Below are 72,089 nucleotides of genomic sequence, written 5' to 3' on the forward strand. Positions count from 1 at the left end.
CGGGTCATAGTGCATGCTTGGCAAATCATCAGCCAGTAATGCACTGCGATGCTGCAGTGAATTATGGGCCGTGAGGTGCCACACGAATTTGGCGCGAACGGCCCATATCGTTCGCAATTCGGCGAACGGGCGAACAGACGATGTTTGAGTCGAACATGGGTTCGACTCGAACACGAAGCTCATCCCTAGTCGTGTAACCCAAAAGCCATCACCTGTGGTCCCAGGCAGTGTGTAAGAACATCCAAACAAATGGCTACTGCCCCCACCTATAATTGGCCTCCACAGCAAGGAGCACATGGAAGGGCAACACATGTCAAACAAAACCAAAGAAAATTCCCAGCTCAACTTACCAGCCAGCTTGCAACCAACTTAATTATCCTGTCTAACAGTTTGCGTTTTGTAGCAATAACTCACGGTGGAGCTGCTGGTTTAAGCGGGTCTGTTACCTTCACTCTGCTTCACCGGCACTGGGTCTAGGGTTCTGTTGAGCTTACCTCTGGACAACACACGCACCAACACGGGAGTACGTTTTCAATGCTTTATTAAACACCTGACTTAGGAAATAGCAGGAAAGAGGCGGAAAGGAAACTGCAGAAGAAACTCAAACATCTTTTTGTAGGGCTCTTTTGACAAATGTCCTGGTCGAATTCAGATTACATAGTTACACAGTTAGTAAGGTTGTATAAAGACACCAGTCCATCGAGTTCAACCTGAGCAAGTGTGGGTGCGTGTCTACAATTATACCTATTTTTTTTTTATTTAAGGTACCCATATAGCACTGTGTCAATTTTTACGCAGTGCTCCACACATATATCGCACACTCACATTGGTCCCTAACCTCAAGGAGCCCACAGTCCAAGGTCCCTAACATTCATATACTAGGGCCAATTTTGGACAGAAGCCAATTAACCTACCAGCATGTCTTTGGAGTGTGGGAGGAAACCGGAGTACCCGGAGGATACCCACGCAGGCACAGGGAGAACATGCAAACTCCAGGCAGGTAGTGTCATGGTTGGGATTTGAACCAGCGACCCTTCTTACTGCTAGGCGAGAGTGCTACTCACTACACCACTGTGCTGCCCAGATATTGTATGGAATGCGCTCCCCTCGTGGGACACACTCTTTGCTCGCCTGGATAGGTCTCTCTCACCAGCCTAGCAGCCAGTACGCAGCACGAATCAAAGTCTCTGCCACAGACTTGCTTGGGAACAAACCCGTACGATCCTCTGCCACAGGATGTATCAGATTTTTCTGTAATGAATGTCGGTCACAGTGCTTGAACCTTTAAGCCAACCCGGCAACACTATGCTGTATAGTTACTTTCGGATACGTCCTCCAACCGAGTCACCAGGCCCCTCTCTAGACCAGCACGCTGCGTGATCCCTCCAAGACGGGTCCTCCCCTGGGATCTCCTCGGTTGTCCAGCTTCGTCACACAGGACCGACAGCTCAGGACCATTCCTCGGCCATGGTGGTAGGCCCCAGACAAGCCTCTGGACCCACCCCTGTGCCATAGTATCGTGGGCCTCCGGAACGGAGGACCACGAGGTAGCTCCTTAATGCATACCTGTCGGCCCAGAGGGCCAGCAGGTGGCTGTAAAAGGAACCCCAAAATATGGCGTCTGTCCCATAAATACCCTCGCCCAGAATGCAACTCGGAGGACCACCTCCACCGAGTTGTCTCCGGGACAGAAGAGCACTCATACACTTCGACACGTTGCCTTTCCAACACTAACCAGTGATAACAGCGACACCCACTGGTCAGCACGGAAACACACACAACGTCAGCCAAGCTGGAACAGAGGCAAACTTAACCTTCCTAACGAACAAGTTACTAAATTTACCTAACATGCGGTAGATTGCAAATCTACCAGCGCTACACGTTAAAAACAGGTGTTTAGTTTGCAGCAAGGCAAGGTCCATAAAGACATGGATGAGCGAGTTTGGGGTGGAGGAACTTGACTGGCCTGCACAGACTCCTGACCTCAACCTGATAGAACACCTTTGGGATAAATTAGAGCGGAGACTGCCCACCAGGCCTTCTCATCCACATCAGTGCCTGACCTCAGAAATGCACTTCTGGAAGAATGGTCAAACATTCCCATAGACATTCCTAAACCTTGTACACAGACTTCCCAGAAGAGTTGAAGCTGTTTTAGCTGCAAAGGGTGGATGGCATTAAAGTTCTTCTGCGTGTAAAGGCCGATGTCCCAATACTTTTGACAATATAGTGTACTGTAGCTCTCAAAGCGCTTTTAGAGAGTGATGGCTTGTAAATCTGTATCCTCTAAAACGGTAACCTCTTCAACCTCTTTTCACCCATGTAAGGTGTATGTGTGGCGGCAACATGAGCGGGCTTTAATACCTACATGCCACACATATAGTGTAATGCCCCGTACACAAGGTCAGATTTTCCGATGGAAAATGTCCAATCGGAGCGTGTTGTCGGAAATTCCGACCGTGTGTAGGCTCCATCGGACATTTTCCATCGGATTTTCCGACACACAAAGTTTGAGAGCAGGAGATAAAATTTTCCGACAACAAAATCCGTTGTCGGAAATTCCGATCGTGTGTACACAAATCCGATGCACAAAGTGCCACGCATGCTCAGAATAAATAAAGAGATGAAAGCTATTGGCCACTGCCCCGTTTATAGTCCCGACGTACGTGTTTTACGTCACCGCGTTCAGAACGATCGGATTTTCCGACAACTTTGTGTGACCGTGTGTATGCAAGACAAGTCTGAGCCAACATCTGTCGGAAAAAATCCTAGGATTTTGTTGTCGGAATGTCTGAACAAAGTCCGACCGTGTGTACGGCCTATTATGCCCCGTACACACGGTCGGACATTGATCGGACATTCCGACAACAAAATCCTCTGATTTTTTCCGACGGATGTTGGCTCAAACTTGTTTTGCCTACACACGGTCGCACAAAGTTGTCGGAATTTCCGATCGACAACCACGCGGTGACGTCAAGCACGTACGACGAGACTAGAAAAGGCCGGTTCAGAACCAAGCGCGGCACCCTTTGGGCTCCTTTTGCCAATCTCGTGTTAGTAAAAGTTTAGTGAGAGACGATTCGCGCTTTTTCAGACTCGTGGCTTTCAGATCGTTTTCTGCCGTTCAGTTTGTGCTTGTGGGTTTGTATCTGCTCTTCAGTGCGTGGCATCAGTTCGTATCAGAGTTTTCTGTGTGATTTTGCCTGCTTGTTGCTGTTTTTCAGGTCGCTCTTCACAGGCCTTGCTGTTCTTCAGTGCGTTCTGTTACTTCGTTCTGAGCAGCCGACCGTTTTCTAGCCATGTTTCGTATGCGTACTCCTCGTACAGTTCGTGCTGTGCGGGGGCTTGGTGTTGGGGTCCTGACCTTGACACAAGTCCAGTCCATGAACAGGGCGAGGAGGAGTTCATGGACCAAGAATTGGTTGCTTCAGCGTGACCAGTTCTGTCACATGCCTTTGCTCCGTGAGATCCGTGAGAATAATCCTGATGATTTCAGGAACTTTCTCAGGATGACGGACCCCGTATTTCACCGTTTGTTGGCTTTGCTGACCCCATATATCAGCAGGCAGGATACCTGCATGAGGCAAGCCATCACTCCGGAGCAGAGGTTGGTCGCTACCTTGCGGTATTTGGCCACAGGGAGAAGCCTGCAGGACCTCAAGTTCTCGACAGGCATCTCCCCCCAGGCTCTTCTTTGTGGACATTTACTGCTTGTGTTTGTTTTAGCTGACCCTGACAGAAATGTGTGGAGTGCAGAAAATGTTGTGATTGTGTAACCTTATACAAAGCACTGTTGGCTGTTATTTACTAAATGCAAAGACACTTTTCACTACAAGTGCACTTGCAACTGCACTGAAACTGCACTTGTAGTGCAAAGTGGATTTGCCCTTAGGAAATTACCCCCATTTTCTCATAAAACAACAATTACATCACCCCAAAAGTGTTGTAGCATTGAGACAATGATCCACACATTCTTGATGAACAATCTTTTTAATACCAGCACAATCACATGTGCATTTACCAAAGGTTTTTCTGACAAACCGACATGTTTATTGTATAACATATTTTGTGGTGTCATTATCCAAAATCAAAATGTGCATTTTATAGAAAACAGGCCTGTGTAAAACCCACAAGAAAGACACAAATCTTGATCTTACAAAGTTCACATTTGGTAGAACTGGAAGGCAATATCAGACATGAGTATTTAGGAACTGGGTTTGATATTGCGTTCAGATGGGGGGAAATCACCCCTGGAAAAGCCAAATTTGGAAGATGCACACCAATTTCACAATGTCAACATGTGCTATCTGCCATCACGGGGGATCAAGGGATGTGTTTTGGGGGAGAAAGCCCTTCCTCACCGCTACTTTATAATTGAGGAAGGGGTTGCACCCCCAAAACGCGTCCATTGATCTCCCGTGATGGCAGATAGCACATGTTGGCACACTGTGTGCATCCTCCAAATTTGGCTTTGGGAAAAATCACAAAAACATTTCGCACATTGTAGCAGACAAAAGAAGAAAGTGATTTTGAGGGGTTTTAAACTCGCCCCAAAACATCAATGATGTTTTTATATTTTGGAATAACATCATTGATGTTTTGCTTGATGTTTTCCAATTGTAAATTACACCCCATGATCTCCCCGATCAGGATCTGGGCACTTTCTGATGTGAAAGGATCTGGATCCACAACCTCACGATCACCTAAAAAGAAAGGAAACCCAAAATAAATTAGGCCTAAAAAAAATGCCGCCATCCATCTCTTATCTGAGCCTGTGGTTGCAGACACTCACCTGTTGTGGTGACTAGTTCCACCACGTCTTCTTCCTCCTGCTCATCTTGTGTTGGTATTTCCCCTTCTTCCAGAGGTGGGGGGTCTGCGGTCTCCTTGGATGAGGGGTGTCCTCCGAGTCTTTTCTCCCCTATGTAAAACAAAAATGGTATAATTAGCACACAGATATTTGATGTCAGAACTATAAAGATGAAACATTGCTTGGAAGTGGGGTACAATGATCTATTTTAGCAGAGTTCCAAGATGTCGCTTTTTTAGTGTCCTTTGTCAAGCTGCAATACTTTACCTGTTTGGTACAAGCTTCACAGATGGAGACCCCCCTATAGTATACACTGGAGCACCTGTGTGGCCCCCCTAATAAAAAGGGTGTTCTGGGGTCCCACACTAGTGCTCCAGTGTCCTGATGTGAAAACAGCTGCTCAGTGTCCTCTCCTTACACACAATCTAGTTTGCATTTCATTCTAGTAACAAAGCCATCTACACAACCCAATTCTTTGAAGACAAGTATAGGGCCTCAAAATGGTGGCCAAATGCATATGGGCTAAACAATGGTATTTTATAGTCCGAAAAAAAAAATGTGTGATCCGAACGAATAATGTGCCCATGAACATGAAAGTTGCCATTTTAAACTGTACAACAGTTCCTAAAAGCACATGGAGCAGCACGAACGTAATAAACATAAAGAATAGGAACACAGCACAACTACTTACTTTTTTGCAGCACTCTCCGGATCTTTCTGTACTGCTCATGTTCTCGTAATTTCAGGTCCGACCACCGCTTCCTGAGCTGATCTTTCGATCGTCGTACCCCGAATTTCCGGTGCAGACTCCTGACCACATTCGCCATGATCTTGGCCTTTCGGACATTGGGGTTGGGGTAAGGCCCATACTTTCCATCATAGTCGGCCTTCTTCAGGATGTCCACCATTTCCAACATCTCCCCAAAGGACATATTTGAGTCCTTCAATCTCCTTCTGGATCGGGACGTTTCAGGCTCCAGCCTTTCCTCCTCCTCCTCGTTGCTGTACTTAGCACTATCCTGCTGTCTCTCCGCCATGTGCTCTTCCTCCACTGCGCCGAACGAAAAGGGGCGGGGAATAGAATAGAAAGAACGTCAGGGGCGGGCGGAGTTATACGCATGCGCAGTGTGTATAAATCGTAACGCGCGTGTCTTACGTACGATCTGTGAGCGGAGGAAGGAGCATCGGAGACGCCGATCGTGCTAACGAAGGTAGGATCTAAACTTGGGCCTATACTGCTTCGAAATTGAAGCCTATATTGTAACAAGATTAGGGGAGTTTGGCCTGACATTAGGGTTTGTCATGTGTTGTGTCTTGCAGAGAAAATGGATGGGTTCAACGACCACAATTTCCTGCCCCTGTTCATAGACAAGTACAGGGAGCTGCCCTGTCTGTGGCAAGTGAGACACCCCCACTATAATCACAAACAGAAGAGGCAGGCAGCGCTGGAGAAACTGCTGGAGTTGGTGAAGCCGGTGGTCCCCACAGCAACCATCCCTTATTTAAAAGCTAAAATTGGGGGCCTGAGGAGCACTTATCTTAGGGAGCGCAAGAAGGTCACAGATTCCCAGAGGTCCGGAGCTGCAGCAGATGACGTTTATGTCCCCAGGCTGTGGTACTACGAGAGACTGCGATTTCTGTCAGACCACACTGAAGTCAGGGAATCCCTCTCCACTCTTCCTTCCACTCTTCCTTCCACCCCAGCCGAGGCTTCCGATGTCCAACCTGGGCCTTCCAGCCAGGAAGAAGTGGAGGAGCCCAGCTGGAGTCAGGTATAGCATTCTTCTACTGATTTCTGGGCAATAAATAAATGATGTTTACTAGATGTTATTATTGATCACTAATTGCTGATTAAAAAAAGTGTTTTACATATCAATAGACAGTAGTGGGCAAAAATAATTGGGACAAGAATGAAAAATGCTGGGCTCAGAATGATAGTCTGTTATATTTGTTAACATTGAATTTGCAGCAGTCAGGAGGTGAAAATTGTGTGTGATTGATGAAAACAATACTAAAACTATGTCCCTTTTTCATACACAGGAAGACCTCAGCCAGGAGGAGGCTGTGGAATGTGGCAGTCAGGAGGAGGCGGGGATTAGTGGCAGCCAGGAGGAGGCGGGGATTAGTGGCAGCCAGGAGGAGGCGGGGCTAAGTGTCAGCCAAGAGAAGCCTGGGACAAGTCGCAGCATGACTGAGTCTCAGGTCCCTCCCCTCCGCTTGCCATATAAAAGGGCCAGGAAGGCCACTCCGAGTCCCGTGCAGGATTCAGCATACAGGCTGATCCAGGAGGCTTCGGCGTCCCTCAGAGCCTTCCCCAGTCCTGCAGAGGCCTTTGCCTGCATGGCTGCCACCAAATTGCTGGGCATGCAGGAGGGCCAACGCAAGATCTCTGAGGACCTGATTTATAAAGTCCTTCGGAAGGGGGAGAGTGGGGAACTGACACACAAGACGGATGTCATGGAGAGGGACGATCCTCCTCCTCCTCCTCCTCCTCCTCCTGCTGCCACAACTCCACCACCACAGCCACAGCGTGGAAGGAAGCGTGGAAAGAAGACCACAGAGTGATGACCCTGGGTTCAGTCTGGTCTGACAGAAGCTGCAGCCTCTCGTATGACCACAGCCTGGGGACACAGATGTCATCTGCTGCTTTCCGGATCTCTGGGACTTCTGGACCAGACTGCCCTCCCTTAGATAAGGACTCCTCAGGCCACCAATTTTGCTTTTAAATAATTGATGTCTGCCCTGGGGGTCCAAGGCTTCGCCCACTTCTGCAGTTTCTCCAGCGTTGCCTCCCTCTTTGTTTATAGTTGTGACCCTTTAATAAAATATTTTTAGGTAAATTCTACTCTCCTGTGTGTGTTTTCATCCAAAAAGGACAGTTTGTTGGTGACGATTCAGGTACATTTCTAAAGTACAATGTGAAATTAACAAGGGACAACAACACCAAACAATCTCCTACAGATTAAATAGAACAACATATCAATGGTGTTGTGGGAACTTGTCACAAAAAACACACAAACATTTTCGGGAGTACAAATCAAAATCACCAAAAAAAAAAAAAAAGAGAAACACAAAAAAAGATTCTACATTAAAGTAAAAAAAAAAAAAAAACAAATATGTTGTCAGATGTGAGAAATCAAAATATATTGAGGGAATCCCGATAAATAGTAACGAAAGAAGTTTGTGAGAAGTGTGTGTGAATATGAGCATCAAAACAACTTAATTCTTGTCACATTATAAAGAAGAGAGTGCGCTGTATTAAACCATTTTTTACATTGCAGCGTGACGAAAGTGCTGTATCCATTGCGAACGCTAAGTTTACCAGAACGAGCTGTCCCGTGTCGGAATTTCTTCTGAGCATGCGTGGCACTTTGTGCGTCGGAACAGGCCACACACGGTCGGAATTGACGCGATCGGATTTTGTTGTCGGAAAATTTTATCTCCTGCTGTCCAACTTTGTGTGTCGGAAAATCAGATGGAAAATGTCCGATGGCGCCCACACACGGTCGGAATTTCCGACAACACGCTCCCATCGGACATTTTCCATCGGAAAATCCGACCGTGTGTACGGGGCATTAGTCTGGGATGCCATTAAAGTTCATGTGCGTGTAAAGGCAGGCGTCCCCCATACTTTTGAAAATATAGCGTAGATTGGAATCGTCGTATTTGACAAAACGTTGAGTTACTTTATTTCACCAGATGCGCCTTTCATTGCTCAGACTTGCCACCTCCTCAGTATAAGGGTGATACACAAATGTCCTATAGTTCCTGGTTCTTTTCTTCATTGGAATGTTTGTAGTTGATACTGTGATTCCGGGACACAGCGCGGGACACAGCACAGATCTGGGACGCTTGGCCTCTATCCTGTATACAAAACTCAACAATGCAAAAGCAATAGTCGCATCATCATTTCCTATCATTGTAATTCTACAATAATAACTGCATGCATACAGTGTGTATTGAATATGCAATGTAGGTTCTTTGTAAGGGAAGACATTTTTTTTTTTTAATCCAACAGATTTACGGATTAAAGGGCCCTAAAATGCGAAATTGGCCAAAGCAGAGGCTATAACAAAATTAAGCAATCTGCGTGTCTTATTAGTCCTCCGCCGGGGATGACATTTTCTCCCGTACTTTGCCATGTTCTGAATGGGTCGGATTCCTCTCATTTCATTGCACAGTGTTCTGGGCTGATGCCACTACAACCAAAAGTGCAGACTTAACGCCGGCAGCTGCAGAATTGTCTTCGGGCCTCCGACGTGATTGGGATTCTGATTGCTTTATCCGGAATGTCTTCTTTTTCTCCCCCCCCCCCCCCTCCTGAATGATCCTGTCTCTTCACTTCGTCAGCTCGTGGCTCTGATGGATGCTCGGCCATCTGGGGACTGCCTCTTACAGAAGTCACTTCACAGGGCTGAGCATAAAGGCTTTCCCCGGATCCTCTCTCCCGCAACCCGCAGCTTTGAATTCTTCCTTGCCTGCAGTTCTTGAAGCTCTACTTTCTTACTGTCAAGAGGACAAACTCTGTTCCTGTTTAATTCCACCCTTTATTATTAATTAGACACAACAGATGACCTGCACAAGGAATGTATTTTGCTATAAACACAACTCTTCATGACTTGGCTTAGGCTAAATTTGAATGTTCAGTCGTAAAGTGGAACTAAAGTCAATGATGAACTCCAGGCAGATATCAAAAGCAAAAAATATAATGAGCCTAGCTTAGTATATTTATATAATGTATAAAAATAGTATGTTTATAAATAATATGTTATATTATGTATGGTACAGCATATATATATATATATATATATATATATATATATATATATATATATATATATATATATATATACAGTGGGGACGGAAAGTATTCAGACCCCCTTACATTTTTCACTCTTTGTTATATTGCAGCCATTTGCTAAAATCATTTACGTTCATTTTTTCCTCATTAATGTACACACAGCACCCCATATTGACAGAAAAACACAGAATTGTTGACATTTTTGCAGATTTATTAAAAAAGAAAAACTGAAATATCACATGGTCGTAAGTATTCAGACCCTTTGCTGTGACACTCATATATTTAAGTGCCGGTTCACACTGGTGCGATGCAAGAACACTGCGAATCCACTGTGTGTTCCCGCATCGCATGTCAGTTCACACTGCCATATGCGAATCGCTGGGGAGTGTCAATACATTGTTAACGACACCCCCAGTTCAGCTCGCATATCGCACTGCGAACTGACAGTTCGGACATGAATCGGATCGCATATGTGTGAACACACATGCAATCCGATTCTGGTCCGAACAGAAAATAGGGTCCTGTGCGTGTTTGCACCGAATGCGGTGCGATATCAGCCATACTATCTCTATGGCTGATATCGCACCACACAGACATTGCATGTAATGTGAACGGCAGTGCGCTGCGAATTACATGCGATGTCTGTGCGATGTTTGGCATCGCACCAGTGTGAACCGGCACTTACTCAGGTGCTGTCCATTTCTTCTGATCATCCTTGAGATGGTTCTACACCTTCATTTGAGTCCAGCTGTGTTTGATTATACTGATTGGACTTGATTAGGAAAGCCACACATCTGTCTATATAAGACCTTACAGCTCACAGTGCATGTCAGAGCAAATGAGAATCATGAGGTCAAAGGAACTGCCTGAAGAGCTCAGAGACAGAATTGTGGCAAGGCACAGATCTGGCCAAGGTTACAAAAACATTTTTGCTGCACTTAAGGTTCCTAAGAGCACAGTGGCCTCCATAATCCTTAAATGGAAGACGTTTGGGACGACCAGAACCCTTCCTAGAGCTGGCCGTCCGGCCAAACTGAGCTATCGGGGGAGAAGAGCCTTGGTGAGAGAGGTAAAGAAGAACCCAAAGATCACTGTGGCTGAGCTCCAGAGATGCAGTCGGGAGATGGGAGAAAGTTGTAGAAAGTCAACCATCACTGCAGCCCTCCACCAGTTGGGGCTTTATGGCAGAGTGGCCCGACAGAAGCCTGTCCTCAGTGCAAGACACATGAAAGCCCGCATGGAGTTTGCTAAAAAACACCTGAAGGACTCCAAGATGGTGAGAAATAAGATTCTCTGGTCTGATGAGACCAAGATAGAACTATTTGGCCTTAATTCTAAGTGGTATGTGTGGAGAAAACCAGGCACTGCTCATCAACTGTCCAATACAGTCCCAACAGTGAAGCATTGTGGTGGCATCATCATGCTATGGGGGTGTTTTTCAGCTGCAGGGACAGGACGACTGGTTTCAATCGAGGGAAAGATGAATGTGGCCAAGTACAGGGATATCCTGGACGAAAACCTTCTCCAGAGTGCCCAGGACCTCAGACTGGGCCGAAGGTTTACCTTCCAACAAGACAATGACCCTAAGCACACAGCTAAAATAACGAAGGAGTGGCTTCACAACAACTCCATAACTGTTCTTGAATGGCCCAGTCAGAGCCCTGATTTAAACCCAATTGAGCATCTCTGGAGAGACCTAAAAATGGCCGTCCACCAACGTTTACCATCCAACCTGACAGAACTGGAGAGGATCTGCAAGGAGGAATGGCAGAGGATCCCCAAATCCAGGTATGAAAAACTTGTTGCATCTTTCCCAAAAAGACTCATGGCTGTATTAGATCAAAAGGGGCTTCTACTAAATACTGAGCAAAGGGTCTGAATACTTAGGACCATGTGATATTTCAGTTTTTCTTTTTTATTCAATCTGCAAAAATATCAACAATTCTGTGTTTTTCTGTCAATATGGGGTGCTGTGTGTACATTAATGAGTAAAAAATGAACTTAAATGATTTTAGCAAATGGCTGCAATATAACAAAGAGTGAAAAATTTAAGGGGGTCTGAATACTTTCCGTCCCCACTGTATATATTTTCAGTATCTCACAAAAGTGAGTACACCCCTCACATTTTTGTAAATATTTTATTATATCTTTTCATTTGACAGCGCTGAAGAAATGACACTTTTCTACAATGTAAAGTAGTGAGTGTACAGCTTGTATAGCAGTGTAAATTTGCCGTCCCCTCAAAATAGCTGTTTTCCATGATTATGGACATTGAGAAACCCCAGGGGACACCCATTTTTCATTCTGATTCCACCCATCCTCCAGCTGACACCCGGAGGGGCCCTGCTGGATCCACTCTCTCAGCTCCCTTGCTATGCTTGTGCCGCTTCCATTGTTTGGGAAGCCAGCCTGTTGCACCTTGGTATTGCCTAATGGAAAGTGTGGGACCTTCTACTCATAAGGTCCCCTTTCCTCACCATGTTGACTAATGATTCCCATCATAACATATAACTATAATTGATGTTTTTCTATTTTAGATACACTGCTAATGTACTTATTCCTGAATAAGTGAGCATTGACTCGCGAAACGCGTTGAGTTTTAGATGTTGTGTATCATATTACATGAATCTTTGCAACAGATGTGTTCACATCATATTATGTATCCTATCGATTGCCAACTGTTTTTATCAATTGATGTAAAGCATGTATGATTACCTTTATATACTCAATAAAGTTACTTTTCACATATGTTGGCCTCACAGTGTTCACCTCTAGAAAGTCCCAGGGCAAAAAAACTGTTTCTGTTATGGCTGTTCAAAATAAATGGCACCTCAGTGCATCAACTAATGTTTTGCTGTGGTAACACATGCATTAACGCATGTACTCCCAAAATACATACTGTAGAAGCAAACAGTGTCAGTACCTGAACTTGACTTGGTATCAGAGTGCGAGAAGGGAGGAGCAGCAAAGGATCCAAAAAAAAACAAAAACATGTTGACAGGAGGAGAGAGAAGAGTGACAGAGAGATGATCTCATCAGTCTGCTGCTTCTCTTTTCACTGTCCATTTGCCAACAGTAAAGCAAGACCTATAAGTGTTACCTTAACCACTTGCCCTCCGGAAGGTTTACAACCCTTCCTGACCAGGCCATTTTATGCAATACGGCACTGCGTTACTTTAACTGACAAATGCGCTGTATCAAAATAAAATTTATGTCCTTTTTCCACACAGAAAGTACAGCTTTCTTTTAGTGGTATTTGATCACCTTTGCGGTTTTTATTTTTTGGACTATAAACAAAGAACAACCGACAATTTTGAAAAAAAAAAAAAAAAAAAAACTATATTTTTTACTTTCTGCTATAAAATGCTATATAAAAAAAAAAAAAAAAAAAAAAATTCTTTACAAATTTAGGCCAATATGTATTCTGCTACATATTTTTGGTAAAAATCCCAATAAACTATGAGATATTTTTATTTATTAATTTTTTTACTAGTAATGGCGGCAATCAGTAACTAATAGCGGGACTGCGATTTCGCAGCAGACAAATCGAACACTAACTGACACTTTTGACACTTTTTTGGGGACCAGTGACACTAATGCAGTGATCAGTGTTAAAAATATGCACTGCTACTGTACTAATGACACTGGCTAGGAAGGGGTTAACATCAGGGGCGATCAAAGAGTTAACTGTGTGCTTAGGTAATGTTTCAGTGTAGTGGGGGAGGTGCTTTTACTAGTGGAAGGCATGGATTGGTGTTTCTGCTTTACAGGAAGACAGGATCCAATTCTTCTGTACTGAAAGACTGGAAATCTGCCTTGTTTACACAGGCAGACTGGCCTTCTGTCAGTGTATAATGATCAGCAAGTGTCGACAGAGATCGGGTTCGCGGGACCCGCTGATCAGCACTCGCGCCCCAAAACCCGGAAGTGCAGAATCATGTATATATATGTAATTCTGCGCAAAGCGGCTGCCCTGTAGTAGTAAAGTCAGAAACTGGTTAAAGCGGAGCTTTAAGTGAAAGTTCCGCTCATCCTACTCCTCCCACTTCACTATTCTTGATTTTTTTTTTTTCTGAGAGTTGATGCCTTTTTCTGACAGGTACCCACTTAAACTTCTGCATTTTTTGCCTAGTTGAGAATGAGCCATGTGCTAATCAAGACTTTGTAAGTCTACCTCAATTGGGTGTTCTGGTCACTGAATGTAGATGTGGGTTCAAATCCCACTTCTGACACATCTTTTTCTTTGCTTCAGCCTCGGCAGGTCTCCTGAAGAATCAGGTCTGCCTGGTTTCAGGTGGGTAGACCACAAGATCACCAGTCCCTGTCAAGATTGATGTGCCTTGGGGATCAGATCCAGTGTTCTTTCTCTTCAGAGGAAGACCTTGTATGCCCAGGGCACCTTTTCATTGCACCCGGTGGTAGTTTTAAGTGTGCACACCACGGCAAAAAAAATTAAAATACACTTTTATTAATTTTTTAAAAATCTGAAACATAGTTTTGGAATTCTGATTATCCACTGGCTGTCAGTGCATACGTACTGGGATCCGTTCCTCCCCACAGTACAAGATATAGGTATGAGATAATAGGCTGCACTTCACCTGTGTTTTTCTTGGAATGCAACAAGCTTTATCGCAGTTGTGCAAACTCACAAAGACAGACCATAGCACATCACACACTGCTAATCCTTCTACTCCTTCAACACATTTCTCCCCAATATGGGCCTAGCCACGAACAAGCCTGTATTGGGGAGAAACCTATATGTCTTTATGGTCTGAAGGAGGGCAACTTAGGATAATTAAACAGAGGTTACAACAACAAAAAGTAATAGACATATGGATCTTAAGTGCAAAAGGAAAAGATTGATAATAATAGACTATATCTTCCTGGACTATCAGTTGTTGGAGGCTTTGGCAGAAGTAGAAAAAAAAATAACCCTGTCAGACCATAATATGGTTTGGCAACTTTGGATTTAAAGAACCTCCTGGCCAGACAGTCCATATGGAGGCTAGATGAATGTCTTTTACATTATCTTAAGGTTGTCAAAGACCTAAGGCGAGAACTGGATCTTTTTTTTTTTTAAGGAGAACGATGTAAAAAATATATCCCTGGTACTGTTATGGGAGACTCATAAGACTTTTATGAGAGGGAAATTAACAGTAGAGGGGGCAAATAGTAGCAAAACATGGCGAGGTTACTTGCAACATCTCCTTAGGGAAATCCAAGAGCTGGAACAATTACATAAATGATCGAATACAAATCAAAGGCTCCAAAGTAGGAGAAAGAATTATCTAACAGCAACATAGAAATAAAAATGTTTCTTTAGTACAGTAGAGCAGGAATGTGGAAATATTCTGTTGCAGGCACTAAATCCCTGGACTATCACTGATAATGGGAGCCAGTTCCTACAGGCGTCAGCCACTAGCACAGTTTCTACAAAGGCTCCAAAGAAGGAGAAAGAATTCTCTAACAACATAGAAATAAAAATGTTTCTTTAGTAGAGTAGGAATATAGAAATATTCCTTTGCAAGCACTAACTTCATGGACTACCACTGATAACGGAAGCTGGTTCCTATAGTCAACAGCCACTAGCACAGTCTCTACAAAGGCTCCAAGGAAAGGAAGGAACCACGCACCATATTAAAAGCGTTGGAACTATGTATTGAGTCATCCAACAAAAGGACTACTTCATTCGATGTACAGTCCCCTCTAACACATTTGACTTGACCAGCAGCTTACTCATGTATAAGCTCTTGTCCAAGTGAAACGTGTTAGAGGCTCTGTGCATCAGATGGAGTAGTCTGTTTGTTGGATAACTCAATAAATTGTTCCAAGGATTTTAATATGGTGAGTGGTTCTTCTTCCCTTTTTTGGGGCCTTTGTTGAGATAAGGCTTTCTTGTTTGCGTCAAGATACTCTCGTGGGGACGGATCCCATTAGGTTCTAGGGTGTGGAGGTAGATCGTGGACCGTAGGATCCTGAGGAGTTGACCAGTGGTCTCTGGTAAAGATCAGATTGTACACAGAAAAAGAAAAGAGAGGGAGATGGGAAGGCCCTTATAGTGTAAATAAAGTAATTCAGAAACAAGGATAAAATGCTTCCACAATAAAAGGATAAAAGGCCAAAATGGACTTACAGCTGTTAAGGCTGCAGTCACCCATTAAGGGGGGAACACATGGTCTTCCTAGTGCTCGAGTGGAGAAAACCTGTCTGCACACAGGGTCAGTGTGGTCACTCTCTAGGCCTTGGGCATTTCCATCCTAGCTGCTCTGTGAGGTTCTCAGGTGTGTGAACAAAATGAAAATGCCAATGCAAAAAAAAGCCTATCGGCTCTGATTTTCCTGTGTTGTACATAAAAGGGACAAATCAATGCAGCCAGGAATTCATTCATAAATGATTAAATGTATTTTATTTTAAATGCAAATGGTGTACTGTACGTAACAAAATGGGAAAATCTCCCCCAGTGGGGTTTTTCCACAGCAAAGTTGCAATCATTAGAGGAGCAGTATTAAAAAAAGAGTTTTTATTGAAAAATTAACAACAAAGCATATGCACATGAACGTTAAAAACATGAGCTCTGGTCAGGGATGTACAACATCATTCAATATATCTACAGCAGTATATACCCCTATGATAATACATGTTGCTGATCAAAAATTTCTGGTATGGGAACTTGCATACCAGAAAATTTTGATCAGGAACATCTTTATCACTCATGTTGATGTGTCTTTCCTACGATATGCAACTGGTGTAAGTATTTGAATCTGACTTGGCATTAAACACCTGAAACATCTCTTTTGCTTTTTAACATGACATTCTTGTACACTAACCCAAAAACGCAAAACAGAAAAATAAATAATTCAGATTTGCTGAAATTTCTTCAAAATTAGCCTCAAATTTCACTATACGGACTCCTTATGGGGCATACACACGGTCAGACTTTTCGTCTACAAAAGTCCAACGGACGCCGACGGACTAAAGCTGGCTGGTAATCCGATCGTGTGTGGGCTTCTCCGGACTTTCAGCTGACTTTTTCAGCCTCAAATCCGACGGACTTTAGATTTGAAACATGCTTCAAATCTTTACGTCGTAACTACGACGGACCCCGAAATCCGCTCGTCTGTATGCTAGTCCGACGGACAAAAACCCACGCTAGGGCAGCTATTGGCTACTGGCTATGAACTTCCTTATTTTAGTCTGGTGTACGTCATCACGTACGAATCCGTTGGACTTTTGTGTGGTCGTGTGTAGGCAAGTCCGTTCGTTAGAAAGTCTGCCACAAGTCCGTCGCAAGTCCGCCGGAAGTCTGTCGGACAGGCTGTCGGACTTTTGTAGACGAAACGTCCAAACGTTTGTATGCCCCATTAGATGAGATTTGATTTAAAAAAAAAAAAAATCACATGGCTTTTGTATCGCCCTACTCCCGTAGGAGCGGCTAAAAGTTCGTTCTACCCTGGAGCTTGTTCCATTACCCCTTTTTTTCCCAACCAAATAGAACACGCAGACAGTCATTGAAAGTAAACTATGTACAACTTTATTGCAGTTTCCATATGAGATGCTGCACTGTACTGAAAAGTCACTCTGAATGACTTCCAGAGCGGTTAAGTGATAAACAATGCAATATTACATCCAGATTGTAAGAAGCCCCTATTAGTAAACTTCTATCTTGCATAGGTTCTCATAGTGCAATGCATCTTTCCTTCTTCCTGTTAGCCACCACTTCCTGACTTTGCAGTACTTCTGATTCTAACTCCATGAACGATACTCTGAATAACATTCAGGAGATGACTTTCGGATTCCTCCAGGGTATTAGTTCTCTAGGGCCCAGCTCAGTTCCCCTGAACCCGCACACTAAACCCTACAAAGTCTCTCAGAAGTGCTGTTTCCCCCTGGGTTACACTCACTTGTGTGATGATCCATGTCGCACATAGAAAATCCTCTCCCAGTCCTTGTATGTCGGTATTGGCAACGGTTAAGAAGAATGTACTGCAGTTTCTCCTCCATACGCATGACTTGCTTTCCCTCTCCTCCCGCAGGGGAGAGCACCAACGCTGTACCGGTGACTACATCCTCACTCCTGGATCTCTTCTCTTCCCATCAAGAACCACACCAGGTAGCATGTCCCTCTCCCCCAAAGGGGAGAGCACCCACGAAAACCTCCTGGATCCTACATCCTCCACCAGACTAACCAACTAACCATAACCAACCCCAGGAAACATGTGACCAGTCCTTTTATAGAAGTCCCGCCTCTGCTCAAACAAATTAATGATTGGTCCATAGGGGTCTTCCAGAACTGCCTGTCACTCTACACTTGTATTCCTCTTATCTTCTAGGCCAAACCCTAGAAAATAGAGGAAACTGTCCAAGCAGAGTGCAGGGGGGGGTCACACTCTCCTCTACTCTAGTAAACTTCCCATGACAGTCTAACCCACCAGTTTTCACCGCAGGGTGACATACTGGCATTTTTGACCTATCTCCACACCTAACTTCCTATTATAGCACTCACCTAAACAGGTGGGCGCTACACTTTCTTTTCTAACAAAGGCATGCGACTATAATGCCAATGCTGACATGGTGAGCAGAGGCTTTGTTTATAAACTAAATGCTAACTCCAACACTAAGGCTGGGTTTGCATTTTGCCGGTGTGTTATGTTAACACATGTTTTTTTTCATGTTTTAACGCATGTCTCTCTTTGAGTCAACTCAAATAAATAGGTGGGCAGCACACTAAAGTCCAAAGTATGTATCATTTTTGGCAAAGCAACACACCACATTGCACATCCAAAGTGATTTGGATCTGGTTTTAGTGTGTTAGGGTGACATTCAAAATGAATGGCACCACAATGCACCAAAGCACTTAGAAAGTGGTAACATGTGTAGTGGTAATGTTCCACAGTGTGAACAAAGCCTAAATCTAACACTGGCATTATTATATCCCTAACATTTTTTTGTTTTAAACACAGCCATCAATCACCATATTAATACTGACGTGGTAATTACGTGGCTATTTTGATAACCATATACATGTTTATTACATAATAATAAAAAGGTTTTTCTTTTTTTTAATCTGGATCCATTACCTTCAGGATCTCTTTAGAGCTTGTAGCTTTTTAATCATTTACAATTTGTATTGGCATGATAATTTACTGCCTCCTTTTCCTCCTCTAGTGCAGTGGTTCTCAACTACTGGGCCATGGCCCATTGCCAGTCCATGGCCTCCCTACTTCCAGGCCTCCAACCAGCTGCAGATCTCCTAACCAACCACAGTGTCACTCAGCTCCCATGGTGTCCTCAACCTCCCCTAATTGCTCACTGTGCCTCACAACCCTCCAAAGTGCCCTTAGGCCCCCTGAGAATCCTTAACCCACACAATGCTCCGCAGCTTCCAACAGTGCCCCCCAACCTGCTGCAGAGCCTCCATCCCTCCTGGTGCTGCTAACCTCGAACAATGTGCCACAATGCCTCCCAGCCCCTGCAGTTCCCTCAAGTTTCACACAGTGCCCTTGCAAAGCCCCCCAGCATCCTGGAAAGACCTAAGCCCCCTCCAGAAACCACATCCCACACAGGACTACCAAGTCTGTTACAGAGTCCCCTACCCCCCCCCCCTCTCCAGACCCCCCCCCCCCACACACACACACACGCACACACACACAGGCACACCCACCACCACCTTTCAGAATTTCAATAGATCTTTTGCATTCCCATGCTTTTATTTTGTGAGTATAAACTTTTTTTATACTGCTGGGGCTTGGAATGTGCAGGAAGAATTTCAATAAGGTTGACAAAAACTGCTCTAGATTACTGTATGTCCCAGCATTCCTACTTTTCTTGAAACGTGTTTCTGTAGCAAAAAAACAACTTTTATTACTCTCTGTGATCTCATCATCAGGCTTGCAGAATTCTTGCAGGGGCAGCATGTAGGCAGTTTAGATTCTTCACTTTAGGTGGCGCTCAACCGCACTGACATTGCAGAGGGAGAGGAAGTCAAGAGGAACATGGTTGCTCTATGCTTTACTGCTTCACTGAGGAAGCTATCTGGTTGGATACTGCCACCCATGTTCAGTGTTGTCGGCTCCTTTCTACTGTTTTAGAGTCTATTTAAGACCCTGGCTCCTGGGCTTGGCACACATTTCGCATGTGGGTAGTGTAGGGACAGGTCACCTGTCGGTCAGTGACAGTATTAGTGGTAGGGAGAGGTTCCAAGTAGAAGGACAAGTAAGGAAAGAGCAGAGACACACTATCCTTCAATGGAAACCCCTTGCTTGGGCATAGACCAGCCGGGCCGCATTCCATCTCCCGAGACAGCCACGGTTGGTGCATCTGAGACCTACTGCTACACTGTTCGCTGGCACATACTGTGAGTTTGACCAGTTGGGTTGACTTCCTGCTGGGTAGTTATACAGGTCTGAACTACATTTATAATAGAGTTCTGTTTTCTGCATCTGGACTTTGAGTGCTTTTTGCCGTCACACCACCCTGCAACTCCCCAGAAGCTGCTCAGAGCTCAGTTTCTATTAACATAAGCCCACCACAGAACTATAACTCTGTCAGGGCTGGGCTCAGCCCTTCCTTCTCAGAGCTGGCTGCTCACCTGTCGGCTAATTGCCAGCTCCTATCTCTCCACAGTTACTCAGCTGTTGATGATATCCTGCTCGTCAGTGCTGCTTACTTAAGTTGTCCAGCCCAAAGGATCTCTGCCTTCGCCTTGGTCAACATCACAGAGCCTAACTCCTGCGTACCTGTTTTACGACTTGCTTTGCTGACATCCCTTCTGGCTCCAGATCCTGCTTGCTATTCCACTACATTGATCCCTGACTTCTGGGTTGGCTGACTATCTGTTCCGGTTACTGAACTTTGGCTATGTTTTGACTATGTTTGTGCTTTTTACTTTTATTAATAAACAAGTGTGATTTAACTGTACTTCTGTCTCGGTCTGATTTCATGGTTTCTGACAAACTCCCAAGGGTCCTTTCCTTGCTCACAGTGTGTTGACAGGCTCTTAGGAGCCAAAGAAGTAGTCAAAACGGGAAGTTAGAAGCACACTTCATTTCATCATGAATTTTTCCCGTAATAGCTTTTTTTTCCTAAATTTTGAAGAAGCAAAAACTCTCAATTTCAATCATCCCTAGAGGGTAAGTAGGAACAGTGGCTACACTAATGTGTGGCTACACTATACGTTCCTGGCAGATGGAGCCATAGGACGGAATTTTGGATGTATACAACAGGTGGAGTATAAACAGTTATAAATGATTCAATCTATCATTGCTAATTCCCAGGTTTGACCACCTTCACTCCATTCACTTTTAAACTGTGCAGAAAGAGTAACCTTTGTGCACATGTTCCAAATTTTGACTTCCTCTTAGCTACTGAAGCTGTTTAATTCAGAATTCTAATTAAGTCTGTGCTGTACTAATTAAGACAGTTAAAAGTGTTTTAAATTGCAGTAGTTCTGGTAGTTGGCTTTACGTGCTTTTTCTATTTGTGTGAGTTAAGATGAGCCGTGCAGCTTTCACCCCCGTGGAACACTTGGAATTAGCGTAAAGGAGATTTTGGAAAAATTGGCCATGTGCATTTTATGACAAATAACAGTATATGGTGCGAAACTATTTTAATGTGTTAAACAATTTTGTTTAGATTGTTTAAACTATATTAAACCATTAAGTCAAACTTGGAATTTTAGAAACGCATAAATACAAAGAGGGGGCCCGGCCTACCGGCTCATGGATTTTGGATTTTTTTAATTTCCTGCTTTTTTTTTTTTTTTTTACATGGAATCCTCCGACTGCATAAAACTTTTATATTCTGGTAGCAACTGTTCATGACTTTACAATTCGGCAGGTGAGGTGATGGCAACGTCGCCCATCAAAGTATCTCTACATTCCTGACCTTTAGACTTACAGATGCCACCTCCTTGGCAATCCCACTGAAAGCAGAGAGTACTAAAATATAAAGACGGGGTTCTGATAAGAAACTTTTTTTTGTCATTGATTGCCAGTGGTTTGAAAGAGGCAGGCATTGGGGTTGATTTACTAAAGTCAAACAGACTGTGCACTTTGCACATGAAGTTACACTCTGCAAGTGCATTTGCACCAGAACTTAGTAAATGAGGTGAAACTTTGCAAAGAATACCCAATCACATGCAAGGGGAATTAAAAAAAAAAAAACAGCATTTTTGCTTGCACCTCATTTACTAAGCTCTGGAGCAAATGCACTTGCAAAGAGCACAGTCGATTTGCCTTTAGTAAATGAACCCCATTTTGTTGTGCTTTCTCCCTTCTGTGCACTTGTACAGAGACAGTCGGAAACTTGATACATACCATGAAATGCAAGCCACCAAAAGGAAGGCAGAGCCGGCCTTCCTGTACAAGGCCCAGGCCTCATCAGTTTAGCAGTGGGTCCAGGCGCAAAGACGGGCCATCTTTAAAGCAGAACTTCACTTTCTCAGGCAACATTGACTATTTTTAATCCTTATGCTGCTAGCATTAGTAAATAGATAAGAAAGTATATCATATTTACTTGATTTAGGCTTTTTATCTTTTTATATTTCTGCAGTTACTTGCTGGTTTTCAGGCCTAGGCATATGATGTCATACTTCCCAACAGTGGCGGTGCATCCATATAGGGCGCACAGGTGCCTCCCCCTCTCTCCTGCCACCTCCTCTATCACCAATAGATAGATTCATGCATTGCATGGATCTATCTATGGCCGCCGCTGCCACCTCCTATTCAGGCGCCTGGCCCCCTTTTCGGGCGCAGAGCGCCTGAATTACAGCGGCGGGGGGAGTTTTTGAAGCACCTGATTAGAGCCATAGGGTCTAATAGGTGTCAAAAAAGGTGACCCGCGAGCCCCATGCTGGGCGCTCACAGGTCACTCAGCTGTGTTAGAAAAGCAAATGAATATTCGCTTTCCTAACACTAAACCGCCTCCCTACCAATCAGGTGCTCGGATCTGTTACCCGTCACCTGATTGGCTGAAACGACAGGCGCTGTGATTGGACACCAGGGGTCCAATCATAGCAGAGGATGGGAAGAGAGGACGCGAGGAGACATTGAGGAGCTGTCCATCCTTCGCACTGCCATTGACGTCATTCCTTCCACGCTGCGCTCCATGGGTGTTTCAAGCCTCACTTAGATCACTCTACTGCAGGATAGTCTTCCTGGTCACGATTGCAGACTGACAGCGGTGAGAGCCGGCAGTGCGGGGGATGGTCTATATGAACAGCTTTACCACGGATGCCTCCATACTTAGATGTGCCTGTTTTAATCATCAATCATGTGAGTTGCTAAATGTTGTACCTTCATTAAATGTAACCACATTGCTACACTTAGAGGCGCCTCTCTTCTCTTTTATACTCTGGAGCTCCTGCTGGATTTTGCTTCTAATCCTCTTGTAGAGTTTTCCATTTGTGGATGGACATTTTATGGTTATACAACCTGGTCACATCGCTATAATCTTTTTATATGGACTATAAACTGAAGGACTTATGAATAAATGGTTGTGGAACGGATCATTTGAGTTTCCATTAGTTCTTATGGGGAAATTCGCTTTGATATACAAGTTCTTTGGATTATAAGCATGCTCCAGGAACGAATTATACTCACAATTCAAGGTTTTACTGTATATGATAAAACCTTTGTTGTATCAAACGCAATACCGTGGTCTAGAAATGCATGATAACGTTTTCAAAACATAAACATAACCCTATACAAAGGCTGACATGTTGGTAAAAGTATACCATGAGCATATACACTGTATACAATGAGGATATATAATTATACATATACATACAACTGAGTACATGCTGTATAAAAGCCGAACTGTCATGGCATCAAATGAATGGAAAAACTCTACGCGTTTCGTGAATCACATTCACTCATCAGAGTATGGATGCAAAAATTAATTCACTATAAGTACAGAAATTCAGATATATAAATATAATAAACCTTCATAAGAATGAGGGAGGGGAAACTTTCTGAAGGATCCAAAAGAGTCCCCTTAAGGAATATTTAGATAAACTGATACTTACAGATCAGCCCAAGAACTGAACTGGCTCATGTGAGAATGAAGAGGGCGGGAGAGGGGGTCCCCATCACATGCCCGGCCCGGAGCTGAGGCAGGAAACCCAAACCAGATCAGGGGGCCAGCAAGTTGGCAGGTCAGGTCATCACAATGCAATCCCAGAGAGGATAGATGGTCTAATAACAATCTGCACCCTTATCTGGAAGATAATGATTGAGTGGTGGGTGGTATGTGAAATGAATGAATTGTAAAAAAAAGTGCAAAAAATAAAAAAAAAGTGTATGTGAAAGTATGAAATTAGAAAAAGTTAATGTAAAAATGTGTATTGTGTAGAAAATAAATTAAAAAGAAAAAATGAAAAAATAATAAAAAACCCTGAACAGGAAATGAGAAAAAAGTGGAGTCAAAGAGGACTCCTGCCTACCTTACATGTGAGAAAAACAATGTGAAACCAGTTACTTTAGCCAAATTTGAAAATAAATTCCAATACCTACAATTTAATAGTTCATAATAATAAATGAAATAGTGAAAAAGGGGCGCAAGTGGAACATAAAATATCCAATATTAAGTGAATATATAATAAATCAACGAGTGAACCATAAACATTGTGTCAAAAAGTCCAACAAGGATTTAAATTATGGATATAAAACAATATAATAATTCGGGTCTTCTATATAAACTTCAACACCGTGCCTCCTAAAGCGCAGTGTGCTTCAAAATCTTGACAGAAAAAGTGCTTCACTCGAAGTGACATATAAATGTGCTTACCTGATATTTGGTAAGCACATTTATGTCACGTCAGGTGAAGCACTTTTTCTGTCAAGATTTGAAGCACACTGCACTTTAGGAGGCACGGTGTTGGAGTTTATATAGAAGACCCGAATTATTATATTGTTTTATATCCATAATTTAAATCTTTGTTGGACTTTTTGACTCAATATTTATGGTTCACTTGTTGATTTATTATATATTCACTTAATATTGGATATTTTATGTTCCACTTGCGCCCTTTATCACTATTTCATGCTTTATTAGTCATCACTAATTTTTGGCGCTGCAGTAGAACATTTTAGAATATTAGATTTGGCGCCGTTTCTCATTTTTATTCTCATAATAATAAATGATTAATAATAATAAAAATTATAATAATAGTTAATAATTTAATTATAATAGAAAATACGAAAAACAAAATTATCCGAATGTAAAGTTATTTGTTAAACTCGTAGGGTTGAATCGTTTTTTGTTCTTTCGTATTTTCGTTATTTCGGATTTTCGTTGTTTCGGATTTTCGTTCTTTCGGGTTTTCGTTCTGTCTGAAAAATTGTTTTCGTATGCATTCATCAAAAGAGTCTTTTGTTTATTCGGATGCTCCTGAATGAACGAATATGCTGAATTTTGTCCGATAACTAATTCGGAATGAAACAAATTAGTGTCTAGGACAGCAAGTGGCTGCCACACCAGAGTATCCCCCTTAGGAACAGATAGGTATGATTGCCAGGTGCCCAGAAACTTTTGGTCATATAGTGTACTTGTGATGGGAAATCTCTCCTGTAGCGACACAGGGACACAGATAACAATACAAACCCGTCAGAAATTCCTAAATCTCTTTACACTGGTAGATGAATGACTTCTTTAAAGCAAGACAGGTCCTCTTCGTGATCTACTACGTGTTATCCTCCACCGCACTTCCTGATCTTCATCACATACAAGTAATTAAAAGTCTCTTTCTGTTCAATGCAAAGTCAGCTAAATAAACCCAATTAATATGAATAACAGCCGCTGTCATTTTAAATGGCGTTGGCGGTTTGGCCATAACATTATTTTAGATCAGCCGATTCACATGAGATTAATGAAAATCGCTGTACACTCAATAAGGAACGCAAAAATGAACATGTGCTTCTTTAACGACGACGCGTGGCAGATTAAAGGCGATATTCTCCCCCTCTCCCCTCCCCGTCGCTGCCATCTGTAATATCGACTGCTTCGTCTCGCCACGTTTAAATCATTTAACATCGTGATGAAGTTAAGAAGGTGGTAAAAAGTTAGTGACAGCTATTGTAAAATTAGGTCACCCATATGCCAATGAGCTCATTAAGGGCCAAGGAAAGCTCATTAAGGAAACCATTCAAATTTTTACCCATTCTGCTGTTTGTCATTGAAGATTCCTGCCTATGACAATTAACGTGACATAAAAATGGATATTGGCGCCACTAAATTTTCCTTTTAAATATTGACGATGCTCTACAAAGCCTCACTAGTACGTAACATTTATGTGCTTTGTGGACAAGAATAGGGAAACCATCCAACACATGTCTGGTTTCTAAGCTTCTGAGTTCCAGACCTTGAGCCAATGAAAATCAAAGAAAATTTAGATTTCCTTACTTTTATACGTGTTGCAAGTTAGTGACTAAGGCTCCGCTCACACCATACAGGAACGGCAAAGCACGCATGTTAGGAAGATGCCTGGGGGTGCCATTTATAATTTGGAAACAATGGCACCGCCACACGCCTGAAAAAGGGCTGGGTGTTTTTACATACATTCCCGCAACACACACGTGTAAAGGTATCCTAATGCCGTGTACACACGGTCGGACTTTTCAACAACAAAGGTCCGATGGTCTTTCCGACGGACTTTCGAAGGACTTTCTAACGACTGGACTTGCCTACACACGATCACACCAAAGTCCGACGGATTCGTACGTGATGACGTACGACCGGACTAAAACAAGGAAGTTGCTAGCCAGTAGCCAATAGCTGCCCTAGCATCGGTTTTTGTTAGTCGGACTAGCATACAGACGAGCAAATTTTTCAAACGGACTCTAGTCCGTCGGAAAGATTTGAAGCATGTTCCAAATCTAAAGTTCGTCAGATTTTCGACCGAAAAAGTCCGCTGCAGGTCCGATGAAGCCCACACACGGTTGAATTGTCCGTCGGACCAGTCCGGTCGAAAAGTCCGCTTGTGTTTACGCGGCTTTAGAAAGTACTGATACCAAAGCAAATACAGCGGAGTTCCAGCTACTGTATGGCTATTTATGCATCGTTTATTGGTTCAGTTTGGCCAAACTTGAACAATCCAAGATAGCAAGCAATTGTGCTGCAAGTTTGAAAACGACCATCTGGGTTCACCAAGCAGGGCAGCCACTTGGCATGGGACCCAGAAACTAGTGGCGATCACTGTAGTAGCAGTGACTAGTGATGGGCCAAACCGCTCTAGATTTGGTTCAATCAGGGTTTGGCAGACTTCAAAGAAGCAGAGAAACTTATTGATCTCTGTGGTACATGGGGAAATACCGGTGGCTTCCTTAGGGACCAGTGAGAGCTGTAAGCTGTCATATGTAGAAGCGGTAGAAATACGTGCATTCATCTGAACACCCAAACAGGCAAAGTTCGGTTCAAATGTAGGTTCGGACTGAACCGCCAGCTCATCCCTGGCTAGGGTTACTACAGTGATTTCCATCTTTCACAGGGATCGGACCAGGTATAACACATGCATAGTTACATTGCTCCAAGCTGGACCGATGCAACTGTGTAAAAACAATTATACCTGGAACTCAGCAAAGCATTCACATATTTCTCCTAAGACAGGTTTTCTTCAAAGCAACCTATAGGTTTAAAAAACAAAAAACACCAGTTTTCACCTGCAGCCACCCAACCTTTATTGTTTTTTAAGTCTTTAAAACCAAATTAATCATCTGTCATGTGATTACCGATGGCGCCTTTTCTGGTAGCAACAACAGGTAATTGGAATCTCTTTTAGTCAACTGTGTCCATCCCTCATTATGACATCACATTTGAGGGCTTCATGACCCTGCAAGAAGACTGTGGGGACCTAGTGATGGACTCTTATGACAGTCATTAGGTAGCATACATGATACCAAAAAGCACTGTTGGTACTGAAGACCCAACTTGTCATGTGACCAGAGTTTTAGATAAGCAATCAGGACTTTTAAGTAGATTTTAAAAACAAAATACAGATTAAGTACATTGGAAAGGGCATTTATTTCTTCCTAAAGATGAGTTTTAAGGTCCTATCCAACCTTTATCTGGATGGACCATGTAAGGTACCTAACAATTTTGGACAATCTACCTACTCACCTCTCCAAAGCTTCCCCATAGTCCCTTCCTCTACCCTAAAATACCCATGCTTCCTAATATGGAGGAACATTGACTAGGCTTGAGCAATAACACATGATGAAACGGTTGACCTGAATGGTCCATCTAGGCTCTAACAACAGCCCAACAACAGGAATTTTAATACTGACTGTGACAAAGGAAGAAGCAATGGAGAAGTAGGATTGTCAAAGAGGTGAGTATCAATGGATTGGGGGTGGAGGGTGGGCTTTTTATGGGCAATGTCATATTGCCCTGAATATGAAAAGTGACAATGACAAGCTCCAGAAAAGCAAATACTCTCTACATACAAGAGTCATGTATATTCTTCCTTGAATCTTGGTGTGCTTTGTCTTTTGCTTAAGATCTGTGCAGAAATCCGGTGTGAAACCTTTCTTTCCTGTAATAAAGACTGCCCACTGCTACTCTCTCTGCTTGTGCAAGGTGACCTATCTTATCTCCGCCCTCTCCTGTAGTTTTTTTTTTCAGGAAGCATGTAGTGCGTGGGGCCTGCTGAGTCCCTTCCACAAATCTTCTCTATGCACATTGTGACAGACCACCTGGCATCCCGTTTCGGTGCCTCTGTCAAGATACAACTTCCTTTACTCTGGAACTAGGTAAGCACCCAAGAACTAGGCAACACTAGCTTAGGTGAAAACTGGAACTGACTTTATTGTAAATTCACACAGAATATATACCACACAAAATCAGGTAAGAGCTTGATCACATTATCCTAAACAATGCAAACTGAAATGTCAGTACATCTAATGAACAGCTAACATAAACAGTAAGCAAATTAAACAGTAAGCTAATTAACTAGTCACCTAGACAAGCCTAAGTGTCAGTGCCCACCCAGACAGTTTGGAACCAGTATTCAAGAAGACCCAGGGCTGTCCAAATCTCTCTAACCAGCTTTTTTTTCACATACATCTTCTCACTGAGTTTGACGTTGGCAGAGACAATCATGGTTTCCTTGACTGTTAAATGTAAAAATGCCATCTTGCATTATATAACAGGCCATTTTCCTGAATGCGTGTAGCTCCCTCAAATGCCAAGGCCCATAGTCAGTAGGCTACCCTGCAGTTCCCTCCAAAAGCCCCTGTTCTGGTTGGGTCTGTCACACACATTCACACTGATAGCATCACTACTATTTGTACAAGATAACATTTAGATTCACAAAGGTGTTTGGTGCACGCAAAGTGTTTTTATAATGCTATTGAGAAATACAGAAGGTTAAATAAGTATTGAACATGTCACCATTTTTCTAGGTAAATATATTTATAAATGTGCTATTGACATGAAATTTTCACCACATGTCGGTAACAACCCATGCAATCCATACATACAAAGAAACCAAAACCAATCATTTCAGAAATTAAGTTATGTGTAATAAAATGGAATGCGACAGGGAAAAAGTATTGAACACATGAAGAAAGGAAGGTGCAAAAAGGCATGAAAAGCCAAGACACCAGCTGAAATCTATCAGTAATTAGAAGGCAATCCCGCCCCTTGTCAGTGCAAATGAATATCAGCAGGTTCAGTCTTATCTGGTGGCCTATAAAAAGGTGTCTCATTACCAAATTGTCACACAAGAAACATCTCATGATGGGTAAAAGCAAAGAGCTCTCTCAAGACCTTCGCAAACTTATTGTTGCAAAACATACTGATGGCATTGGTTTCTAAACTTCTGAATGTTCCAGTCAGCACTGTTGGGGGCCCTAATCCGTAAGTGGAAAGAACATCATTTCATAATAAACCTGCCACGACCAGGTGCTCCTTGCAAGATTTCTGATAGAGAAGTGAAAAGAATTATCAGAAGAGTTGTCCAAGAGCCAGGTCTTTCGCATCAGAAGGACCTGGAATTAGCAAGTACAATTGTTTCAAAGAAAACAGTAAGTAATGCACTCAACCGCCATGGCCTGTATGCACGCTCACTATGCAAGACTCCATTGCTGAAGAAAAAGCACACTGAAGCTCATTTAAAGTTTGCTGCACAACATTTAGACAAGGCTGTGAAATACTGGGAGAATATAGTCTGGTCAGATGAGGCCAAAACTGAACTCTTTGAAAGCCATAATATGCACCATGTTTGGAGGTTAGATGGCACTGCACATCACCCCAAAAACACCCCCATACCATCAGTGAAGTTTGGAGGTGGGAACATCATGGTGTGGGGCTGTATTTCAGCATACGGCACTGGCAAATTTCATATCATTGAAGGAAGGATGAATGGAAAAATGTACCAAGACATTCTTGATAAAAATCTGCTGCCATCTACCAGGATGATGAAGATGAAACGAGGGTGGACATTTCAACAAGACAATGATCCCAAACACAAAGCCAAGGAAACTCTCAATTGGTTTCAAAGAAAGAAAACTGCTACAATGGCCCAGCCAATCACCTGACTTGAATCCAATAGAAAATCTATCTTGAAAAAGCAGCTCACGAAACCTTCAAGATTTGAAGACTGTTTGTGTGGAAGAATGGGTCAAAATCACACCTGAGCAATGCATGCGACTACTTTCTCCATACAGGAGGCGTCTTGGAGCTGTCATTACCAACAAAGGATTTTGTAAAAAGTAATAAATACATTTCAGTTAGCGTGTTTCCATTTTATTACACATAACTTTATTTCTGAACTTATTTGTTTTGGTTTCTTTGCATGTATAGATTGTACCTTTATGCACTGTACACACGACCGGTTTTCCCGTCGGAATAAACTCTGAAGGTTTTTCTGACGGAGTTCCGACGGAGTTCCGCTGAAACTGTCTTGCGTACACACGATCACACCAAAGTCCGACCGTCCAGAACGCGGTGATGTACAACACGTACGACGGAACTAGAAAAAGGAAGTTCAATAGCCAGTAGCCAATAGCTTCCGTCTCGTACTTGCTTCAGAGCATGCGTCGTTTTGGTCCGTCGGAACAGCATACAGATGAGCGGTATTCCTGATAGGAATTGGGTCCGTCAGAAATATAACATGTTCTCTTTCTAGGTCCGTCAGAATTTTCGACATAAAAAGTCCGATGAGGCATACACACGATCGGAATATACGATGAAAAGCTCCCGTCTGACTTTTTCTGTCGGACATTCCGCTCGTGTGTACAGGTCATTAGAAATACATTTACCTAGAAAAATGGCGACGTGTTTAATACTTATTTTACCCACTGTATATTTAAGGAAATGTGTTTTTGCCCGGAGTTCAGCTTTAAGAGCGGAGTTTTCCTTTAATAGGGTGGATGCATTATGCATATCATTTCTTTAAAAAAGGGCAGCTCTTACTTGACAAGTTTTTTTTTCTTTTTTTCAATCATGATATTCTCTGATTATCACCTTATTAAGGAGATAATGGAAATGACAAATTAGAGGTGGTGTGATACAATCAGTAATTACAATTCTACACTGGGGTATTAGCTTGCTTGTAGCTGCTAATCCAGGTTTACAGCGATTTAATGTGTTTTCTTTGTAAACAAGGAGCGCTACATCGTGACTTGCAAAACTTGCCATGTTTAAAGTCTTATTACCGCTGTGTTTACATGGGCTGCTTTTTTAAACAGGAACGTGGATCTTCACAAATATTTGTTAATATTTAATCTGCGTCCAGGTGGACAGCAAAACTTTTAATTCTGTTTTGTGAACACTGCTAAAATATATCCAAAGCCTTTTTTTTTTTTTTTAATTTTAGATAGCATATGGAATGGTTACAACACCTATTGAGGTTTTTTTTACATATGCATTCCAATGGGTAAATATTCCTTCACTTCCTAACCTGTAGATACAGCAGGGAGTATGGGGAAATCAAACCCCTCTTATGCAGTTGTCAATGGAAGAAGTGTACCCACTGGAAGATATGCCACGTATTACTGTTTTGGTAACATCTCAAAATTTTGGATATTACATCACATTTAGTACTGGTGACAGTGGTCACTAAAGCATACAGAGAATAAATCTTCCTAGCAAGAGAATAGGTATAGGTATTTAGTGTTACCTTTTGTTACATAGCACTATGGGCCAAACTGCTGAAGTTTACTGCAAGGGAGCTGGACTTAGAATGAGCAGGCCACATGCAATGTGATCATAGAGCTTTGCATTTCAGTAGACACATTACTGGCTGCTCTCTATGGGGTTGTTCTGCCCACAGGGCTTCTATTCAGTTTACAGGTGTTATGTGCTTAAAGAGGAAGTAAACCCTCAGCAAAAAAACGAAAAAACAAAAAACCCTGCAAGACAAAGGCATAAATAACTAGTATGCATAGCATACTAGCTAATTATGTATTACTTACCTCAGATCGAAGCCCCTGCATCGGTCCACGTCTCCCCCTCCGACATGTTGTCCCGGAGTGACTTCCGGGTATCACGGCTCCAGCGCTGTGATTAGCCGGAGCCACGATGATGTCACTCCGCACATGCGCATGGGAACGACACAGTACAACTGAAGCAAGGGCATATAGCGCCATTGCTTCAGTTGTCTTAAGTGCGCATGTGCCGCATAACGTCGGCACATGCAAATAAAGGGATATCTCCTAAACCGTGCAGGTTTAGGAGATATCCTTGTTAACTACAGGTAAGCCTTAATATAGGCTTACCTGTAACATAAAGTTGTAAACAAGGGTTTACAACCACTTTAAATAACATATTGATTTTCTTGATTTACACCAAGCTAGTTATATGCAGAGCGCAGGTGCCACCTACTGTTCCCTTTTGGGTATAGCTTGCTGTTTTGCATATTGCATATTGTATTCTCCTAGAATGTGTTAATAAAGTTGTTAATAACCAGTACATTCTGGGAGAATTCTCTGAGGAAGTGGGTCAGCCACCATTTTAAGAATCTACAACAAGACAGTAAGTCCGTTTCTCCAATCTCTCGCCATGACCTCTTAGCGAGCTTAAAAAGTAAGTTTTTGTTATGTCATTCTGTGTTACAGAGCATTGTTTCTTTATTATATGCTATATTGTACTGATTGATGTTTGTTTTATCAACTTGCAGTTTCCCCTAGCTCATTCTAATAAATTTAAGATCAAAGAAATATGGTATCTAAAGTTTATGGAGGAGAAAGGTTTAGCTCTCTGTTCTATAGACAGAACAGGGCAGGGTTTATTTGCTAAAGGCTGTGCACTTTGTAAAGTTGCTCCAGAGCTTAGTAAATGAGCAAAAGCTCTGCTGACTTCCATCATTCAATCTTGTGCAAGCAAAAATGTTTTTTTTTTAATTTTCCTTGCACGTGATTGGGTATTCTTCGCAAAGTGAAGCTTTACCTCATTAACTAAGCTGTGGAGCAACTGCACTCGCAGAGTACAACTGCCCTTTTCTAAGTACACAGTCTGTTTGCCTTTAGTAAATTAACCGCTATACTTACTTGTCTACCCCATAGGCTGTATTGTTTTTTTACAGCTTCACTTTCCTTACCCCATGAATGATTTAGGCCCCTTTAACACAAACGTTCTGATCAGGTTCGTCTGTCCATTTTTCAGGAGGACCCTATTGGAACCCCCATTCTCCTCTATGGCGTGGCGGGTGTAAATGTGTCAGTTTACACCCGCCTACATTCAATTTTATCTGCTGAAAACAGACAGATGGGGATGTTCCCCTTCCATCTAGTGGAGCGGATCAGATGGCAGTCGGGTGTAAATGGACAGGTGGTCCGTTTACATCCAACCACCCGTAGAGAACAGCGGGCTGTGTCAGTGTCTCCTCTGCATAAGCGGAGTGGGCATGGACGTGTCATCCTCCTGCTCAGCAGGGATCATGGAAAGGTCCCTTGTTGAGCAAGTAGATTGCAGGTGGAGTCTGTCCCGTGTAAAAGAACCAATTACAGAAAATGTGTTTGCAGCAAGCCTAGTAAGGCCCCTTGTAGACAGAAATCCGTCAAGTGGATCTGCTTGCTCAGTGGTAGAGCTGGGCTGAACACCTCCGCCCGGTTTGGTTTGCGCCAGAACTCCCGAAAGTTGCAAAAGTTCGGACCTGAACCCCATTGAGGTCTATGAGACCAGAACTTGGAGGATCAAAAAGGGTATGAGGGCCCGGCATCTGCCCTGGGGGACATATATAAATGTAATGTAATTTTTTTTAAATGGTAGTTTTTAAAGGAGCAATGATTTTAGTGATGCGTAAAGTGAAACAATAAAGATGAAAAAATCCTTTAAATATAGTGCCTGGGGGGTCCCCTTATGCCCTGTACACACGGTCGGACATTGATCGGACATTCCGACAACAAAATCCATGGATTTTTTCCGACGGATGTTGGCTTGAACTTGTCTTGCATACAAACGGTCACACAAAGTTGTCGGAAAATCCGATCGTTCTGAACGTGGTGACGTAAAACACGTACGTCGGGACTATAAACGGGGCTGTAGCTAATAGCTTTAGTTTCCTAATTTATTCTGAGCATGCGTGGCACTTTGTGCGTCGGATTTGTGTACACACGATCTGAATTTCCAACAACGGATTTTGTTGTCGGAAAATTTTATAGCAAGCTCTCAAACTTTGTATGTCGGAAATTCCTATGGAAAATGTGTGATGGAGCCTACACACGGTCGGAATTTCCGACAACAAGGTCCTATCACACATTTTCCATCGGAAAATCCTATCGTGTGTACAGGGCATTAGTCTGCCTGTAAAGTGGCAGATCTGTACAGTGTATAGAACATGCTGCAGCAAAACTGACATTTATAAAAAAAAAAATTGCATTTAAATAGATTTTCCCTGTAAGCTCGGAACAAGATTAGATTTTTTGAGATATATTCTCGTGTCTCTTTGGCAGACTTTGGATGGAAATAACACATTTTTGCACCACAGTGAGCAAGCCTTATGTGAAGAAGCCAAATTATATTACACGCAGGCCAAGATTAAATTTTTTTTTTTTTTTAAAGTCTGGTGTCTCTTTTGCAGACTTTGGATAGAAGTAATAAAAATTTCTGTTTGGTGAACTTTAAATTGAGGACTGCCGCTGACAGAAATGTAAAAACTACTAGAAAAACGGATAAAAAAGGGGGAGCAACAGCATTGCACTCAGAAAAACTGCTGATAATTTAAAAAATGGGGGCAGGCACAGGACAAAAAAAAAACAAAAAAACACAGCAACCAAAAAAAAGGGGGTATATAGCACTGTATACAGCACTAAATGTTATGAAATGCTGTAATGCATGTAATTATTATTATTATTATTATACAGGATTTATATAGCGATGAAAGTTTACACAGTGCTTTAACATGAGGGCAGACAGTACAATTACAATACAATTCAATACGGGGGTGAATCAGAGAGCCCTGCTCATTAGAGCTTACAATCTAGGAGGGAGGTCAAGTTATACAAAAGGGTAATAGCTGTGGGGGATGAGCTAATGGAGAAAATAGTGCAGTTGTTAAATGGAGGCAGGATAGGCTTCTCTGAAGAGGAAAGTTTTCAGGGATCACCTAAAAGTGGATACATTTGGAGACAGTCTGACAGATTGGGGTAGCGAATTCCAGAGGATGGGCGAGGTTCGGGAGAAGTCCTGGAGGCGGATATGGGAGGAGGTGATGAGGGAGCTAGAGAGCAGGAGGTCTTGGGAGGAGCGAAGAGGGCGATTAGGTTGGTATTTTGAGACTAGGCTAGTGATGTAGCTGGGGGCAGAGTTGTGGATGGCTTTGCAACTTATTGTTAGTATTTTGAATTTAATTTGTTGGGCAAGTGGCAGCCAATGGAGGGATTGGCAGAGATGGGTAGCAGACACTGTGCGGTTTGTAACGTGAATGAGTCTGGCAGCAGCATTCATTATGGACTGAAGGGGGAATAGTCTATTTAAAGGTAAGCCAATGAGGAGGGAGTTGCAGTAGTCGAGGCAAGAGATAACCAGGGAGTGAATCAGGAGCTTTGTGGTTTCATTGGTTAGAAAGGGACGTAGTTTAGAGATGTTGCGGAGGTTGAGGTGGCAAGCTTTGGAAAGTGATTGAATGTGGGGCCGAAAGGAGAGTTCAGAGTCCAGGATAACACCTAGCATGCTGACATGTGGGGACGGGTGGATGGTTGTGCCACTGCTCTTGACAGACAAGTCAGGGGAAGAGGAACGTGGGGGAGGAAATATTATAAGCTCGGTTTTGGACAAGTTGAGTTTGAGGAAGTGGTGTAACATCCATACAGATATGTCTGTTAGTAAGTTAGTGATACGTGAGGAGACTGATGGAGTGAATTGAGGGGTGGAGAGATAGATTTGTGTGTCGTCAGCGTAGAAATGATATTGAAAGCCGTGAGAGGCTATCAGCTGACCCAGGGAAGAGGTGTAGATTGAAAATAAAAGAGGTCCAAGAACAGAACGCAGAAGTGGAGGAAGTAGAATTGTAAGTGACACTGAAGGTGCGTTGGGATAGGTAGAATGAGAGACACTGAAGAGCACAGTCACGGAGACCAAGTTTTTTGAGGAGGAGGGGGTGGTCAACCATGTCAAAGGCAGCTGAAAGGTCCAGAAGTAGGAGTACAGAATAGTGCCCATTGGTTTTAGTAGGTCATTTGTGAGTTTTAAAAGAGCAGTTTCTGTGGAGTGTTGAAGGCGAAATCCAGATTGAATGGGATCAAGAAGGGTATTTTTTAATGAGGTGGTCACTTAGTTGGTTGTAAACCAGGCGTTCAAGGAGTTTAGAGCAAAAGGGGAGCAAGGGGATAGGGCGTAGGTTGTTAAGATTGGTAGGGTCCAAGGACGGCTTTTTAAGTATGGGGGTGACCAGTGCATGTTTTAGAGCATTGCGGAAAATGCCAGAGGTGAGGGAAAGATTGAAGATATGGGTTAGAGAGTGTAGGATAGAGTCAGGGGGTGACCGTAGTATTTGAGAGAGAATAGGGTCCAGGGGGCAGGTGGTTAGGTGGGCGTTAGAAAGGAGTTTAGCAACTTCGTCTGTAGTAGCAGATTTCAATAAGGGGAGTGTCAATTGTACCTGTTGACATGGGGTCTTAACTGGGCGAGATACCTGTAGAGTGAAGATTTCATCACGGATTGTATCAATCTTGTTTTTGAAGTGATTAGCAATCTCCTGGGCAGTGAGTGAGTCAGTGGGTGGAGGCTGTGGAGGATGAAGTAGAGAGTTGAAGGTAGAGAAAAGTTTAAGGGGACTGGATGAGAAGGTGTTAATAAGAGTTGTAAAACAGGTCTGCTTGGCAGTGTGGAGGAAATGTGGATGTAATGCTACAATAACACTATACTGACACAATAACACACCAACTTGCTAATAGCAAACAGAGCCCAGCTCTATCTATCTCCATCTCAGCAACACACTGCAAAAGGTTCCTGTGGGAATGAACCTTTTATAGTGTGCGGTGGGACTATGAGCACTGAGCCATGATTGAGCATAGTCATCATGACTTTGTCCAATCATGGCTCTGACTGTGCTCTGTGCTCTGATTGGGCAAAGTTTTTCACCTGGACAGAGGTGAGGTGAATTGCTTCATCCAATTAGGACCCTAGAATGCACTGTACAGCATGCAGTTCATTGTGGGGCATTTGGCAGGCGGACAGTAACCCTCCCCGGAGAGAAAATAACACCCTGGAAAGACCTTCCAAACATTTATCACCCCAAGCCACTTTCCTTTCAGAGATTGGCTGGGACATTATAAATATTTACATATTTACATTTGACTCTCTCTATATTCCCTATATTCTGGAAGCTTTTCCCAGAAGCAGGTGTGAGAAATCAAACACCCAGCTAGGAGACCCAAACCGTGCCCAGACAAAAACAATAGATTACTGGTCCACTGACTGCAGTGAAGCAAAAAACAAAATTTAGCCTAGCAGCCTAACTAGAGGAGGGTGCTACTTCAACTTACGTGAGCACCCGCTCCAGTGAAGTCCCCTCTCTCCCTTCTGCCACAAGCTTTTACTTCCACTTCTTTTGCCCACGTCAGCCCATAAGCAGCTGCTATTGACCCCAGGGCTGGCCTATCAATCTACCCGACCACCTTGAGCCCTAATAGCCTGCGCCAACTATAGTTTAATTGTTAGTGAACGTAATGAATACAAATTTATCCGAAGTTATGAATTATCCGAAATAACGAATGCAGTATCTGAACGAATGGAACGTAACAAATTAATAATAATAAATAACAATAATAATAATAAAAACTTTTTATTATTATTATTATTTATTATTAATTTGTTCTGTTCCATTTGTTTAGATGCGGCATTCGTTTTTTTCGGATGATTCGCAACTTCGGATAAATTTGTATTCGTTACGTTCACTAACAGCCAAACTTCAATACATTCACTAACAGCCAATACCTATAATTTAATATTTAGTTATTATTAGTTAGTTAGTTATTCTTTCAAATTTTCGGATTTTCTTTCTTATTTTCAGATTTTCGAATTGATGAATTTTCGAATTGACGAATTTACAAATTGTGATCATAACGAATGACCCAAGAAAAGAAAAAAAAAACTGAATGAAACGAAAACGTACAAGTTTTTCGGCAGTGCACATGTCTACTTGTCAATCAATAGAAAGCCAGAATCGAGCCAGTAACGAGTGGGTAATGTAAGTGAAAAGCCAGCTTTACCGACCAAGGTCTGGCAAGTTCCCAGGTATGCTTATCAAACAAATATAACAAAATACTTTCAATAGTATATATAACAGACCAAAAGGGAATGAATTAGAGAAGTTTATAGTTTAGGGTTTACATACACTTTATTAAACTGGCCATGCCCTGTAAGATTTTCTTTTGTTTAGCCAGTGATTCCCAGCCAGCGTGGATGTATAGATTTCTCCGTCTGGCTATTGGCTGCATTTGGCTTGATGCAGCCGATGTTCTTTTGACAATTTCCATTTGGCTGCTTTCATTTTCAGATTGAAAGATGTCAGGCAGGAGGATGCAGACATGCCCATCCACATCTCAAATTTTCAGTCACGTGACACTAGTCCTGAGTCTTCTCTCTTTCTGTCTATAGGTGGAAGGTCCTTCTTTGGGTGGTCACATCACTGCCTACATGACATGGACACTGGCTGTTTAGTGACTGGGTTTTCTCAGAATCTGGTAGGGTTCTCTCAGGTTCCAGAAGATCGATTTACAGTAGTAGCCATAACTCCAGAGAAGTTTCAAACCGCCCCCAGCATGTCACGAGAGCCACATACTTGAGGTGAGACCAAAGTAGTGGGGAGGCCTCCCTTGTACCACAGGTCCTTGAAGCCTCTGGAGATGGAGACAGAGACTTGGCGGACGCAAGCCTTAGTCCGAGATCCGAGCTGAGGTCCAGTCCAGTTTGGCAACAAAGTATAAAAGGGTTAATCAAAAGAATGCTCGAGATCCAAGCCGGGGTCAGTTCCAGTCTGGCAACTGAGTACAAAAGGGGCAAAGAAGTAGAATGGTCAAGGTACAAATCCGAGGTCAATGGCAAACAGCAAACAAGAGTAGTCAAATAGGTTTCCAGCTCACAACAAGTTCAGACAGATTACACACTAGCACAGGAACAAGGGGGACTGAAGATAATCCAGCAATTTGGCAGTGTCTGGGCTGGGCTTATATAGGGAAGTTTGAGGTAATTTCCTGTGTGCCTCCTGAGCATTTTCCTGCATTTTTCCATCAGGTTGAGGTCATCTCCTGTGCGCCTTCTGGGCACTTTCTTGCCTTTTTCCATCAGGTTGAGGTCACTTCCAATGCGCCTCCTGGGCAGTTTCCTGCCTTTTTCCGTCAGGTCTTCTGCGCAGGTGCGGGTTGGCCCAGTGAGGCGTCTTTGGCGCATGCTCAGTTGGCAGAGATTTCCTGTTGCGGCAACGCGCCTTTGGTGCATGCGTAGTAAGCTGTGGACTCTTACACAGCACCACAAGTGTCATGGATTGGCCTGAGGTGGCACATCTGCAGGGTGGCTTTAGCGGCAGTCCCTCACACCTGAAAGAGGCACTGGAGAGGGCATGGGAGAGGTTGCCTGGAGATGAGCCTCACATAAAACCGATATCCTTGGACTTCAGCAATACACTGAAGGACTTTTCTCTTTCTCTACGCCAGTCCTTTAGGAGGTTCTGAAAGACAGATAGGATAGAGGTAGCTTCAGTGTGATCACTGTGATTGGCTGTCACAGCAGTCACATGATCACAAGCCCCTCCCACCAACTCCCAACCATAAATTGTGACTTGGTCACTGTGCCGGAAACACACAATGACCGATACTCTCAGCACAGAACAGTTGAGCCTGCTCACGCATATATGCGTACATCCGGCATTAAGGTTCACCTGCTGCATATGTGCTTTAGGCCAGCGGGAAGAGGTTCTCTAGTTCTAAGCACAAAAAAAGACACAAATAACAAAAGTTTATTCTGTGAGAAAAAAAGAAATGGCTATTGTTTGAAGATTATGAGCAAATGTTCCTTTTAAAAAGGAAAAGAAAAATGACTTTCACCTCGGAGCACCTTCTATCTTTCCAGTAATATTACTAAATTGCTTCATTTTCCATTTAAGTCAAACTCACAGAGACAAGTTGTGCTTTCTCCAGCTAAGAGACCACAATTCTCTGTTCCCGAAGAGGCCATGTTCCTCGCCACTGCTCCTGACTTTAGCTGTATTTTTTTCTTCCTTTTTTTCTAAGGGGCTCTTCTCACTTTCATCAAGCCGTCTTAATCCTCAGGTAAACTGGCCCGAGGTGAGCAGTGTCATTCAATGTTCTTTTATTACCTCAATATTTCTTGGGCCTTCGGGGTTAATGCCAATTTTATTATCTTTTTGGTGGACTAATTTTATTGTGTGTCTCAGTAACCTGCGCTAAACCTGTGAAGGGAAAAAAACAACAACAAAGAAATGGGAATTGAGTATCAAACACGTTGAAAGTTCCCATTTGTTTAGGTAATAGAATAACAGCAGCAAACAGCGAAACGTGGGCTTGAAAACAAACCTTGTATCTTTGTGGGACCTGCAGGGCTTACCCCCCCCCCCCCCAACCATAACTCCAGGGAAATTTTGAAACTACCATTGCATTGGGAATTACTCCGCATTGCAAGATTTCACCTTTTACATGACCCATACAAGGGGGCCCCAATAGTGTAAAAAACACTGTGCTTTTTGTAAAATGACTGTTTACTACAAATTACATACCTGTAGGCCTTTTCATTCTCCCATGAAGCCTGGCTGAAATATTCACAATGTGTTCACTCATCTGTCCTGGTTTACTTCCAGAACACGGCAGTCAATGGGTTATGCCAGCATCGCAGGAGCAAGCACATTACTACCTAATCCAAAAGTTGCACATCTCCCATCACAGCAAAAACCTTCCAGTTGCACACCCCACCAGGTTTCTCACTCTCACACTACTGTAGTCCCTCTCCATCACATACTCAACAAAATGCCTACTAAGCCTTCTGCTTTGAGGACAGCCAAAGAGAGTATCAGTTAAATTATCCTGAAAGAAGAAGCCTCAGCAGGCATTTAGTTGTAGCCTATGTCCTGGAAATTTGACCAGGCTTCATGGGTGACAGAAAAGGCCTACAGGTAGTGCCGGGGCAAGGTCATCTAGAGCCCAGGGCAAGCATTCCAATATGCACCCTCCCAAGATGTGTGATTATGTGCCAGCAAAAATCCCCCACAACCACTGCCCAGGGGAACAAGTTGCTTTGGGGTGGGGGCTGGGCCCCCCTGCTGAGGTCATGTGGACTGGTATGATTCAGGAGGGAGGGGGCTCTCTCGCCCCACCCTCGTTTCTGGCCTGCGGGGCTGCAAACTAGGAGAAGGGTCTGGTAGGGCCGTTTTTTTTGGCATGGGGTTCCCCTTAGAATTCATACCAGACCCAAAGGTGTCAGAAACCATGAATCAGACCAAGACAGAAGTACAGTTAAATCACACTTGTTTAATAATAAAAGTAAAAAGAACAAACATAGTCAAAACTTAGCCAAAGTTCAGTAACCGCAACGGATAATCAGACAAGCCATAAAGTCAGGAAGCCAGTGGAACAGCAAGCAGGATCTGGAGCTAGAAGGAATGTCAGCCAAGCAAGCCTTGAACAGAAACGCAGGAGATAGTCTCTGTGATGTTGACCAAGGTGAAGGCAGAGATCATCTGGGCTGAACGGCTTAAGTAGGCAAGACTGACGAGCAGGATATCATCAACAGGTGAGTCAATGTGGAGAGATAAAAGCTGGCAATTAGCCGACAGCTGAGCGCCCAGCTCAGAGAAGAAAGGGCTGAGCCCAGCCCTGACAAAAGGGCTTGGTATGGATTGGGGGGACTCCACGCTGTTTTTTTTTCGGACTTTTCTATTGCCGACATTCTTTTGTTTTAATTTCAGCTCGCAGCGTAGAAGCCCGCCAGCAGATGAGTCACCTGTTGTTAAGGACCAGCTATTCTTCAAACAGAATTTGAAACAGTAGATAATTTTTCGACCAATCCGAATTCGAATCCTTCAGAAAATTTTGAAATGGTTAGAAAATGAATAAACTAAACTACACTAAATGAAACAAATTAAAGAAATGAAACTAATGAATCTATCCGAAACTAAACAATTTTTTCCGTTCTGCACATGTCTAGTATCCACAGGGGAAAGGTCCTTCTTTGGGTGTTCACATCACTGCCCACATGACATGGACACTTACTATTGGGTGTTTAGTGGCGGGATCTTCTCAGTATCTGACAGGGTTCTCTCAGGGTCTAGAAGATTGGTCTACAGTAGTAGCTATAACTCTGAGGAAATTTCAAAAATCCCCCCCCCAAAAAAAATCGAGCACTAATCTGCATGCTCCCCTGCAAGCATAAATCCTCCTTCCTTCCAGTACAAATTCACCCCGCTGCTAAAATTCCCCCTCCTGGCACAAATCTTTGTCCCCCCATTTCCCCCCCATATCAAATCCTCTCTCCCCATTTGCCCCCAGCACAAATACCCTCCACTCCCCCAAAAAAAACTTTCCCCTCCTAGCACAAATCCTCTACCCCTTAAATTTCCTTTCCAAGCACAAATCTCCCCATTTGCCCCCAGCACAAATACCCTCCACTCCCCCAAAAAAAAACTTTCCCCTCCTAGCACAAATCCTCTACCCCTTAAATTTCCTTTCCAAGCACAAATCCCCCCCACTCTAAATTTCCCCTCCTAGCACAACCCCCCCCCCCAATTTCCCCATCTAGCACAAATACCCCCAATAATCCCTACTAGCACAAATCACCCCTCCCCCCCCCCCAAAAAAATACAATCTTAGTACAAATCCCCCCCCTCTACCATATTACCTTTTCTAGCATAATCCCCCCTCCTAGTACAGATCCTCTTCACCCATCCCCCCAGATCACCACTCCTAGCACACCCCTCCAAATTCCCCCTCTCAACACAAATTCCCTCCCCCCAATCTGGTGGTGCCCCTCACCTCTCATGATACCACAGTGCCCAGGGCAGCCACCCCTCCTGCCCACCCCTTGTCCCAGCCCCGCCTACAGGTATGGCATTTGCATTACCTTTTTTGCTGCCACCGACAAATGTAATACCTTGGCAGAAGCGTGTGGTTTTATAAACACTCCCAGCTAGCAGATGTGTGTATATTTGACAAGCTCACTGATCACTTTCACGCTCCCTCCCTGCATGGGCTTCTTGCAATATTTCCCAGGCTTCTGGGTGTTGCCTGGTAGAGAGGAGGGAGACTTCCGTTCATTGATCTCCCATGCCTAGTAAGAACTGAAAGCAACATGCATTTCATCACTTCTGGGTTTAGCTGTCAGTTTCCCAGCCACTGTGGCTGGGGAAGAACCTAATGGAGCATCTCTGCTCTGTTAGCTTCAATTGAGGGCCAGTGAGACATCAGGGATCTAATAGACAACAATACACATGGGCAAACACACACCAGAAACAATACACATTGGCACGTTCACACCAGCCCCATTAAGTAGTGTTCCCCAATGTAATCCCAATGCATAGACAATGAAATGTTCTATTGCTTAACCACTTCAGCCTCGAAAGATTTTACCCCCCATCTGACCAGAGCACTTTTCACAATTTTGTACTGTGTCGCTTTAACTGACAATTGCGCGGTCATGCAATGTTGTACCCAAATGAAATTTTCGGCTTTCTTTTTCCCAACAAATAGAGCTTTCTTTTGGTGGTATTTGATCACCTCTGCGTTTTTTTATTTTTTGTGCTATAAACAAAGAAAGAGCGACAATTTTGAAAACTTTTTGCTATAATAAATATCCCCAAAAATGTTTTTAAAAAACAAATTTCTTCATTAGTTCAGGCCAATATATATTCTTCTACATATTTTTAGTAACAAAAATCCCAAAAAGTGTATATTGATTGGTTTGCGCAAAAGTTATAGCCTGTGCAAACTATGGGAAAGATTTATGGCATTTTTATGATTAATATTTTTTTGTTACTAGTAATGGGGGCAATCTGTGATTTTTAGCGGTACTGCAACATTGCAGTGGACAGATCGGACAATTTTGACACATTTTTGGGACCATTGACATTTATACAGCGATCAGTGCTATAAAAATGCACTGATTACTGTGTAAATATCACTGGTAGAGAAGGGGTTATAACACTAGGGGGCGATCAAGGGGTTAAATGTGTGTTCCCTGTATGTGTTCTAACTGTGAGGGGATAGGACTGACTGGGGGAGGAGACCTATCATTGTTCCTACTAAGTAGGAACAAAGGTTAGGTCTCCTCTCTCCTGACAGAACAGGGATTTGTGTGTTTACATACACAAATCCGTGTGCAGGCTTTCGTGCACGTGATCACGCCCACCATCCACGCGCATCAGGTCCCCCTGCGTGCCCTCTAGCGGCTCTTAAGGGGGACGATGTACCCGTACGGGGTTTTGCCCAGCCATGCCATTCTGCCACAGTATATCTGCGTGAGACAGTCGGAAAGCGGTTAAGCACACCAGAAGACACACATTATTAATGCCTTAAAGCATTAAAAGTCAGCAGCTACATATACTGCAAACTGGTACTTACCAGCTCATTGAGTTCAGCATTGTCTTACCCGGAGCCAATTCTTTGCAGAGCCTCGGATCCTATGTACCTCCATCTTGAATGTGGGAGCCAGCTGTGACTTCCAGATGTCTCACAGCCAGCTCCCCACTGCAAATGAACAAAATCACGCTACACCCTGAGACTGGTCCTTCCACCTCTTGGGATGTGTGTGTGTGTGTGTGGGGGGGGGGGGGGGGGGGTGGCCCAAGGTGACGTGACTGAGGCTAGAATCAAGAAAGTGGGGGCAGGTACCTGTCAAAGAAGGTACTCCTCACAGCCTCCAAAAAAAGCTCAATTTTAGTTATTGGCTGGGGGGAGCAAACTTAAATTTTTGGGTGAAGTTAATGAAGAAGGCAAAGAGCAATACAAATATGTAAAGTGTAGTAAGCGAGAGCTGCCAATCAACATGCATCTTTTTTAACTTGTAAAACCTTTTTTTTTTTTTAGGCTGATATGAGTTACTGCATTTTGCACATTGTCATGTCTCCATAATTTCAACCCATTTGTGGTTGCGGTGAAAACCTGAGACGTGATTTCTTCCCATGTTGGCTTTCTAAACCTTAGACATGTTAAAGAACTTGCCTAATTACTCTCCCAAACAAAGGTGCTGTCATTTTCCTTGCTCTCTTGGAAAGGTTTTCTAAGACATACGGCTTTAGACCTCCTTATAGCCAAAGGAGTTTATCAATTTGATTTCATAATGTGCTTGCTTTATCCAGTTTATCTCCATCACCCTTTGAATTGTAAGATAATCAATAAAGAGCCTCCAGCACAAGGACTTGAAAATAAAAAAAAATACAAAAATGCAACATTTGGGGAATACAAATAATATCGAGCTGATGAAGTGAGAGTGTTATTCTGCTGAATGTCGAACATTTAGAAGGTGCATAACTCAATGTAAGAGATGTAGGAAAATTCAGTTCATTGACAGCATGATCGAATTGGCAGAATAAGCCACAGATTGGCAAACAGATATCCCTGATTTTGAGCCGTCATCAACAGGCTGGTGGTTTTCCTTGCCTCTAACTGCCCCCAGGGTCTGTTCGCACAAGATGTATTGACATGGATTTAATGATTTTCTCAGCATAGGAAAAAGACACAAACAAACTTGTACACATTTATTCTAATATAAAATCAGATGGAAGACATATACAAATCCAACATGTTGAATGGGGCTGAAGCCTTCCCCCTTATTAGAGCTTGATAGATAGGAAACGATGTATGAAGACTTGATGGTAAAAGGATTGTTTGGTATAGTGGACTTTTTCCTGGCATACCGTTAGTAGCAACTGGTTGGAACCCAGTGGAAGAACTACCAGGGTTGCAAAGATCCTACTAGCAACTGAGCCCTGGAGTTCTGCCTCTGCGGGAGGGGGGGGGGGGGGGCAAGACGGCAGGAAGGGAACATGTGAAAGAGTCCTGCTGCGGGACTGTAATAAAGGGCCCTGTGTCAAAAGTAAAGGGCCCCAGGATTAGTGGGAAGGGCCCTGGCCTTGGAGGGAAGGGACCAGGGGGCCCTTTATGGTTTCTTGCACCAGGGCCCTGAAGGTTCTAGCTACGCCTCTGTTGGAACCCATAGCCCTGTGTAAACAACAATATCATCAACTCATAGCCTACCCAGTGCCTTGGGGAAAACATCAGAGGAAAAGCAATTTATGTACAGTATGTCCTGCTGGGGAGAAGGGCAATAAAGTGTACTGTTGATTTGCCCTACATGATCACATTGTTTTATATATATATATATATATATATATATATATATATATATATATATATGTGTATGTATATATATATATATATATATATATATATATAGTGTATATAAATATATATATTAGAGTTGGGCCAAACACCCCCGGTTTGGTTTGCACCAGAACTCCCGAACATGTAAAAAGTTTGGACCCGAACCGCAAACCCTATTAAAGTCTATGGGACCCGAACTTGAAGGCTTATATGCAAGTTATTGGCTATAAAATGTATCAATGCAAAAATATAGTTTTTACAGGAGCAATAAGTTTAATGATGCTTAAAGTGAAACAATAAAAATGAAAAATTCCTTTAAATATATTGCCTGGGGGCCCCCTTAGTCTGCTTGTAAATTGGTGCATCTGTACCGTGTATAGAACCTGCTGCAGCAAAACTGAAACAAAATTACATTCAAATTGCTGGCAATATAATACAATTGCCAACAATAAAAAAAAATGGAGCCAAAATGAAAATAAAAAAGTGGCGTGGGGTCACCCCCAAAATCCATACCAGACCCTTAGCATGCAGCCTGGCAGGCCAGGAATGGGGGGGATGAGCAAGTGCTCCCCCTTCCTGAACCATACCAGACCCCCTCAACATGAGGGAGTGCAGAGCCCCCCCACCCCAAAGCACCTTGTCCCCGTGTTGATGGGGACAAGGGCCTCCTCCCAACAACCCCGGGCTGTGGGAAGAGGCCCCAGCTCCTGCCCCCCCCCCCATTCACCAAAAAAGTGTCAAAAAGAAATAAAAACACACACAGTTTTTGACAATTCCTTTAAAAAAAAAAAAAAAAACAATGTCCCCCCAATGTAGATCCATCGCCGATCATGACGCCCACCGCCGGACCTGAAAATAGAAAAAAAAAAGCTAAACCTGTGACGAAGGCTAACCGCCAACTGTAGGCTCTGCCGTTTGACAGTTCTTATATAGGTAAGGGGCAGGGCCACCTGGTGACGTCACTGACCCATGCATGCTGGGTCATTGACATCACTATTATTATTATTTTTATTATTGTTTGCATTACATTTTTATTATAATTATTATAATTATTATTATTGTTATTATTAATAATAATAATAATAATATAATTATCATTATTATCACATAATTAGTATTATATTTAACTATTATTATTATTAATAATATTATTATTTCCTGTTAACTGAATGAGTCAAGTTTATTTTAGTGTCTGAGTTTCAAACCTCCTTCTTTTAAAAACAAAAGCACACCCCCCAAAAAAACATTATTACCATAAAGGTGCTTTCAGACGGAACATTTTCATGCATCCGGAATCTTGTTAAGATTTCAGTTTCATTTAACGATCACAGGCATGCTGTTTGGGAGAAGATGTTTAAGTACAGCTGTCATTTCCATTCACGTTTTAATTACATACTTGACAGGCAGCAAGAGTTTTCTTTTAATCACCATCCAAAATGTCACTGCATAAACATTAATAAAAACAAAGGATAATTAGCAATCTCTAATCGGAAAATTCAGATCAACTTTGTTTCTCTATGTTTCTCCCCCAGCAATCCCACCGTGAGGCAATTGCTGCTTTTCTTAAAAAAAAAAAATACAAAAGTTCTACTCTTTTTAAACCTTTGTTAAATATTTTATTTGCATAGTACGGTGAAACTGATTCTTTTTTTTTTTTTACAATTAAAAGGAAAGCTTCACTTTGAGTAGAGAGTGTGATATGAGTCTAGTGGACTAATATGTCTCATCACCAAAAGGAACTAAACTTTCCCAACCAAACATAACTACTGTATGTTTAATCCTTATGCTGCCAGCCATAGGCGTCGCCAAGGGGTGGCTATTGAGGCTGTAGCCCTGAATCTGGAGCTCATAGCCCCGAGTCTCTTGCCGCAGGGTCCCTGCCTAACCAGCGTGTGGGCGGGCTGCATTAGAGGTGGATGAGAGGAGAGACGAGCGGGCGGACGAGCAGAGATGACATCATCTCTCTCCGCCCGCTCCATGTCACCACTCTTCCGCATTCACAGCCGGGCCACTTCAATGTAGGAGCAATGTGCGGCGGGGAGCAGAGAGATGACATCATCTCTCACTGCCCGCCCCGCATCTCCGTTCTCCTGCCCTCACTAAATGGACCAGTGCTGCCAGCCTGCCACCAATGCAGCGAAAATGCACATTTGGTGGCACTGGCTGGCATGACAAGTGACAATCCACATCAGTTGGCAAGTGACAACCCACATCTAGTGGCAGTTGACGTGGCAAGTGACAGTCTGCAAATGGTGGCAGGGGACGTGGCAAGTGACAATCCGCATCAGGTGGCAGGTGACTATCATGAATCAGGTGTGACCAATACTGCGTGGACAGCAACAGAGGAAACCAAATGCATGTAAAGTGAAAAGACTAATTTATTAAAGTAAGTGAAATATAAATACAACACTTCCAATACAACACAGTGCACAACAAACCAACTACCAGACAGAGACCCACAAATAACAACAGTCAGACAGGTATATACAATAAATGGGGAATACCAGAATCGTAAACGTAGCCAGGCCAGGGTCATCAACGGGAGATCAGCAGATGGGGCAGGGTACAAACAGGACAGGGAGAGGATGGATGGATCAGGCTGCAGGGCAAAGGTAAGGTAACAGGGTCACAGGAGGGACAGGTTCAGGTACAGGGCACAGGGTTCAGGTATCAGGTTCAGAGTCAGGGTCAGGTCAGGTTCAGAGATCACAGGTTCAGGTCAGGGCGCAAGGAAGATACCAAAGCAAGTGTGTGTGTGTGTGTTTGCCAGGTATTAATACACATCTCCTGCAATCAGGCTCAGGTGGCGCCTGATCGCAGGAGATAATGTTGGCTCCACACTGCCGGGAAACACCCGCCGGTGGACGCCAGTACTGCTGCCCAGGTCGGTGGAGCAGGTCGATCAGTGCACATGCAGGCTGGAGCAGACTGGCTGGTGTGGAGGCAGGTTGGGTTACTGGCAGGATCGTATGAGTTGGAAAAAACTTCAGTTTCTTCTTTAGCTTAGCCACTGAAGTTCTGTAGGTGACTGTAGGACTCTAGGTAAGGGGTGAAGCAGACTGAGGAGAAGGCCTGGAATATGGTAAGGAAGAGGGAACAGTGGCTAGAGGAAGTTTTTGTGGGGTAGTTGTAGGCAGCAGAGAAGAGGCAGGTGGATTAAAGTTAGGATAGGTGCAGTGAGTAGAAACAGGGTATTGATATTTGGTGGGAAGCAGAGTATACTGGGCGGAGACTGAGGTTGCCATGGGTGATGGGGGAAAAGACATTTGGGCAGGCAGGTGTTTGTTAGCAGAAATGGTTTGCTGTGGGCTGGCTGAGGTTGATTGCAATATATCAGACCATGCTAGGAGTAATGGTTGAACAAACTGCGGTTTACATTCTGCCTGTCTGACAAGGGACTGTACAGAATCAACACACTCCATTATCACCTGTTTGGAACAAGCTGAGTAATGTTCAAAAAAGTATGTAAAGTCATCCTCCAAAAGCCACACCAGAGATACGACCTGATTAACACTGAAAGGGGGAGAAAAATCATCACGGCTCTTTGGAATACAGGGCAGGCCCAGCTCTGTACACATTTGAATTAAAGGCTAAACATCCCCAAACAGCATATAGCCCTGATCAACCAGGGAGTGAGCTAAACAAATGATCTCTAGCAGCTGGTCACTGGTCCACTCTTTTAGTGTCTGGCAGAAATATTCACCACTCTCTGACGCCAGCAGAGCATAATAAACAATCTCATCAGAATTCATTTCAGCAAAGCAAACAGAACGGAGATGGTTCCTCTGTGCAGCCACTTCTGGTCAGGGATGGCTTTGGTATACTGTCATGAATCAGGTGTGACCAGAACTCCGTGGACAGCAACAGAGGAAACCAAACACATGTAAAGTGAAAATAGAGTAATTTATTAAAGTAAGTGAAATATAAATACAACACCTCCAATACAACACAGTGCACGACGACATCCTGTTGTATGATGAAACGCGTAGGGAGGAGGAGCGACGCACTGACATCACCGCAATACGCCTAGTCCCGGAAGCAACAGGCTTTATTCGAGGCCAGCTGGCTCGATTCTTTTTAATGCTGTATCTTATCTACTTAACCGTAAATGTCCATTTGTCTTATGATATTTGTAATAAGTGTGAAGGTTTTACACTATGTGAGCCTTTGTTGTTTTATGGGGATTCAATTACCGTACAGACACAAAATACTCATGCGCACAGGTGTATTGGCTAAATGATCCCAAAGGTTCAAGAAGGACTATGGGTTTCGGCCTTGCTGCTCTTCAGGATGGGATTATCCTAGTAGTAATGATAAGAAAGAAAGAGCGCACCAGCCTAGTGCATTATCCTTGACAAATTTATTAATTAAAAACAAAGATTAAAATCTACTCACAAAGGTAGGAGAAAAAAATCGCATTGTATATAGGCACAGAAGCGATTAGTCCAATGGTAGCAGTTTTTCCAGGTCCTAGGAAGAGGGCGCACGGACTACTGCTGGCTAACGCGTTTCAAAGGTAACCCTTCTTCATCAGAGCCTTGGTGGTGCTAGTCTCCTGTTAGTCTTTATACATGTGTCCATCTGAAGAAGACTCTTTTCTGTGGTTTTACCAAATGATCCATTCTTTGCCCTCTCCTGTATGATTGGAGCCTCATATTCAGATCCAGTACCGCCTCATCAAACTTACAGGTAATTTAGGACTTGTGTCTGGTCTTCTCCTCTTTCTGCTCATCCAGGACAATTAAATTTGACATTGTGATATGTTTTTTGCTTGGGTTTATGTATTGAGTATTCTTTGAGTCTAATAATTGTGTTATTCTTCATAGTGATCATATATATAGTTGACTGATACTGAGTGTCCTGAAGAAGCCATTGGTATGGCGAAACATGTAGAGACATATTCAGTTGTATCTTCTTATGTACTATATGATCTGTTTTCGACAGTAATATGTTGAATTTTAAGATGTCTGTCTTAATAAAATCTTGAAATTTTTTACATATTTTTGTTTGGCTGTGAAATAAGCACCTTAAAAATCAAATTTTCTGGGATTCGGTCCCTTATATCTAAACAAGGCATGTGGTGCCAGTGATTACTCAGACAGTAAGCAAACTCTGCTTCTGTCTCTAAATCTACTCGCAGCCACATTCTAATGTCCCGTACACACGGTCGGATTTTCCGATGGAAAATGTGTGATAGGACCTTGTTGTCGGAAATTCCGACCGTGTGTAGGCTCCATCACACATTTTCCATCGGATTTTCCGACACACAAAGTTTGAGAGCAGGCTATAAAATTTTCCGACCACAAAATCCGTTGTCGGAATTTCCGATCGTGTGTACACAAATCCGACGCACAAAGTGCAGCGCATTCTCAGAATAAATAAAGAGATGAAAGCTATTGGCTACTGCCCCGTTTATAGTCCCAACATACGTGTTTTACATCACCGCGTTCAGAATGATCGGATTTTCCGACAACTTTGTGTGACCGTGTGTATGCAAGACAAGTTTGAGCCAACATCCGTCGGAAAAAATCCTAGGATTTTGTTGTCAGAATGTCCGATCAATGTCCGTGTGTACGGGGCATAAGTGTCACGTACCTGGTCAGTGAGCCTGACGCTTGGAGGAAGGCCTCTTGTACAGCTCCGGCTCGAGGGCCACTGGTAATGAGACAGCAGCCACAGGAGCATGGCGAGGTATGAGTGCCTGTAATCAGTTTACTAGTCTGCGTGGCAGCAGTCAGCAGGTAGAAGTGGCAGCAGAACAGGCTGGTAGCAGATGAGCTGGCACAATGCTTGGCTGGAGGCGGACTGTAGTGAGCAGCTGGAAACAGGAACAAGATAGGAGCTTGATGGACTGGAAGCTGTAGCAGGCTGGATGAGCAAGGTGCAGGGTCAGACAAGCCGAATCGGTAACGGTTGGGCAGATGAGCAAGGTGCAGGGTCAGACAAGCCGAATCGGTAACGGTTGGGCAGATCAGACATGGACGACAGACAGTAAAATGGCCAGTTAACAAGCCAAGTCAGCACCGGGAGATCAGAAACAGGAGGCAGGAGAAGAAACCAAAGACAAGTCTGGGTCGGGGCAGGTAGCAGACAAACGCAGGTCAGAGGATAAGACGGATCAAGATCAGAGGTCACGCGGAATCAGGAACAACACACACAGAAGCTGCAGACCAAACAGCAATGAGCCCATACGGAAGCCCGTTTAAATAGCCCACTTGGTGCCAGCATTAGTGACAGATGCAAGCATAGATGAGCGAGTGCGCATGCATAGATGTGCGAGTGCGCATGCACGCACACCTTTGCTCGCGATTATGCACATCTGCCCGGGCATTTGCCAGTCTGTGCAAGCACATGTGTGCGCCGAGAGATACCAGCAGCACCAAGGACACGCCTTCCCTGACACTAAGACCAACTTATCTAACCCCGTGAAGCCAAAATCGCTATACCGCCATACCTTTTCTGAAGCCGATCCAGTATGGTCTCTAGCAGTGGTTGCTGTGTGCAGGAGAGAACTGTCAACGGCTGAGAAATGCCTGGGAAGTGACGTCACCCATAGAGTTACTATGGGACTTCCGTTATCAGCTGCCTCTTCTGCACACTCCCACACAAAGAAGCTGCTGCTGGCAGCTCAGCATGGGACCGGATCAGAGCAGCTTCACAAAATGTATGTATAGCAATTTCTTGATTACAGAGCTAGATAGGTTAGTCTTAGAATGGGTCTGCGAGTAGATTCAGAGTTAATTCGTATTAAGCTGAACTTCTACTTTAACCACTTCCAGAGCGCCCCACGTACATTTACTGCGGCAGAGAGGCCTGGGTGCGCAAAATCACGTAGCTGTATGTCACGCGATTTAGGGGGCACTGATTGGACACAGCGGGAGCCAATCAGTGGGTCCGACGGTCATTCACAGGAGAGACGGATCAGCGGTGTGCCGATGAAAACAAAGCACACCGCTGATCTGTCAGGGAGGAAAAGTGAGAGATTGTGTTTAAGCTGAATCACGATCTCTCTTTTCCTCCCATGAATCCACTCCCCCCCCCCCCCCCCCCCCCACAGTTAGAAACACCTCCCAGAGAACACATTTAACCCCTTGATCGCCCCCTGGTGTTAACTCCTTCTCTGCCAGTGTCATTTATACAGGGATCAGAGCATTTTTTTTTTAGCACTGATTACTGTATTGGTGCCACTGGTCCCCAAAAAGTGTCACTCAGTGTTAGATTTGTCCGCCGCAATGTCCCGCTAAAAATCGTAGATCGCCGCCATTACCAGTAAAAAATAAAAATGTCATCCTTCTTAGTCTGTAAGGTTCAATATTGAGTTGGCTCACCCTTTGCAGCAATATTGGCTTTAACTCTCTTTTGGGAAGGCTGTCCACAAGGTTTAGGAGTGTGTCTAGTCAAGTTTCTCCACCCCAAATTCTCTCATCCATGTCTTTATGGACCTTGCTTTGTGCACTAGTCTAAATCATTTGGTGGAGGGGGGATTATGGTGAGGGGTTGTTTTTCAGGGGTTGGGCTGGCCCCTTAATTCCAGTGTTGGGAACTCTTAAGGCATCAGCATACCAAAACATTTTGGACAATTTCATGCTCCTAACTGTTTGGGCACAGTTTGGGGATGGCCCCTTCCGGTTCCTCTTCCAACATGACTGCGCACCAGTGCACAAAGCAAGGTCCGTAAAGACATGGATGAGCGAGTTTGGAGTGGAGGACCTCAACCCGATATACCACCTTTGGGATGAATTAGAGCGTAGACTGTGAGCCAGGCCTTCTCGTCCACATCAGTGCCTGACCTCACAAATGCGCTACTGGAAGAATGGTCACACATTCCCATAGACACACTATTAAACCTTGTGGACAGCCTTCCCAGAAGAGTTGAAGCTGTTATAGCTGCAAAATGTGGGCCAACTCAATATTGAACCCTACGGACTAAGACTGGGATGCCATTAAAGTTCATGTGTGTGTAAAGGCAGGCGTCCCAATACTTTTAGTAATATAGTGTATGTTTGGATCCCTAGCTACAGAAGGAACAACATTGGATCCAGGAACTACAAAGGACTGGCAGACATCTCCCCACTTGTTTTTATTGTCCACCTTGGTCTTGCATGAAAATGGTCATGCAAATACCATATTTATCTGCGTATAACGCACTTTTTTTCCCCTGAAAATAGAGGACAAACAGTGCCTGCGTGTTATACGCCGATACTATATTTTTCCAACAAGGGGCGGGGATCGGGCCACCCCTCCTGGCCCTGGGACAACACTGCCTGCATAGTCTAAAGTTGATAAAAAAAAAAATCACTTGGCAGCCCCTTTTCCTACACCGCTCCTCCTGTGTCAGTGTCATTATAAAACAAAGCTTCTAAATATCTCAATTTTTTCATTTTTTTCTGGCTGCTCACCTCCTCCCGCTCCTCCTCCTCCTAGCTTTAGCTTAAGATTGGAGGAGGAGAGCGGTCACATGACCATCTTTGTAAAGTCAGGAGAGAGCAGTCATGTGACCAGGTCAATGGAAAAAACTGAGCTGTTGAGGTATATGGAAGCTTCATTTTACAATATGAGTGACACTCGAGGAGAAGTGTGGAAGGGGCTGGAAGTGATTTTTTTCTTAACTGTAGAGAATTCTGACGGCACTGTCCCAGCAGACTGGGGGTCTCCTGGGAGTGCAGGGGGAGGGGGGCTGTATACTGGATGGGGGGCTGGGTACTGTATGGGGGTCTATATACTGGGGAGGTGGGCTGTGTACTGGATGGGGGGCTGTATACTGGGGAGGGGGGCTGTATACTGGATGGGGGGCTGTGTACTGGATGGGGGGCTGTATACTGGATGGGGGGCTGTGTACTGGGGAGGGGGGCTGTATACTGGATGGGGGCTGTATACTGGGGAGGGGGGCTGTATACTGAATGGGTGGCTGTATACTGGATAGGGGGGTGGGTACTGGATGGGTGGCTGTGTACTGGGGAGTGGGGCTGTATTCTGGATGGGGGGCTGTATACTGGATGGGGGGCTGTGTACTGGATGGGGGGGGCTGTATACTGGATGGGGGGCTGTGTACTAGGGGAGGGGGCCTGTGTACTGGGGATTAGGGCTATATACTGGATGGGGGGCTGTGTACTGGGGATGGGGGCTGTTTACTGGATGGGGGCTGTATACTGGATGGGGGGCTGTGCACTGAATGGGGGGCTGTGTACTGGGGAGGGGGACTGTGTACTGGGGATGAGGGCTATATACTGGATGGGGAACTGTGTACTGGGGAGCGGGGCTGTATTCTGGATGGGGGGCTGTATACTGGATGGGGGATTGTGTACTGGATGAGGGGCTGTATACTGGATGGGGGGTTGTGTACTGGGGATGGGGGCTGTTTACTAGATGGGGGCTGTGCACTGGATGGGGGGCTGTGCACTGGGGAGGGGGCTATGTACTCGATTGGGGGCTGTCTACTGGGGAGGGGGGCTGTATACTGGATGGGGGGTTGTGCACTGGATGGGGGGCTGTGTACTGGGGATAAGGGCTGTATACCGGATGGGGGGCTGTGTATTGAGGAGGGGGCTGTATACTGGATGGGGACTGTGTACTGGGGAGGGGGCTGTATACTGGATGGGGGGCTGTGTACTGGATGGGGGGCTGTGTACTGGGGATGGGGGCTGTTTACTGGATGGGGGGCTGGTTACTGGATGGGGGACTGTGTACTAGGGAGGGGGGCTGTATACTGGATGGGGGGCTGTATACTGGGGAGGGGGCTGTATACTGGATGGGGGGCTGTATACTGGATGGGTGGCTGTGTACTGGGGAGCGGGGCTGTATTCTGGATGGGGGACTGTATACTGGATGGGGGGCTGTGTACTGGAAGGGGGGCTGTATACTGGATGGGGGCTGTGTACTGGGGAGGGGGCTGTATACTGGATGGGGGCTGTGTACTGGGGAGGGGGGCTGTATACTGGATGGGGGCTGTATACTGGATGGGGGGCTGTGTACTGGGGATGGGGGCTGTTTACTGGATGGGGGGCTGGTTACTGGATGGGGGACTGTGTACTGGGGAGGGGTCTGTATACTGGATGGGGGGCTGTATACTGGATGGGGGGCTGTATACTGGATGGGGGGGCTGGGTACTGGATGGGTGGCTGTGTACTGGGGAGCCGGGCTGTATTCTGGATAGGGGGCTGTATACTGGATAGGGGGCTGTGTACTGGAAGGGGGGCTGTATACTGTATGGGGGGCTGTGTACTGGGGAGCGGGGCTGTATTCTGGATGGGGAGCTGTATACTGGATGGGGGGCTGTGTACTGGGGGTGGGGGCTGTTTACTGGATGGGGGCTGTATACTAGATGGGGGGCTGTATACTAGATGGGGGGCTGTGCACTGGATGGGGGGCTGTGCACTGGATGGGGGGCTGTGTACTGGGGAGGGGGCTGTGTACTGGGGATGAGGGCTGTATACTGGATGGGGGCTGTGTACTGGGGAGGGGGGCTGTATACTGGATTTGGGCTGTGTACTGGATGGGGGGCTGTGTACTGGGGATGGGGGCTGTTTACTGGATTGGGGGCTGTATACTGGATGGGGGCTGGATACTGGGGAGGGGGGCTGTATACTGGATGGGGGGCTGTGTACTGGGGAGGGGGGCAGTATACTGGATGGGGGGCTGTGTACTGGATGGGGGGCTGTGTACTGGGGATGGGGGTTGTTTACTCGATGGGGGGCTGTATACTGGATGGGGGACTGTGTACTGGGGAGGGGGGTGTGTACTGGATGGGGGGCTGTATACTGGGGAGGGGGGCTGTATACTGGATGGGGGGCTGTATACTGGATGGGGGGCTGTGTACTGGGGATGGGGGCTGTTTACTGGATGAGGGGTTGTATACTGGATGGGGGGCTGTGCACTGGGGAGGGGGGCTGTGTACTGGGGATGAGGGCTCTATACTGGATGGGTGGCTGTGTACTGGGGAGCGGGGCTGTATTCTGGATGGGGGCTGTATACTAGATGGGGGGCTGTGTGCTGGATGGGGGGCTGTATACTGGATGGGGGGCTGTGTACTGGGGATGGGGGCTGTTTACTGGATGGGGGGCTGTGCACTGGATGGGGGGCTGTGTACTGGGGAGGGGGCTGTGTACTGGGGATGAGGGCTGTATACTGGATGGGGGACTGTGTACTTGGGAGGGGGCTGTATACTGGATGGGGGCTGTGTACTGGGGAGGGGGGCTGTATACTGGATGGGGGGCTGTGTACTGGATGGGGGGCTGTGTACTAGGGATGGGGGCTGTTTACTGGATGGGGGGCTGGGTACTGGATGGGGGGCTGTGCACTGGATGGGGGGCTGTGTACTGGGGAGGGGGGCTGTGTACTGGGGATGAGGGCTCTATACTGGATGGGTGGCTGTGTACTGGGGAGCGGGGCTGTATTCTGGATCGGGGCTGTATACTAGATGGGGGGCTGTGTACTGGATGGGGAGCTGTATACTGGATGGGGGGCTGTGTACTGGGGATGGGGGCTGTTTACTGGATGAGGGGTTGTATACTGGATGGGGGGCTGTGCACTGGATGGGGGGCTGTGCACTGAATGGGGGGCTGTGTACTGGGGAGGGGGGCTGTGTACTGGGGATGAGGGCTCTATACTGGATGGGTGGCTGTGTACTGGGGAGCGGGGCTGTATTCTGGATGGGGGCTGTATACTAGATGGGGGGCTGTGTACTGGATGGGGGGCTGTATACTGGATGGGGGGCTGTGTACTGGGGATGGGGGCTGTTTACTGGATGGGGGGCTGTGTACTGGGGAGGGGGCTGTGTACTGGGGATGAGGGCTGTATACTGGATGGGGGACTGTGTACTTGGGAGGGGGCTGTATACTGGATGGGGGCTGTGTACTGGGGAGGGGGGCTGTATACTGGATGGGGGGCTGTGTACTGGATGGGGGGCTGTGTACTAGGGATGGGGGCTGTTTACTGGATGGGGGGCTGGGTACTGGATGGGGGGCTGGGTACTGGATGGGGGGCTGTGCACTGGATGGGGGGCTGTGTACTGGGGAGGGGGGCTGTGTACTGGGGATGAGGGCTCTATACTGGATGGGTGGCTGTGTACTGGGGAGCGGGGCTGTATTCTGGATCGGGGCTGTATACTAGATGGGGGGCTGTGTACTGGATGGGGGGCTGTATACTGGATGGGGGGCTGTGTACTGGGGATGGGGGCTGTTTACTGGATGGGGGGCTGTGCACTGGATGGGGGGCTGTGTACTGGGGAGGGGGCTGTGTACTGGGGATGAGGGCTGTATACTGGATGGGGGACTGTGTACTGGGGAGGGGGCTGTATACTGGATGGGGGCTGTGTACTGGGGAAGGGGGCTGTATACTGGATGGGGGGCTGTGTACTGGATGGGGGGCTGTGTACTAGGGATGGGGGCTGTTTACTGGATGGGGGGCTGGGTACTGGATGGGGGGCTGTGTACTTGGGAGGGGGGCTGTGTACTGGGGATGATGGCTGTATACTGGATGGGGGGCTGTGTACTGAGGAGGGGGGCTGTATACTGGATGGGGAGCTGTGTACTGGTGAGGGGGGCTGTGTACTGTGCAGGGGGAGGGTAACTGTGTACTGTAAAGGGGGCTGTGAAAAAATTTTTTCCTTAAACTACCCTCTTAAAATTGGGGTGCATGTTATACGCCTGTGCGTGTTATACGCCCATATGTAAAGTGCACCAAAATCTGCCTGCTTTAAAAACATTAATAAAATAAACAGACATGGCTCTACACATATTGTTTTTAATAGCAACAGTTTGCAAAGTGAGAGGACAAAAATGGGATACAGTCTCTCTCTCTCTCTCTCTCTCTAGAGAGTCCATTGGAAAAGCAGTTGCAGTGGCAGTAAATCGATGGTTTGAAGAGGAATAATGATTGCACCTTGAGAATGTGTAATTAACGTCTCCTCCAGTTCCTCTGGTTCATGTTCAGATAATAATGCAAATCTGGAGCAGTATGTAGCTAATGTTTTTAATGCACCATGGATTCTCTTTCTCCTGCTTTAGAGCACCCTTCTGACTAGTCAATTATGACTCCATGAAATGGTTATTGGTGTTAACAGAGCTACCTCTGTGTCGGTGAGAATGCAATGTTCTCTGGATATCCCAAAAGAGCAGTCCAGTATCAAGATAAGACACATTTAATTAAAATTGGTGTAGAAGGAACTCAAGTTTTGCTGAGGAAAAAAAAACTATCCTTACTAAGTCAACTTTATGTATTAAAAACATACCCTGTCCCCAAGGCCTTACATATTGTTCTGCTTTTATATTTCGTGGTTTAGCTTTTTATGTATCTCGCCAAGTTGTCTGGGCATGTTGTGGTGTTCCCTTAACTCACTGAAGGGATTGACTCCACCAACCAATGTTGGGTGGTCCAGTGGGCTGTGACTGAAGGATTTTCGTCATGAGTTAGTAAAAATAATATTAGACTAACCACTGCAGAGTGTGTTCTATCAGGTGGGCTCTACGACTAATGCATATTGTAAGCTTCTAGCAAAGTCTTGTGAAGATTGCAAGACAGGACAAGTTAGGTGTGGGGATTAGGCTGAGAGCAGGATTTTCTATATTACAGTAGATCTGCCACTTTAAATACAGTAGTTTCCTTCTATAGTCATCAACCACATGTTTTTTTTGTTTTTTTTTCCATCATCAGCAGAAATTTTACACATAAACACACTATTCTCATCCAGCTTATGATCCATAAAATGAGAAATATTCAGTGTTAAATGGGTGATTCTAGCTGGATGTTGTGTCTATGGGCTCCAATGATGGAAATCAGGCCCTGAGTGGGAGTATCTGAAGCACTCCCTGTAACCTCCACTGCCTACTCTCCTGGGAATCTAAAGAAAAGAATATATTAGTACCATTGCAGCGACCGTCCTGGGAATCTAGAGATTCACTGCTAAATGTTCTGTCTTCTTTACTGGGAATCTAGATGAAGGAATTCACTGGAACTTTTACTGCCTCCTGTTCTGGGAATTTAGGAAAAGGAAAACAATGAAACTTTCACAGGATCCTGCCCTAGAAATTTCTGTGTCCTGTCCTAGGTGTTTAGAGCAACCTCTAATGCCTTCTGTTCTGTCTAGAGGAAGGAGTACACTGAAACCTTTACTGATTCCTGTCCTGGGAATTTAGAGGAAGGAATACACTGCAACATTAACTGCCCATTGTCCTGGGGATCTAGAGGAAGGAATACACTGCAATCGTTATTGCTAGCTGTCCTGGAGATCTTAAGGAACTGGAACTTTCCATGCTTCCTGTTTTTGGAATCCTGGGGATGGAATACACTGGAACACTTACAGCTTCCTGCCTTGGCAATTCATAGGAAATAATAACATGGGTCTGTAGGTGGGGTGCAGCGGTAATAATGCACTCAGTCCCGGTGCAATGAAAGAACTTGTATTGAAATAATGCAGAGACAGTTCACAAACAACCCTTTGGGTAGGCAGCTCAGCTGAGAACATTCAAAGTCCCAAAAGCATGTAGAGAGCAGAATTCAGCTGAACAGGCATCGCCTGTAGAGAGGGGTAGATCGCAGCTTGGCTGTTTTGTGCCCAAGCAGGCAGATGTCCAGAGAAGTTGCGAGCCCTACGCTTTCCCTTCTTGTCAGGAACCTTACCCTGCCGCTATCTCTGTCCCTACCTGGTGGGGTACCTGTACCTGCTCTAACACCTTGCAAAATGCGTGCCAAACCTGGGCACCAAGGTCTTAAAAAGGCTCTGCCTGACCCAAGATGGCTGCTAGTGTCACATGGGGCTGCAGCATCCAATGGGATAGCTTCCTCAGTGACCCAGGAAACCCTAGAGAAACCATGTTACTCATGACCTCCTTCCCAACTGCAGTGCTGCTGCAGAATCTGCCTACAGGTCTTTCATTGCCTCTTGTCCTGGGAATCTAGAGTAAGGAATATATGGTAACCATCCTTGCCTCCTGTTCTGGGAAACTAGAGGAAGAAATACACTGGAATCTTCACTGCCTCCTGTCCCGGGAATCTAGAGGAGGGAATACCCTGGAATCTTTATTGCCTCTGTCCTGGGAATCTAGAGGAAAGGATACACTGCAATATTTTCCATTTACTGTTCTGGGACTCTAGAAGAAAGAATACACTTCAACCTCCAGCCCTGGGAATTTAATAAAAGAATACACTGAAACCTTAATTGTTTCCTGTCCTGGTAATCCAGAGGAAGTGATACACTGGAACTTTTACTTTGTCTTTTCCTGGGAATCTGGAGGAAGAAATACAATGTAACATTCACTGCCTGCTGTCCTGAGGATTTAGAGGAAAGATTATATTGGAACATTCTCTGCTTTCTGTCTTGGGAATCTTGGGGAAAATATACACTGAAAGCTTTACTACCTCCTGTCCTAGCAATCAAAATGAAGGATTACGATGGGTCCTACACTGCCTCCTGTCCTGGAAATCTAGAGTAAATAATACAATGCAACCTTCATTGCCTGCTGTCCTGGGAATCTAGAGGAAGAATTATTATTATGGATCCTTCGCTGTCTCTTGTCCTTGGAATTTAACAGATTAAAAGTATGGAATACCCTATAACCTTCACGGTGTCCTGTCCAAGGAATCTAGAGGAAGGAATCCTGTAGGACATTAATTGTCTCCTGTCCTAAGAATCTTGAGAAAGGAATACGTCAGAACCTTTCCTTCCTCCTGTCCTGGGAATCTAGTGGAAATAATAAATAGTGACGATCTTCACCATCTCTTGTCCTGAGAATGTAGAGGTAGAAATACTATGGAGCATTTCCGCAGTCTTCTCCTGGGAATCTAGAGGAAGGAATTCACTGGAAGCTTCACTGTTTCTCATCCTGGGAATGTAGACATAGAAATACAATAGAACGTAACCTCTCTCTTCTCCCGGGAATCTAGAGGAAGAAATTCACTGGAACCTTCACTGTCTCTAGTTCTGGGAATGTAAATGTAGAAATACAATGGAACATTCACTCTTTCTTCTCCCTGGAGTCTAGAGAAAGAAATTCACTGTAACCTCCACTGCCTCTGGTCTTGGAAACCTAGAGGAAGGAATATTATAGAACTTCACCTGTGTCCTGTCCTGAGGAAGGAATACATTTCAATCTCCACTGCCTTCTGTCCCGTCTAAAGGAAGGAGTACACTGAAATCTTTATTGCTTTCTTTCCTGGGAATCTAGAAGGAGGAATACACTGCAGTCTTCACTGCTTGCTGTCCTGGAGATGTTAAGGAAGTAATACACTGGAACTGTCTATGTTTCCTGTTGTAGGAAACCTGGGGACGGAATATACTAGAACTTTTACTGCCTCCTGTCCTGGCAATTCATAGGAAAGATTACTATGGGTCTTTCATTGCCTCTTGTCCTGGGAAACTAGTGGAAGGAATATATGGTAACCATCCCTGCCTCCTGTCCTGGGAATCTAAAGGAAGGAATACACATACACTGGAACCTTCACGGCCTCCTCCAGGATACCTTGTCTTGGAAATATAGAGTAAAATATACAGAGGAACCTTTACTGCCTCCTGTCCTGGCAATCAAAAGGAATGATTGCTGTGGGTCCTACACTGCCTCCTGTCCTGGAAATCTAGAGTAAATAATACACTGCAGCCTTCCCTGCTCTTCTGGTAATCTAGAGGAAGGATTGATACAATGGATCCTTCACTACTGTCTCTTGCCCTTGGAATCTAACGGATAGAAATTATGGAATACCCTACAATCTTCACTGTGCCCTGTCCTAGGAATCTAGAGGAAGGAATCCTGTAGAACATTAATTGTCTCCTGTCCTAAGAATCTTGAGAATGGAATACATTGGAAACTTTCATGCATCCTGGGAATTTAGTGTAAATGATAAATGGTAACATTCTTTGCCTCTTGTTCTGGGAATCTAGGAAGGAAGCAATACACTACAATCTTCATCTCTTGTCCTGGGAATGTAGAGGTAGAAATATTATGGAACATTAACGCTCTCTTCTCCTGGAAATCTAGAGGAAGAAATTCACTGGAGCCTTCACTGTTTCTTTTCCTGGGAATGTAGACATAGAAGTACTATGGAACATTAACGCTCTCTTCTCCTGGAAATCTAGAGGAAGGAAGTCACTGGAACCTTCACTGTTTCTTGTCCTGGTAATGTAGACATAGAAATACAATGGAACATTAACTATTTGTTCTCTTGGGAATCCAGAGGAAGGAATTCACTGGAACCATCACTGCCTCTGTTCTTGGAAATCCATAGGAAGGAATATTACAGAACTTTACCTGTCTCCTGTCCTGAGAAAGGAACACGCTACAACCCCCACTGTCTTCTGCCTTGGAAATCCAGAGAAAGGGACACTATAGAACATTACCTATCTCTTTTACTGGGAATCTAAAGGAAGGAATACAGAACTGTAAAATGAAAATTATAATTCTTCCTTAAACTCAGGATTCCAATGCTACAAGGCAGGAGTGCAAACTCTGCACTGCGCTGCATTCTTGATTGCAAACCAAAGCCATGATAGACAGAGGTGGTAGGGTAATTAAACATTACAGATGTACACAAGGTTTTTCAATTTAGCCCAGAATCTATGCACTGCATTTACATTAAACAAACTCATTTTCCTTGTCAGAATAATGTATTTTTCTTTCCCTTATCAGGAGCGTTTGCGGGGAGAGCCATCCGTCAGGAACAGTGGTGAGCCCCATTAAATATGCAAATGAAAAGCAGGTGCAGCACACAGGTCTGCGGATGAGCCTCGAAAAGATGCGGAGGCCTGGTTTATAGCTGGTGTCATACTCACAATAATAAGCTCTTTTGCAAATTGACAGATTTGTCAAGTTGACATGCAATTTTCGAGACTTTTCCTGAGCCCTCTGTATTGTTGGAAGGGCTTATCAGTTAAAAATAAAACTGATTATGATGCTGCTTTGTGGTTTTATTTCATGCTTTTTATCCCTGTGCTATAAAACACACACACACACACACACACACACACACACACACACTGCTGAATCATCTCTGTGGAGGAAATCTGTTGTGAAAAAAAACACGTTAATTGACTGGCTGTCGGGCTGACCTTTTTGCTTCAGGTGCATATAAACTTAAAATTTATTTTTCAGTATATTTGGCTTCTAGCCTCACTGTATACAGTTTTCATAATACATTTTTCGTGAAATGTGTTGCAAAGTTTCTTCCCTGGAGATCCTGTCAGCAACAGCATTTCCTGTTGCAGGCTGACAACGCTAAGCCACTGACTCACAGCAGTGTTGTCATCCTGTTGTATGAGCTCCTTCAGTTTATTGCTAGGCCACCTATTAGATCTACCAAAATTGGACCTCAATGGCTAAATGAAGGGGCTAACAAGCAAGGTGGCCACAGCTTAGTATATTCAGCCGGCAACAGTAAGTGCTGTTGCTGGCGGGGTCTCAAGATAAGAAACTGTGCAACAGATTCACATAGAATAATGTACTTAAAGTTGTCTGAGGTACCAGTATATAAAGAATTATTTATGGTTAGACCCAAACCCCCTGAGAAATGTAGAGAGCGGTGGACGGCAGTTATACCAAACTTTCAAGGGGATGATTGGGACGATCTGTGGAATTGCGCTTATCGTCACCTGATGTCAGCTAGTGATCGTCTCATTCAGTACAACATTTTACATAGAATTCACTATACCCCAGCCAGGCTGGCTGCAATCTATCATTTGCACTGCACATTGCTGGCATTGTATGTATTCCCCTTCCGATTTCAAGCATGAGTTTATGCATTGTCCCCAGATTCAAGTTTTTTGTCAACAGGTGACCCAGGCTCTTGGTAACATTACAGCACTTGAGGTACCTCTCACCATCTCCGTGTGTTTACTGGGTTTAGTGGAGGAGTTGGCCCCATTGAGAGCGCAGAAAACCCTGTTATCTATCACTTTGTTTTATGCAATCCTTCTAAATTGAAAAAAAAACAGCGGCCTCGTCACTACACAGTAGTATTACATAGTTAGTCAGGTTGAAAAAAAGACACAAGTCCATCTAGTTCAACCATAAAAAATAAAATAAATAAATAAAATTAAAAATATCATACAATCCCATATACCCGATCCTATACCCACAGTTGATCCAAAGGAAGGCAAAAAAAACCCAGAAAAGCATGATCCAATTTGCTACAGCAGGTGAAAAATTTCCTTCCTGATCCCCCGAGAGGGAATCAGATTTTCCATGGACCAACTTTACCTATAAATGTTAGTACCCAGTTATATTATGTACATTTAGGAATGAATCCAGGCCTTTCTTAAAGCAATCTACTGAGCTGGCCAGAACATCTCTGGAGGGAGTCTATTCCACATTTTCACATCTCTTACTGTGAAGAAACCTTTCCGTATTTGGAGATTAAATCTCTTTTCCTCTAGATGTAAAGAGTGCCCCCTTGTCCTCTGTGTTGACCGTAAAGTGAATAACTCAACACCAAGTTCACTATATGGACCCCTTATATATTTATACATGGTGATCATATCCCCCTTAATCTCCTCTTCTCAAGAGTGAATACATTCAGTTCCTCTAATCTTTCCTCATAGCTGAGCTCCTCCATGCCTCTTATCAGTTTGGTGGCCCTTCTCTGCACTTTCTCCACTTCCCCGATATCCTTTTTGAGAACTGGTGCCCAAAACTGAACTACATATTCTAGATGAGGTCCTACTAATGATTTGTAGAGGGGCAAAATGATATCTCTCTCTCTCTGGAGTCCATACCTCTCTTATTTCCAGAAAGGACTTTGCTCGCTTTGGAAACTGCAGCTTGGCATTGCATGCTATCTTTAAGCTTATGATCTACCAAAATTCCCAGATCCTTCTCCACCATTGATTCCCCCAGTTGTACTCCCCCTAGTATGTATGATGCATGCATATTCTTAGCCCCTAAGTGCATAACTTTACATTTATCAACATTAAACCTCATCAGCCACATAGTCGCCCAACTAGACAGTGCATTGAGGTTGGCTTGTAAATTGGAGACATCCTGTAAGGACATTATTCCACTGCATAGCTTGGTGTCATCTGCAAAAGCAATGTTACTTTTAATCCCAGACCCAATAACATTTCTAAAGATGTTAAAAAGTAGGGGTCCCAACACTGAACCTTGGGGTACACCATAACCTTAGACCGTTCAGAGTAAAATTCATTAACCACTACTCTCTGAATTCTGTCTTTTAGCCAGTTTTCTATCCATTTACAAATTGATCTTTCCAAACCTGTAGATTTTACCTTATACATGAGCCATGTGTGAGGAACTGTGTCAAACGCTTTTGTAAAATCCAAGTATACCACGTCCACCACCACCCCTCTGTCCAAAGTTTTACTTACCTAGATTTTTGGAAAGCCTTGATTAATAAGGCTTTGCCGTTTTAAAAAGCAACTTTCCTAAACAGAGGCTGTCCCAAAAAGTTAGAGAACCTATGACGCAGTTGGATATCTGATTCTTCTACATAGACGTGTGGCGGATCTAGTTCTGGCATCTGGTGATTAAATCTGCCCCATGAATGTGCTTCAGGTTCAGGTTGATTCATGGTACATGGAGTTAGGCACTGAATAGCGTACTTGTAGGCTTTCGCTGCTAGTAGACATGGGCTTTTAGATGGTTATTGCAGTAATTGTTAAATCATATTGCTCCTTTTCAGAGGTTAAACATGTGATCTGGTCATTAATCCTGGGTGGTATTGCACTAAGGGGGAGGGGGGCGGGATCTAGTTTTCGTATTGTTTTGTATTCTTACTGGTAGTACAAGTAATTGTGTTTTGTGTGATGTCTGTCGGGGTACTTGATACCTTGTTTTATACTTTTGATTGTAAATTTTTTTTTTTAAAAAAAGAGGAACTTCTGTCAATTTGTAAAAAAATTAACCCCTTCATGCCGACCGTATGCAAATATGCAGCCCACTGGACTGGGCTTTTTTCAGTGGGGCCGCATATTTGCGTATCTCTCCTTTGTGCTGGGAGCACACCACACAGCGTGCTCCCAGCACAGAGACCGGAGTCTCAGCGGGAGCTCCGGGCCCCATACTTATTACATAGTTTTACAAAGTTGGTGATGCTGAAAAATGTACATTAGTTAATCCAGTTCAACCTATGATGTGTGTGTGTGTATTTGTTTATGTCAATAGTACATTGTATATTCCTGTATGTTATGGTCGTTGAGGTGCCCATCTAATAGTTTTTTGAAACTATCGATGCTCCCTGCTGATACCACTGCTTGTGGAAGAGAATTCCACATCCTTACTGCTCTGACAGTAAAGAACCCTCTACGCAGTTTACGATTAAAATGCTTCTCTTCCAACTTTAGTGAATGGCCACGTGTCTTTTTAAATTCCCTTTCACTAAATATTTTTTTCCCTATGCTAAAGTCACCAGTACGGTATTTGTACATTGATACCATATCCCCTTTCAAGCGTCTCTTCTCCAGAGAGAATATGTTCAATGCTTGCAGTCTTTCCCCATAGCTGAGATTCTCTAGTCCCTTTATTAGCTTTGTTTCCCTTCTCTGGACTCTCTTCAGTTCCAGCACATCCTTCCTGAGGACTGGTGCCCAGAGCTGGAGGCATATTCAAGATGCGACCGGACCAGAGTCTTGTAGAGTGAGAGAATTATTATTTTATCTCGGGAGTGAATCCACTTTTTAATGCATGCCAATATTCTGTTGGCTCTGCTTGCAACAGCTAGGCATTGCATGCCATTGCTGAGCCTGTCATCTACTAGGACCCCCAGGTCCTTCATCCTAGATTCCCCCAGAGGATTTCCCCCCAGCTAGTAACTTGCATTCATATTTTTGTCACCCAAGTGCTTTACCTTACATTTATCCCTTGTTCACATTGGAGTGATTTGTCATGCAATTTGACAGATCAAATCGTATGACAAGTCGCAGCCTATTGCTGGCAATGGCACCGTTCCAATTGGTGCAAAGCTGACTTTATGGCACAGCACTGATTTGCAAAAGAAGTTTCTGCACTACTTTTGCCGATTTCATGTGCAACGTCAATGGACATCTGTGCAAGGAGCCTCACAGATGTCTTTCAAGTAGCACTTGAAATTGCGCTGACCTGCTACTTTAAAATCATGCTACTTCAAGTGAAGTAGCACGATTTCAAAGTAGCTTCAATGTGAACCAGGGCTAAACCTAAATTGCTATGTAGTTCCCCACCCCATTATTTTGTTTAGGTCTTCTTGCAAGGTTTCCACATCCTGCGTAGATGTTATTGCCCTGCTAACGATCAGGAACCGGAACTAACGATCGGGACCCGGAACCCCCGATTCTGGGTCACCTGATTACTGTGATAGTCTCTGTCCTACAGACTAAATAATATACATTGATTTGGGGTTTTTTCACCAAAGAAATTTAGCAGAATACAGTTTTGACCTAAATTTACCAAGAAAGTTAACCATATTTATTGGCGTATAACACGCGCCGGCGTATAACACATGCCGGCGTATAACACGCACCCCAATTTAAGAGGCACGTTTCAGGAAAAAAATCTTTTTTTTTTAAATAAACCACTTTTAAGCAAAATAGAGCATCAATGCAGCCTGATTAGTGCCCACCTGCAGCCTAATCTGTGCCCATCTGCAGCTTCAGTGCAGCCTGATCTGTGCCCATCTGCAGCCTGATCTGTGCCCATCTGCAGCCTGATCTGTGCCCATCTGCAGCCTGATCTGTGCCCATCTGCAGCCTTCCATTCCAGGATTTTGTTCACACAATATCTCCCATGTCATCAATTTATTTGCTGATGATGTGATTCTGCTCTTAACTGACTCCAACAAATCCCTTATGAATGCCCATAAAGTGTTGCAAGCATTTAGGTGTGACTAGCCTCTCAGCCGCTCCATCGCTCCGCAATCCAGCAAGAAGCCGCCAGCTCCCGCTGCCTCGTGTACAGATGTCCTCTTGGTGCGAGCCGAGTGCCGAGCTGAGAGGTGTTGACGGCTCGGTGATTTCAGGCGACACTCGTCCCCCTCCTTCCACTCCGAGGTATGCTGTTGGCGTATAACACACACCCGCGATTTTCCCCCTATTTTTAGGGGAAAAAAGTGCGTGTTATACGCCGATAAATATGGTATTTATTTGCAAAATTTTATAAGAGACACAAAGAAAAACACATTTTTTTTTTCAAAATGTTCAGTCTTCTATCGTTTATTTAGCAAAAAGTAAAAAACCCAGTGGTGATTAAATCTTACCAAAAGAAAGTTCTATTTGTGTGAACAAAATTATAAAAATGTTATTTGGGTACAGTGTTGCATGACCGCGTAATTGTCATTAAAAATGCCTGGGCAGGAAGGGGGTAAAAATGCCCGGTATTGAAGTGGTTAAGAAAAATGAAAATTACTACTGATTACTAATTACATTAACAAGTGGAAGCTTGTAGGAGATTTTAGTGACTGGGTTTACAGATTAAAAAACAAACAAAAAAAAAAATAAAAATGCTCCTCTGAAGATTAGTAGCCTTATGTGGGTTGACAACCCAGACAAGTGCATTAGCGCACACTAACACTGGCCCTTGTATTTATGAATGCTGTCCTCTTAGAAACAACAGTGTGGGAGTTGGACGCACAAGTCCAGCGATATTCCATGCATTTTTTCCCAGCTTATTTCACCGAGCAAGGCTGAAGGCAGCAGTGTCATGACAAAGCTGTGTGATGGTAAAGGCAGGCTGCACACGGCAATGCAGGATGATCACCATTGTGCAGACGTTCTCTAGGTGCTGCAGGGAGGATGTGTGTGGAATACATATGTGTGATAAATGGAACACGGGGACATGCTCTGTTCTCCCTGCCTGGTTATTAGGAGCAAATTAAAGGAAGCACAGCAAGCTTAACTATTCCAACGCTCCCTGCTCCTTATTACTGAGCTATACTTTTGTTGGAGGTGAGGTGGATTTACTATTCATGATTTACATCAGTGGTCTGTCTCCAAACTGCGGCCATTTGCTTGACTTTTTTTGTCCTTGGGGCACTGTGTCACCCCCTGATAACAGGCACCCTTCCTCCCACTAACACCAGTGATGAGGCGCCATTGGTTCCACTGGGACCAACAGAGGGGCAGAATTCCCTACACTGGTACCCACAGTGGAGTATTATTCCTCCCACTGACAACAATGAAGGGACACTATTCCTCCCATTAATAGCAACAATGGGGCACTATTCCTGACACTAACAATGGGGCACTATTCCTGAAACCAACAATGGGGCACTATTCCTTCCATTGATACCAACAATGGGGTACTATTCCTTCCACTAATACCAAAGACGGGGCACTATTCCTCCCACTGACACCAACAACAGGGCACTATTTCTTCCACTGACACCAACCATGGGGCACTATTCCTTCCACTGACACCAATGATGGGGCACTATTCCTCCCACTGATACAAATAATGGGACACTATTCCTCCTCCTCTGAATCACAGGTGCCATGTAATCTTTTTACTTACCACTGAGTCTAGGGTATTGTTTACTCCCAAAGACACTGGGGCATTTTTTTACTCACACTTTGCCTACAGTCTGGCCCTCTAAAGTCTGAAGGATAGAAAACTGGCCCTCTGTTTAGAGATTCCAGCTTCACATGAACATGGCACATGTTTATTAGGCAGGTACAACTTGGTTAGTATCATCAAAATCACAATTTGAGAGGTAGAATTACCTAATTCTGGTCCTGAATAGGGATTTGCTTGGGTTTAGACCCAGCCAGCTGTTAGTGCCAGGCCAATGAGCTCTTCAGAGAGCATATGACAGGTGGTGAGGAGGCATTGTACTGCTTTAACCCCTTGATCCCCACATTAGTACGCTAAATCTTCCCACATTACATACGGTTGCAGGGCACTTGCAGAGCCCCTTATTCACTTGAATGGGTCACATTTGGAAGGCACTTTGCAACAGGAGGTACAATTCTTACCATGATTGCAAAGAAAAATGTGTACACCCATGGCCACTGCCCCTGCAGATAAAAGGGGTATCAGCCGGGGGCTGGTAAAAATTTGTCTCAACTGTGGAGTGTTCCCCCCCAACCGCTGGTGTGAATAAGCCCTTAGCAAGTCTGTAGGAATGTAAAACCCATGTGATGGCAGTGAAATGCAAGTCAGAAAGAAGTAAGCTGCAGGTTAAGTACAGCTGTCCATGGATTCTAAATGTCACAAGAAGGGTCTTAAATGGGTGGCAAACTGATACTATCGACACAAGCCCAAAGCCCATTGAAACAAGCCCAGAGCCCATCAACCCAATCCCAAAGCCCATCAACACAATTTTAAAACCCATCGAAACAATCCCAAAGCCTATCGACCCAACCCCAAGGCCCATCACCATAAGCTAGCTTAAAGCCCCTCAACACAAGCCCAAAACCCACTGACAGAGGTCTAAACCCTATCGACACAAGCCCAAATCCCATTGACGCAAGCCCAAAGCCCATCAACACAAGCCCATAGCCTGTGGCATGTGTATACCCACAACTGCTGCCTCTGCAGTTAAAAGGGGTAGCGCTTGGGCTCAACTGTGAGGTTTTACTGCCTCCCCAACCAACTGGTGTGAATAATGAGCCCTTACAAGTCTGTAGAAGTGTAAAACCCATGTGATAGAGGTCAAATGCAATTCAGAAAGAAGTCAGCTGCAGGTCAAGTGCATCTGTCTTTGAATTCTGAATGTCATCAGAAGGGTCTTAAACTAGTGGCAAACTGATACCATCAACAAAGCACAATGACACAAGCCCAAAGTTCATTGACACAAGCCCAAAGCCCAT

This window comes from Aquarana catesbeiana, linkage group LG11 (assembly GCF_042186555.1).
Source record: "Aquarana catesbeiana isolate 2022-GZ linkage group LG11, ASM4218655v1, whole genome shotgun sequence".
Classification (NCBI taxonomy): Eukaryota; Metazoa; Chordata; class Amphibia; order Anura; family Ranidae; genus Aquarana; species Aquarana catesbeiana.